The following is a 72,089-nucleotide window of genomic DNA, read 5'->3' on the forward strand; positions in this document are numbered from 1 at the left end:
AACTTATGAACCCATTGATGTTATTCTATCAATCCATATTATGATTTTCGTTGAACCATGATCAGTACCGCCTTGTGACAAATGCCTACCTTTCTAAATCCTCATGCAACTGATCATTTCATTTCCCTCAACCCTTTAAGTCATTATCCATTGATGTGTGGACCTTTCAAATTTGGTCGAGCAACTGAATTGTCTTTTGGTAGCCTACTATGAGAGTTGACATTAATTTGATTTCATCCCATATTCATGACCTATCTTATGCTCTTTCAAGCTCCGAGGGGATGATCATAACCAATTGTTACAATTCAAAAATCGGTTCATATCCAAGTTAAGACTTTTTGACTAAAGTTTGTGTTAGGAGAGTTAAGAGTAGTAGCTCGACTTTTACACGTCATGCCTTTGGGGAATGTAGACATAATCTTGGGAATGGATTGGCTTACCGAGAACCACGCAACGATTTACTGTAAAGAGAGGCAGATTTCCTTTCAAGCCCTGGACGAAGAGCCGACTATCGTGTATGGGATCTCCATGAACCGGCGAACCTCCATAATCTCTGCTTTGCAAGCAACTACGATGATAAGAAAAGGGTGTCCGGCGTATCTGGTATACTTGAATGGGGAAGAAAAGAAAGAATTGAGAGTGGAAGACGTGGCAGTGGTGCGAGATTTTCCCGAGGTGTTCCCCGAAGCCTTGCCAGGACCGCCACCCGACAGACAAGGGGAATTTACTATCGAGTTGGAACCAGGGTCTGCGCCAGTATCAAAGGCACCATATCGAATGGCCCCTAAGGAGTTGGCCGAGTTGAAGGTCCAGTTGCAGGAACTGTTAGACTTGGGTTTCATTCGACCCACTGTGTCACCATGGGGAGCGCCAGTTTTGTTCGTTAAGAAGAAGGATGGGACGATGAGGATGTGCATCGACTATCGTGAGCTCAACAAGATGACTTTAAAGAATAAGTACCCACTGCCAAGGATTGACGACTTGTTTGACCAGCTTCGAGGAGCGGGCGTATTCTCGAAAATGGATTTGAGATCAGGGTATCATCAACTAAAGGTCCGACGAGAGGATGTGCCTAAGACAGCTTTTCGCACTCGTTATGGCCATTACGAATTCGTCGTGATGCCTTTTGGGCTGACCAACGCCCCAGCCGTTTTCATGGACTTGATGAACCGAGTTTTCCACGAGTATCTTGACAAGTTTGTGTTAGTTTTCATCGACGACGTATTGGTATACTCGAAGAACGAGGAGGAGCATGGACAGCACCTACGAACAGTGTTGGAAACGTTGTAAAGGGAGAAACTTTATGCCAAGTTTAGTAAGTGTGAGTTTTGGTTGACTCGAGTGAACTTTCTTGGTCATATTGTGACGGCAAATGGGATTCAAGTAGACCCAGCAAAGGTCGAGGCCGTACAGAATTGGAAATCGCCGAAAACGCCAAGTGAAATCCGCAGTTTCTTGGGATTGGCAGGATATTATCGACGATTCATCGAGGGATTCTCTAAGATTGCGAGACCGATGACGCAACTACTAAAGAAAGGAATTAAGGTGGTTTGGACGCCAGAGTGCGAGGCGAGTTTCCAACTATTGAAGGAGAAATTGACTACAGCACCAGTCCTAGCGGTACCAGAACCCGACAAGGACTTCGCCGTCTATACGGACGCGTCAAAAGTAGGACTAGGATGTGTGTTAATGCAAGATGGGAAGGTGATAGCATATGCTTCCCGACAGCTGAGACCGAATGAGTTGAATTTTCCGACGCATGATTTGGAGTTAGCAGCAGTGGTGCATGCACTGAAAATTTGGAGACATCATCTCTATGGAGTGAGATGTGAAATCTACACCGATCACAAGAGTCTCAAGTACTTCTTCGAGCAGAAGGAGCTAAACATGCGACAACGATGTTGGTTAGAGGTCGTGAAAGATTATGACTGCGGTATTAATTACCATCCGGGCAAGGCGAACGTGGTCGCCGATGCCTTGAGTAGGAAGAACCAACCTCAACTGGCTTATTTCCTAACGCAAGAGGAAGCTTTGATTCACGAGTTTGACAAGATGAGTTTGGAAATAGTGAAAGCGCCCGAGACAGTAGGTGCAAAAGTGGCGACACTAGTGATTGTGCCAGATTTGAGAACCAAACTCATAGAAGCCCAGCGACGTGATGGAAAGTTGGAGGAATTACGCGCGAAGGTGAGAGCCGAGAAGCTTGATCATTACCGTGAGGAGGCGGATAATGCTTTGACGTATGATGGACGATTGTGTGTGCCAAGCGATGAGGTGCTAAAAGAGGAGATTTTGAGTGAAGCGCACGACACGCCTTACACCGCACACCCCGGAAGCACGAAGATGTATCGGGATTTGAAGCAATGGTTTGGTGGAATGGGATGAAATGGGATGTAGCGTCATATGTGGAACGATGTCTAGCATGCCAACAAGTGAAGGCCTTACACCAGCGGCCATATGGGAAGTTACAACCGCTCGAAATTCCCGAATGGAAGTGGGAGCATCTAGCTATGGATTTCGTGACGGGTTTGCCAAAGTCACAGAAGGGCAACACTGCGTTTTGGGTGATCATTGATCGACTTACTAAGAGCGCACACTTCTTACCGATGAAAATTACTTATGGCGCGGACAAGTTAGCTAAACTCTACGTGAATGAGATTGTGCGATTGCATGGAGTGCCAAAGACCATTGTATCCGACCGCGATACGAAGTTTACCTCAAAGTTTTGGATGAGTTTGCAACGCGAATTGGGCACATAACTGAACTTCAGCACTGCTTATCACCCGCAATCGGATGGGCAGTCAGAGAGGACGATGCAGACATTTGAAGATATGTTGCGAGCAGTTGTCTTAGATCGAGGGGAAAGTTGGGAAACAGTTCTACCATTGGTTGAATTCGCCTACAACAATAGCTATCAAGCGACGATCGATATGGCCCCGTACGAAGCTTTGTATGGCAGGAAGCGTCAATCCCCACTTTATTGGGATGAAGTCGACGAGAGGAAGATGTTAGGACCCGATGCTATAAAGGAGATGACTGAAATTGTGCATCAAATCCGCGTAAGGATCAAGGAAGCTCAAGATAGACAGAAGTCGTATGCGGAAGTGCGTCGAACGGAAATCAAATTCGACGTTGGTGACAAAGTGTTCTTGAAAGTGTCCCCGACGAGAGGAGTTGCGAGATTTGGAGTGAAGGGCAAGCTGAAACCGCGTTTTGTGGGACCGTACGAGATCATCGATGAAGTAGGTCCTGTGGCATATCGTTTGGCGTTACCTCCCAGCTTTGGGAACGTGCACAACGTGTTCCACGTGTCGCAGTTGCGCAAGTACGTGTTCGACCCCAAACATGTGATTCACCAAGAGGAAGTGATCCTAACCCCCGACATGAGCTACGAGGAAAGGCCCGAAGCAATCCTAGATCGGAAGGTACAAGAGCTACGGAACAAGACGATAGCGTCCGTGAAGGTGTTGTGGAAGCACCATGGTCCCGAGGAAGCTACGTGGGAGTTAGAAGATAAGATGAAAGAAAAGTTTCCCGAGCTGTTTGTGTGAGACGATCAAATTTCGGGACGAAATTTCTGTTTAGAGGGGAAGGATGTAACATCCCAAACTTTTGTGACCCTTTTTATTATGTTATTGGAATTTTTTGGAATTTTGAAACGTTTGATTTAATGTGATTAAGTGCTTTGCGTGAAATAAATTGTCATGAGTGATTTGGAATAAAGTGTTATTTATATTATTCAATGTGGGTGATTAATTAAGTAAATCATGCATTTTGTTCTAGCCAAATAAAGTGGCTATTTTCGGCCCCCTCCAATTATTGGAAACTATATTCTCTTTCTTGGATTTTATTAATTGTTTTGGGATATTTATCCAAATTAAATCCAATTAAATCTTGTCACATTTTATTCCCTCACCCCAATTAAATTAAGAGTTGAATAATTTCCTTGTGGAAATTTATTTAATTGTTACCTACTTTATGGGAGTATTTTCCTATAAATAAATTACCAAATTTAAACCCTATTATTATTTAATTGAGGATTTAAATAATTTCCTTGTGCACCCTACTAATTTTCGCCCCCTCCTTTTATTTCCTACTTGGAGATTTAATTTATTTTGTTCCCTTGTTTATGGAATATACATCGTTTTATTTCCTAAATTGTGAATCTATTTATCTCCAAGTAAATACTAAATAATTTCCTTATTGAATTTCTATCCATAATTTTCAAAATACTTGTCTTCCTTTTAATTGTGGGATTTTATTTTATTGGCCTCTATTTTATTCCTCCACAATTAATTAATTAATGGGATTAAACCTAGGACTATATAATCACCTAAACTAAACCCTAGCCCCCACCTCCCTCATAAAATTTCGTGCCTCTCCTCCCCCTCTCCACATCCTCTCCAAAAACTTCCTCCACCATTGTTCTTGCTTCAATTGGAGTGGATTTTTCAAAAATTTCCGGTGAATCGTGTCAACGTTTGTTTCTACCGTTTGTTTTCTTGATTCAAGAAGGTATAACTACGTCTTTCTTCTCATCTTCTTCATTGAAACTTCATTCTTGAATCCTACATGCATATAGAGGGTGTAGGATTGATAGATCGAAAATTTAATCGGTGGGAAAGTGTGATTTCATAAGAACTTTGATAGTTATGTGTTTTTTTTATTGAATTCATGTGAAGTTGAATTTGAATTAATTGGTGAATAATATGATTTGTATGCAAATTGTGTATGAGGAACGTGTAAGCATGATTTGGTGTTTTCGAGCATGGAAAATCGGTGGTTGTGTTGTGGAAGTTTTAAAAACCCTATTTTCGAATTTGAACCAGAAATCTGTGATGCACGACCAGTGACTTATGATCTCTATTCGACCCTTCAAACGAACGAATTTTGCTACGAAACTTTTACTGAGTAAACTTCAAGGTGTTTTCTGTGTCTCGTACGAATTTCAGGCCGTTTTATCGAAAAATGAATTTTTAATAAATTTTTGAAGTTGACTGCGCAAATCTGCCAGAAACGTGAGTTCTCGCCATGAATGTTTCGTTTTCTATTTGACTGACCAAATGACCTCCGATCGATGTGATTCTTGAACTATACGAAAACTTGAAGTGTCTTCTGTGTTGTGTTAAATTTTCATCCTTTTTGGGCATCGTATTAATTTATGGTTAACTTTTCAAATGAACTGCGCAATACTGTCAGAAATTGTATGTTCCGACCAGAGAGTTCAATATATGATATGACTGACTAAATGACGTGATTTCAGTGTGAAAATTTTCATGGATGAACTTGAATGTGTCCTCTGTATTGTTACCAAAATTTAGTATCTTTTGAGGTCGGGTGAATTTATGGTGATTTTTACAAAACGGTCGCGCAGTTCTGCCAGTTTTCTGCCTTGATAAAATGACACTTATTTTCAAGTTTAAAAGTATTATATGATGTATGTATGTCCAAGGAACGTGCCTAATGATGTGATCACGGGTGATAAGTTGAAATATATTACGGTGTGTTTTTCCGTCTTTGTGACGAACTTTGGGTTGGGTTAATTGAGAAAAACGATGAGAGAGAAACGATAGGACATGCATAGTAGTATGATTTTTGTGGAAGACTGACTTGTGTTGTCGTTGTCAAGGGTGATTGTGTATTCGTGAACTCGAGGAACGAGAGTTGCCATAAGTTGGATTGTGAATTGTTAAACGAACGAGGTGGGCTTTCTTTTCAAACCTCTTTATTTTTCCGAAAAATATTATGTGGAGATACAAGGGTGGTTTAACTGTTATGTCATGCCATGGACTGTTTTTGTTATGAGATTGTGTGCCTGATGCCTAGTTCGTATGAGTTTACTCCGTTAGGCTATATGGCTGTATTGTGAAACGAATTCGGGTCCGAGTAGGGCCGTAAACCCTATCGGGCTGTGTACACTGGTGGGATCGTGAGCCGTCCTTGCAAGTCGGCCGGTCTCGTGGGCGAATAGTGTGGCCACACTTTCGTCGCACTGTGATTGTGATTGTTGGATTGATGTGAAAAGTGGGGAGAATATTTGACTGGCCAGTCTATGAAACATTTTTGTGTTCTCGTGATATTTTCTTTACTGCGTATAAAACTCGAGATCACTGGTATGGATGACATAACTTGATAAATGTTTTCGGCATGAGCCCATTGAGTACAACAAGTACTCAACCCTGCAATTTCTTTTAAAAATTTTGCAGGTTGAGCGAGATGTTGCGGTGGATGTTGAGCTGGCTAAAGACCCTAGGATACGTTGTGTCGTCATACATAGGCGTGATCCTTGACTCTCTTTGAACCTTATTTATCCGCTGCTATGTTTTAAATTGTGTCTTAAGACCTTAATCTTTATGTTTTTGTGTCTGAACATGTATGGTGGTGATGAGTTTTAAACAAGTTTTACGTTGCATTTTAAAAATGGTATTCTTCGAGATTTAAGTTTAATGCTTGTTTTACTTAAATTTTTAATTGATGTATTTCTTAAGTCTAACTTTTCCGTTGTCCTTTTTAAAAGTATTCTTTTTATCTTATGTCCTTTCAAAAAAAAAAATAAAACCTTAAAATCTTTAAGTTAGGTTGTTTTCCTTTCTTTAATTCAATTAAGTTGTTCTTTAAAATTGTAATCCATGCATGTCGGTCACGATCACCGCGTTTGTGGTACCCCTTGTATGGGCGGTCGTGACAATCAATTACAAGGACTATGCAAATACGGCGAATAAGTGAGCAAATTCGGAGGAAAAGGACTAGACGGAGGGATCGTGAAACTGAAGGGCAGAATGGAGATTTCTGCGAAGGTTTCTAGAAGATCTGAAAGGACCATGGGTGCGTAGGTGTCGTTCAAGCAAGGATATATCCTACTTGTCAGGATAGAGATCCTAACTAAGCCTAGACCCAGGTTTCAAAGATTCCTCAACCCACTCCTACTGATCAGTATAGTGGTGATAAGGGTCGAATCCCACAGAGATGGTGCGTTTAAACTACCGCGGTGATATTTGGAAAGGTTGGTTAGCTACCACGCTTGGGTTGAGTCTCTACCTAGACGGGAAATTAAGATGGTGTCCTACTGACTAGGAAGGGTGAATGGTGGTTGACATGTAGTAGTGTACGTGGAATTATGGTGGATGCGGTGTAACAGAAAATATGCGGAAAGTACTAGGTTACTATAAAAGGCTAAACAGAAAAGCAGAGAATAAGTGGTAGTTGTGGTGACTAGGCTGACAGATCTGCAGGGTACAAACTAAAGGTGAAGGACAAAAGGTAAAAAGCATCAAAAAAAACAAAAGTGGTCCCCTCCAATTGAAATAGACGCCATCTTCTTCAACAAACCATCCAAAACTCAGATAACAAATCCAGATTCAACACGGAAAACACAGATTATCAACTCGCGAACACAGATCTAAAACAACGAAATCAAATCTGAAATCAAACACTGGAGCTGGACTTCTGCATACTGGTCAACATGGACGAACGATTCAGAAATTAAAACTAAGCTTTGTATGCAACGATTTACTTCACAATCAAACAGTGCCAGATTATACTATCCTAGAGAAACTTGCTACGTAAAACAGAAATTATAGATTCAGCACTTAAAACACCAAGAAACTTTAGATCTAAGCTAACTAGGCAAGGAAGGAAAAGAAAACGACACAATATACGAAACGGAAATCAACTTCATAGCATAAACGCATTCGGATCTTTAACAAGTACTTCAAAAGCAGAAAATATCCAAAGGCAACAGAGATCCAACGTGAGGAAAATGCAAGTAAATTAAACTACGAAAGCGAAATAAAAGTGTTTTGCCACTCCGGGCGATGGAATCTCTAAACTATGATCTTGCTGGCTGGAACAAGGATGACTGGTACTCCGGGAACATCTGGGAACATCTGGGCGTCAGGTGATCATGGCTGCGGCGAGGCAAGAAACGGGACACGGCTGTAAGACTGGTATTACCGAGAGAACTCTCTACCTAAAGATGGTGGTGAATGAGTGAATGCGTCTATCTCTCTCCTTCTTGGCTTCCTTTTATAGGGAGGCTTTCCCTTGATTTTTAGGGTAAATCCTCATTGCAAGTTGACTTCTTTGCCCTTAACTGTGGGTAATCCGTCCCAGCTATCCGTCTTCTCCATCTCAAGTCGTTTCAGCACGAATACTGATCAGTATGAGATCATGCTGGCGCCCTTTTTCACCTGAACATTCCGAAACTTCCCTACTGGCTAGAACACTTAACCTGCACACTTTGAGCAACTGTTTTGCAGATATAATCAATTTTGCACATCATACTGACCTGTAACCAAGGCCTAGAATACGACTTATCAAACTGCTCACACTTACCACATGCTTGTCCTCAAGCGTGAAGAACAAACAAAAAGAAATAAGTCGAATTCTAGCATGGTTACTCCCCTGACCGACTCAATCCTAAACTAGACCCTAGGCTACAACGGAAAAAGAAAAGAAAAACACAAAAACAAGCACAGAAAGACTAAACACAAAGATTGGGCTATATTTTCAACCATCCCTCCCCTCGGGATCAGGTGCAATCCGGCCTTAGACAGCCTTGAACTTCCGCCGCCCCCCCTTTCTCTCCTAGTCAGTATATCTGCTTGTCAAGATCGCCCACACTCTCGGCCAAACACTAGGTTCACTCAGTCACTCATACCTCACCAGGAATGTTAGGACTGCATTCTCTCATTATGCTCAACCACAGTTGCTTCGGACTTAGATCTCACGAGCAGCTACTGAAGGGCTTAAAGGCTTGTAAAGGGGCTATTGGTTTGTAGTGTTTTGGGTGGATGTTCCTAAGGCTCTAAGGTTCAAAAAAACTTCTATTTTATTTGATGTGGGGGAACTGTGTGCATTTGGGCCTCTGGTTAGTTGCTTTTCTTGGCTGGCGCTTTTGGTTTTGATCTCCAACTGGTCAGTAGCTTCTTGTGGCTTCGCCACCCTTATTCCTTCTTCATTTTTTTGTGGCCGAGTTTTTTTTCTGACCATTTTCTTCATATTCTTTCTTTTTCTCTTTTTTTTTTCTTTTTCCCCCCGTGGCTTCGCCACCCTTATACCTTTTTTTCTTTTTTTTTGGACCTGGGATAACTCCCTGGTCGATTTTCTTCTGAACTTCCTTGCCCAGCTGGTTCCTGCCTTCTCATACATCCTTCTGGCCAGTAAGCTCCAATCGTCTCATGCCTTGCACACACAGTCCCAGTGGCTAGGGGTGTATATCCGGGTATAAAGAGTTAAGAAAATGGGTTCTAAAGGTGGTTTTTTTTTTTTGGGGGGGGGGGTTTCTACTGCCTTCAGTGTTTGCTACCCGTGGTCACTTCATCCTAGGCAATTTGTGGTAGCCACTCTTTTCTTTTCAATATAGGTGGAAACTGGTTCCACTTAAAGCTTATAACTCACATTTTTTTTAAGAGGGCTTTCGCGTTTGGCTCTAAGTATGGACTTTTCTCTCATACTCACATCATCTATCCTGACTAGGAGGTACTAAGGGGGGTGGTTTCTGTTTTCCAGCATGTCTTATTTCCCTCAATTCCCCTCACCGTCAGCTCAAGACAGTTGAGTTTTAAGCCCAATCAACACACAAAAGAAAAAACTAGACCTAACAAGACACTAACATAAGCACAAACACAAACCACACATATACATATTCATCATGCTGGCCATTGCGTCCCCCCTCCCACTTCACAGGTGTCTGCCCTCAGATAGGGCTGTGAAGTGGAAAAGGTAATGGCCAGTATGATGGACACATAGACAAACAGACAAAAGCAACATGCTGAAAACTAAAAACTTCTCACACTTAGACTATAAAGTGGGCTAAGTGGGAGAGTTTAAAACCTAAGCAGAAACCAACAAACAAAACACACATATATACAAAACTCCTCACACTTAGGCCATGCATTGGGCTAAGTGTGAGCCAACATGCTTACGAAAAAGAAAATAGAAAACACAAACACATGCGCCAAAAAGACAAACCCTTAACTTCTCACACTTAGACTATAGAATAGGCTAAGTGTTATGAATGGGGTTTGCGCACAAACAGAAATTATACTACCTAAATAAACAAAACACAAACAGAAATACGGAAAACTAAAAACATAAAAAAAAAAACTAACTGGTCAGTAGGTGTGGTGGTCACTTGTTTCTCCTGCTCCTTCGCGGGGCAGGTTGTGGTGCAGGTGGTTCTACCGGTCTCTCCTCCTTCTTCTCGGATTGCTTGTTCCCAGATTCTGCCGACTCTTCGGCATCTCCTTCCTCGTGTTCCGCCTCTAGTGCCTGCTCTGCTTCTTTCGTCTCGGTCAATATCTCCTCTGATACTCGTGGTGCATTAGCTCGGCCTCCATGGCCACTTGGTTCAACAGCTTCCTCTCGGCCTCGTTGTGTTAACTCCATCAATATCTCGTCTATTACGGACGCCATCCTGGCCATTTCTGTTATCAGCCGTTGGTTTTCCTCTCCTAGCCTGGTAACAATCGTCTCCAAAGCTCTTTGCTTCTGACTCTGCCTCGTCTGTCCTGCAGACTCCTTCAGGATTCCTTCCATCACTGATGCTAGCCGTGTCATTTCTGATCTCATCTGTCTGTTCTCCTCCGCTACTTCGGACACAGCCTTCTCTAGCTTTTCCCGTCGCTACTCCTGTTCTTGTGTTCCCGGATGTGCTGCAGACCTCCCAGTCGGTATAGCTTCTTCTCCCATTGCGTAGAATTGGGGTGCGCTCTGCCTCATGTAAATGGTGTTCGTTCGGACGAATAAAGGTGTATCAAAAAGACCAGGAGGATCCACCATGATCTGGTCGGATAAATCTTCGGCCTCCGTGATGATGATGTTGTTTCTGACGAACACTCCCAAGATATGGCAGAGAGTGAGGTTCCTCGCTGGGTGGGTGGCAATTAGATGACATTGGTAGGCGGTCCAAAAACCCAGATGCAGCTTCCTCCCCTGCTTGGCGCACCAGAGAAGATATAACTCCGTCATCGATGTCCTAACAGCGGAGTTCGGCTGCCCCAATAAATTAAAATCCAGGTAAAGCTGTACAAGACGCAGAATTGGGTTGTTGAAATGAACGGAGCGGGAAATAGTGGACTGGAATTGCCCTGCATCAGGGTGAGTAAGTTCCTCCCAGGCTTCCTGGGGCTCAAATTCCACATGTCTGCGGGGAATTCCCCGCTCCCTACTTCTCCACTCAGGCCCTATGGCCTCCTCTAAACTGCACATTCCCAGATGCACGGTCCACTTAATCAAACTCATCCGTATCTCTCCTCCAAACAGCCTAAAACTGATACACTCCTCATCTAGATCAGTGGTGACCTTAAATCTAAAGGTCGTGAAAAACTCCTTTGCTAATCTAACCGGGACACTAGGATCCCCATTCTCCAACAACCATTCGAATCCTAACGCGTGCAAATAAGATAGAAACTGCTCGCGGGCACCTAACTCATCCAAAGAAGGAATGTGAAGTACCTTTCCGCTCTTCACCTACTTACTCCCTTCATCCTTACTATCGAAAGCTTTCTGTAGCTCCTTCGAGTCGAAAAGCTTCATCTCCTCTACCAGATCATCAGTAAGGTCCACTGTCCAGCGCTTATATCGGAGTCTCTCTGCCGGCGGATGTAATAACTCCCGATGATCATTCGGAAGTTGTTGTTCCTTGTACTCCTCATCCTCTACGTATGTATCACTGGCCGATTCCGATTCCTCACTGATCTCATACTCACTATCACTCTGCTCTTGTCGGCTGGATGGGGTCCTCTGAGCAGCCTCAGTGATTACTATGCCAGTGTTCACGAGACGCGGTTTCTTGGTGCTAGGCTTCTTCTTCATAGGGGCCTTCCCCTTTCGTTTTCTCTCTTCACGGTATCTCACTTCCTCTCTGTCAAGTTTGTCTTTCTCTTCTTCGGGTTCTTTCTCAGCTTGTGATGAAAATGGATCCTGGGTAGTAGGACCGGTCTCCCTGTGGCCTACTGACCTGGATGCGAGGTCCAGACCCTCAGCCATCCCGTCAGCCTCTTCACCTTGGCCACTCAGTGTTGGAGAGACCGCTTTGGTTTCCATTGCAGTATCCTCTAGGTCAGTAACAGGTAAAGACTCCTCCCCAGGTTTTGTGGGAGTGGTCCTATCCTCTTCACTCAAGATTTCCACGGGATCTGCCTCTGTGTTCGGCTTCGCCCTACTAGCTGCCCACTTTCCCAAGCATCTCTGCGAAACCCTCTGCGGTTTAGGCCGGTCTGCCTTAGGATCAGCCTTCAATATTAAGCTCCGCTTTATGGGCTTGGGCTTCACTACTGGAGGCGCCTCTGGTTCTGGCTCTTGGATTTCTGCAGCTGGTTCCTCATCTCCTACTTGCATTCTACCATCCCCTACTTCCACTCGGGGATCTACTGGCTCCGGCTCTTTCTCTTCTTCGTGTACTTCCTCCTTCCCTTCTACTGACTGGGAAGTATGACCTTCTGGTGTGGTTCCTGTAACGGCTTTCTCAACCCCTCCTACTGACCTTGATGCGAGGTCTAGACCCTCAGCCATCAAAGCAGTATCGTCTCTGCGGTTTACCTCTTCCACGATTGACTCAAACTCCGTATCGGTCATAAGGCTGCGCTTCTGTGCCGATTCGTTCAGATCTATTTCTTCCCTAACCCTTTCTTGACGGACGGTCTCCACAGTAGGTGTTCTCTCCGTTTTGCCATTCCCTTCATGGGTTGTCTCTTCTTGGCTGGCCCTTTTCTTACGCTCCTCAGGGTCGGAGTCGTAATAGGCGGCGATAGCGTCGAGCTCCGCCGAATCTGGCACCGAGGTCTCCGACGGGGCGGTCGCTGATAGAGATCCCTCCTCTGATTGTTCCTCTACGTGACTGACCGGTGCAGGTGGAATTTCACTGGGTGCGGTTCCTACGCCCCCCATTTGACCGAAACCAGCCAATGCCGCCGTCCAGTCCCGAGTAGGGTCCTGTTGACGAAGAAATGCCATCATGGCATCCATGGAAATCATAGGTGGTGGCTGAGCGGTCGGTGCTGGTGGTGGTGGATTTTGCTGTGGTTGTGCCTCCTGGGGTTCTTGGCGGCGCGGTTTGATTTTCTTGGCGAACGCTTTCTTCCCCATGATCGGAAATCTGCGATTTAGTGGTGGAAAGTAGGGTTTGATATCTTGGAGAGAGTTGGGGTTGAGAATGATGTTTCCGTGAGAGAGATGGACGAGAATTCTTGAAAGCGAATTTGAAAATGAGGGTTTGTGAGGGAAAAGTGTTGGGACGGTGAGTTTAATTTCGGTGAGAGAGAGCAGTTGCAGGTGGTTGTAACCGGCTATCAGGGGTTGCTGGTCGCGACGCTTCAGAATGGAGGCGGTTGAGATTGCTGGCCTCTGATTGGTCAGCGTGTCCCTTCTCTCTGCTCACGCGCCACTCTAGCACCTGTCACCCTGCAAAAGCTGCACAAGCCTTAATTCAAATTATCGTCCTCTCCATAATTTCCCCTATACTTACCTAAAAAAAAAACTAAATCAAACGGGCACCTAAATAAAATTTGAAATAGCACCAGATAAGTAATCCCTTGGTCAATGTGTACTCCAAATTAAAATTAAGGCCCGAAAATATTTTTAGTTTTTTTCTAAAAACATTGAAGGTTTAAAATAATTAACTATTACGTAATTACAATACTTACATACTCGGCCACGTATGTAAGTTTTAAGAAGGGTTGGCCTAGTGGAATTCCAAATTCCTATCCTACTGGTCAGTGGGAAGATAAGACACCGGGCTGTAGTGGGATCTCATCCACTACACCCACTTCACTGTTTTCCCTAAAGATCTTCAGCCTATGCCCATTCACAATAAAAGGTTCAGAGTTAGGGAAACTCCCTGAAATTTCTACAGCTCCATTAGATCGGAGTGCAGTGATGGTATAAGGTCCTGTCCATTTGGACTTGAGTTTCCCTGGCATAAGCTTCAATCTTGACTGGAAGAGTAGTACTTTCTGGCCAACATGGAGCTCCTTAGTTCTCAGATTCCGATCATGCCATAATTTAGTTCACTCTTTGTACCACATGGCTGAGTCGAATGACTCCAATCTAAGTTCCTCAAGCTCCTGCAGTTGCAGCTTCCTTTCCTCTTCACAGGCTGTAGCATCCATATTCATTTTCTGTACTGCCCAGTATGCTCGATGCTCGATCCCAACCGGTAAGTGGCACATCTTCCCAAAACAATCCGGTAAGGGGACATGCCTATGGGGGTTTTGTAGGCTGTTCGATACGCCCAGAGAGCATCCTCTAACCTTACACTCCAATCCTTTCTAGAAGTGTTCACAGTCTTCTCCAAAATTTTCTTTATCTCGCGGTTAGAAATCTTCGCTTGACCATTTGCTTGCGGATGGTAAGGGCTGGATAGTCTATGGTGCACACCGTATTTCTTCATTAAGGCTTCAATTGTGCGATTACAGAAGTGTGTACCTTGATCAGATATGATCGCCCTGGGTACACCGAATCGGCTGAAGATATGACTCTTTAAGAACTTGGCCACCTCATTGGCTTCACACGTGCCTATGGCCTTGGCTTCTACCCATTTGGAGACGTAGTCTACAGCAACTAGGATATACAGATTCCCGTAGGATGAAGGAAAAGGCCCATGAAATCCATTCCCCATATGTCGAATAGCTCGCAAACTATTACGGGTACCTGCGGCATTTCATCCCGGGCAGATATTCCACCGGTCAGTTGGCAACGCTCACAGCTCCTACAGAACTCGTACGCATCTTTGTTGAGAGTTGGCCAGTAAAAGCCGCTATCCAGAATCTTCCTTGCCCTCTTCTTGGACCCGAAGTGCCCTCCACATGCTAACGAATGGCAGTGGGTTAAAACATCCCGCTGCTCCCAGTCAGGAATGCACCTCCTTATAACTTGATCGGACCCTACTCTCCACAGATAGGGGTCGTCCCAAAAGTAGTATTTTGCTTCACTCTTGATCTTCATTCTTTGGGCTTTGGTAACACTCGGTACTTCTGGAAGCTCTCCAGTTACTAGGTAGTTGGCCAGGTCCGCATACCATGGCTCTTGCCCTACCTTCTCTTTTCCTTTCACTACATCATTCTGACCAGTAAGTTTCAACACTTCTTCCCAATCAATATTTCTGGGCGCGAAAATCACCTCACACAAATGTTCCTCTGGAAACTTATCGTGCACATCGTCACCGTTTCCATCTTGCATTATTCTGCTCAAATGGTCTGCCACCTTGTTCTCGACTCCTCTCTTATCTTCCACCTCCCAATCAAATTCTGGTAGCAAGAGTACCCATCGGATCAAGCGTGGTTTGGATTCCTTCTTGGCAATCAGATACTTAATCGCTGCATGGTCAGTATACACTATGACTTTGGATCCCAGCAAATATGGCCGGAACTTCTCGAAAGAATACACCACTGCCAGCATCTCTTTTTCAGTGGTATCATAATTCCGCTGGGCTTGATTTAGAGTCTTGGACGCATAAAAAATTACGTACCTCTTCCCATCGATCTTCTGACCCAGCACGGCTCCTACCGCAAAATCGCTGGCGTCGCACATTACTTCGAAAGAATGGTTCCAGTCAGGAGCCCTTATGATAGGTGCGGATATCAGTTTTTCCTTGAGAAGATTGAAAGCAGCCTTGCATTGCTCATCAAAAATGAACTCCACGTCATTCTGAAGTAATCTGGTAAGGGGCTGGGCGATCTTGGAGAAATCCTTGATAAATCTTCGATAAAATCTGGCATGCCCCAGAAAACCCCTTATTCCCTTCTGATCAGTAGGGAATGGTAATTTGGATATAACATCTACCTTGGCTCGATCCACTTGGATACCTCTTTCTGAGACCACGTGTCCTAAAACTATCCCTTCGGTGACCATAAAATGACACTTCTCAAAGTTCAAAACCAAACTCTTTGCTTGACACCTTTCCAAAACTATATCCAAATGGTGAAGGCAAGAGTCGAATGAGTCTCCGTAAACCGTGAAGTCGTCCATGAATATCTCTATGCAATATTCAATCAAATCGGAAAATATGCTCATCATACATCGTTGAAACGTACCTAGAGCGTTGCATAGGCCGAAAGGCATGCGACGGTATGCATAGGTTCCAAACGGGCAAGTGAAAGTGGTCTTGTCCTGGTCCTCAGGATCTACGTAAATTTAGAAATACCCGCTGTACCCATCTAGAAAGCAGAAAAACTTCTTCCCAGCAAATCTTTCCAACATTTGGTCGATGAACGGCAGGGGAAAATGGTCCTTTCTGGTCGCATTGTTCAGCTTACGGTAATCGATGCACATTCGCCAGCCCGTGACTAACCTCATTGGGATCACTTCATTCCACTCATTCTGAACTACTTGGATGCCCGACTTCTTTGGGACCATGTGGATCGGGCTGACCCACTCACTATCCGGTACTGAATAGATAATCCCTAGTGACAACAACTTCAAGATTTCCTTCAATATCTCTTCTCGCATGTTAGGGTTTACCTTCCTTTGAGCATCTCGATGTGCCTTCGCTCCTTCCTCCAACCTAATGTGGTGCATGCAGATGTCGGGGCTAATTCCAACTAAATCTGTAAGACTCCATCCAATCTCCCTCTTGTTCTTGCTCAGCACGGTCAGTAGCCTAGGCTCTTGTTCCTTCGTAAGGCTGCTACTGATGATCACTGGATATGAGTTCTCCTCTCCAAGGAAGGCATACTTCAAATTCGGTGGCAACTTCTTCAGCTCAACTTGGGGTGGAAGTGTGTCTTCAGGTAGAGGGTTTTTCTCAGTCTCTCCTTCTTTTTCTAAATCTCCCTCTGATGGTTCTTCTATACTGACTGGTAGCTGAGCCCCTGCGGCTCCAATGAACTCTGATTTCTGACAGAATTCCTTGATCGCTACTTCTATTTCTTCATCAGTCCCTACTGATCAGATCACACCATGCAGCAGCTTCTATGTCAGTCTGTTCATAAACATCTAAAGCCTGGAGTTTCTCCTGCAATAGTTCGGTCTCAAGAAAATCTTGGACTAGGGGGTCAATCACATCAACATAGCATAGATTTTCAGAATCGATGGGTTTCTTCATGGCATCATTTATATCGAAGGTAAACTTCTCCCCATGAAAATCAATGCAAATAGTCCCCTCAGCCATATCCACTATTGTCTTGGCCGTTCTCAGAAAAGGTCTTCCTAACAAGACTCCACTAGACTCCCTCGCTTCATGCTCACTCATTTTGATCACATAAAAATCAGCAGGGTATGTAAAATCATGCACTCTTACTAACACATTTTCTAAAACTCCCTCAGGACTTATGCATGACCTATCAGCCAGTTGGATCAACACCCTAGTATTTGACAGCCTCACTCCTTTCAACCGGTTATAGATAGACAATGGCATGACATTTATAGATGCCCCCAAATCACACATTGCATGTTCGACCTTCACATCTCCTACAGTTATGGGTAAGGTGAACATACCTGGGTCGGCTCTCTTGGGTGGTAACTTCTCTTGCACTATTGCTGACGCTATCCCTTCCACCATAATCTTGCCATCCTTCTGGGCTCTCCCGGCTATGAAGTCCTTTATGAATTTCCCGAGAGGGGGTAGCTTCACGGCTTGGAGGAATGGTATGGTGACATCTAACTTCCCAAAAATCGACAAGTAGTCAACCGGGTTCTCTTTCTTCCTCTCTGTAACAAATCGGAATGGAAATGGTTTCTCCCCTTTTTTCTCCTCTCCTGGTCCCTCAGCATCCTTCTTGGAGTCTTTCTTGGGTAGTTCCTGGGTCTGGGCCTCCATTCTGGGCTCTTCCTCTTGAGGAGGTTCCTTCCTGGTCAGTAGGGCGTCGGGTTCACCTCTTACACTTGGTGTATCATCCAAGAAGAATGGATCCTGCATCCGAGGCATAGGTCTCCCTAAATCTTCCGCTGAAATGGTATCGCCTCCTATCTTAGTTCCATTGGATCCTCCACTAGGTCATTTCGGTTGAGGCGCATCATAAGTAGTTCCTGACCTCAACGTAACCTTACTCACATTTGCCTTTTCGGGCACTTGGACTGTAGATGGGAGTTTCCCCGCATTTCCCTTCAAATCACCCACCGAACTGGCCAGTTGAGCTAACTGCCTATTCATCATATCCATGTTCGCCTTATGTTCCTTCTAGGCATTTTGCATCCCCTGCACGACCTCATTATGGGATTGCAATTCTCCTTTGATGCTCTGTTGTGACGCTAGCATTTCACCCATCATGTCCTCAACGGATCTCCTTGGCCTGTTCGAATTTTGGAAATGACTCGGCCCTTGGTGTTGATAGTTCTGGGAGTTTTGCTGGCCTTGATTACGCGGGTATTGGTTATACTGGGCAGGAGGGGTGTACTGATCCTGAGGATATTGATTCTGGTGTTGGCCTTGGAATTGATTTTGGTTCTGATGGTGTTGGGGTCCTGGGTTCGGCTGATTTTGGAAATTTTGGAAGTTTCTCTGGTGGGGCGGCACATAGACAGGGTTCGGGTTCTGGTTTTGTGGGTTTTGGTTTTGGGATTGTTGGTTTCTTCCTGACCAGTTGGGCTGGTAGTCTGGGTTTGCTGTTCCACGGTTAGGGTTTTGGTTCGGATGGGGGTTGTACTGGTTCTGACCTTGGTTCTGATTTTGGCTTCCGTCACCCCATCGGAAGTTTGGATGATCCCTCCATGGTGCATCCCGTTGTCTACCTTGAATCCAATGCCCACTAGAATTGAAGTACCCCGCAGCATTAACTTGCTCCATATTCCCGAAGTCATTAGGCTGATCATAGTTCGGTCCTTGATTTCCCTGCTCTGCACCCTTGTAACTCCCAGCTGGGGGAGGTGATGGAGTGCTCTTCTCGATCGCACTCAGAAGTGACTTCTTCAGCTGCTCCATTTTCAAATCTATTTTCTACTCCAGCTTATTTTCCTGATCAGTAGACGAGGCAACAGCAGCCCGCTCTCGGTTGTATCCTTCCCTTGAATGGTCATACTCTTTCTTTGCATTTAGTAGCTTCCTTAGGACTATCTTCGCTTCGCTGACCCGTAGTTGCGTGAAGCTTCCTCCTGACGATGAATTTGCCAGGTCCTTGGTTACTGCGTTCATACCTTCGTAGAAAGTATGTTGTACTTCAATGTCCGCCATGCGATGGTTGGGATATGATTCCAAAAGACCCATGTATCTTGCCCAATAATCACTCAAGGGTTCATCATACCCTTGCTTCACATTAGTTATTTCCCTCTTCAGCGCGCTTGTCTTGGATGACGGAAAAAACTCGCCCATGAATGCTGACTTGAAATCGACCCAAGTCTCAATAGAGTTGGGGGGCAGGCGCATGAACCAGGTGTTAGCTTCTCCCTTGAGCACAAATGGCAAAGCCTTCAGCCTATAATCATCCTCAGTCGCTCCTGCTGGTCTCCTCTGCGCCCTACAAATTTTACAAAACTCATGAAGAAACTCATACGGCCCTTCATAGCTCTTCCCACAGTATGTAGGTAGGATCGCGATCACATGAGGCTTCACATCGCAGGCGGTTTGCCCTGGAGTAACGACTATGGCTTGCGGGGGCTCTCCTTCAGTATGTGCGTTCAGCGTCCCGATCTCCGGGTCTTCATCTCCCTGGTTGGCCATTTCCCTTGGGATGCCTTCCAACAGTGGTTTCTCTTCTGGTATTGGTCCCTCTATGGTGCCCTTTTCTTCGTCACTACTCGTGCCTAGGTCAGACAAGGTGGTCGACAGGCCAGAACGAGTGGTTACGAGTATAGTTCCTCCACTGATCAGGAGGCGAGCTACTGCTCATAAACTGAAATGAAAAGAAAAAGGAAAATTATACACAATATATACACCAAAGTATCACACGCGATAGCAACTCAAAAACGCCATCCATCCCCGGCAACGGCGCCATTTGAAAGGACCATGGGTGCGTAGGTGTCGTTCAAGCAAGGATATATCCTACTGGTCAGGATAAAGATCCTAACTAAGCCTAGACCCAGGTTTCAAAGATTCCTCAACCCACTCCTACTGATCAGTATAGTGGTGATAAGGGTCGAATCCCACAGAGATGGTGCGTTTAAACTACAGCGGTGATATTTGGAAAGGTTGGTTAGCTACCACGCTTGGGTTGAGTCTCTACCTAGACGGGAAATTAAGATGGTGTCCTACTGACTAGGAAGGGTGAATGGTGGTTGACATGTAGTAGTGTACGTGGAATTATGGTGGATGCTTTGTAACAGAAAATATGCGGAAAGTACTAGGTTACTATAAAAGGCTAAACAGAAAAGCAGAGAATAAGTGGTAGTTGTGGTGACTAGGCTGACAGATCTGCAGGGTACAAACTAAAGGTGAAGGACAAAAGGTAAAAAGCATCAAAAAAAACAAAAGTGGTCTCCTCCAATTGAAATAGACGCCATCTTCTTCAACAAACACATCCAAAACTCAGATAACAAATCCAGATTCAACACGGAAAACACAGATTATCAACTCGCGAACACAGATCTAAAACAACGAAATCAAATCTGAAATCAAACACTCGAGCTGGACTTCTGCATACTGGTCAACATGGACGAACGATTCGGAAATTAAAACTAAGCTTTGTATGCAACGATTTACTTCACAATCAAACAGTGCCAGATTATACTATCCTAGAGAAACTTGCTACGTAAAACAGAAATTATAGATTCAACACTTAAAACACCAAGAAACTTTAGATCTAAGCCAACTAGGCAAGGAAGGAAAAGAAAACGACACAATATACGAAACGGAAATCAACTTCATAGCATAAACGCGTTCGGATCTTTAACAAGTACTTCAAAAGCAGAAAATATCCAAAGGCAACAGAGATCCAACGTGAGGAAAATGCAAGTAAATTAAACTACGAAAGCGAAATAAAAGTGTTTTGCCACTCCGGGCGATGGAATCTCTAAACTATGATCTTGCTGGCTGGAACAAGGATGACTGGTACTCCGGGAACATCTGGGAACATCTGGGCGTCAGGTGATCATGGCTGCGGCGAGGCAAGAAACGGGACACGGCTGTAAGACTGGTATTACCGAGAGAACTCTCTACCTAAAGATGGTGGTGAATGAGTGAATGTGTCTATCTCTCTCCTTCTTGGCTTCCTTTTATAGGGAGGCTTTCCCTTGATTTTTAGGGTAAATCCTCATTGCAAGTTGACTTATTTGCCCTTAACTGTGGGTAATCCGTCCCAGCTATCCGTCTTCTCCATCTCAAGTCGTTTCAGCACGAATACTGATCAGTATGAGATCATGCTGGCGCCCTTTTTCACCTGAACATTCCGAAACTTCCCTACTGGCTAGAACACTTAACCTGCACACTTTGAGCAACTGTTTTGCAGATATAATCAATTTTGCACATCATACTGACCCGTAACCAAGGCCTAGAATACGACTTATCAAGATCCTACCGCATCTATATAAGGAAGAGAGCATGCAATGCTCGAGAGACTTTTTTGGCACTTAGGCCTCGGTTCTTAGCTCACACACTTCTGCATACTTAGGGGATTTTCGGAGTTTCGAAGGGGGTTGCGTTTGCCGTCACTGTTGCTTTTAAATTCTAGTGAAGGCCTTACACTAACGGCCATATGGAAAGTTGCAACCACTCGAAATTCCCGAATGGAAGTGGGAGCATCTAGCTATGGATTTCGTGATGGGTTTGCCGAAGTCACAGAAGGGAAACACTGCGATATGGGTAATTATCGACCGACTTACTAAAAGCACGCACTTCTTACCGATTAAGATTACTTATGGAGCGGACAAGTTAGCTAAACTCTACGTGAGTGAGATTGTACGTTTGCATGGAGCGCCAAAGACCATTGTGTCCGACCGTGATACGAAGTTCACATCAAAGTTTTGGATGAGTTGCAATGAGAATTGGGCACACAACTAAACTCCAGCACTGCTTATCACCCGCAATCAGACGGGCAGTCAGAGAGGACGATTCAGACGCTTGAGGATATGTTGCGAGCCGTTGTCCTAGATCGAGGGGAAAGTTGGGAAACTGTTCTACCGTTGGTTGAATTCGCCTACAACAATAGCTATCAAGCGACGATCGATATGGCTCCGTACGAAGCCTTGTATGGCAGGAGGTGTCAATCCCCATTTTATTGGGATGCAGTTGGCGAGAGGAAGATGTTAGGACCCGACGCCATAAAGGAGATGACCGAAATTGTGCACCAAATCCGCGCAAGGATCAAGGAAGCTCAAGATAGGCAGAAGTCGTACGCTGACGTGCGTCGAACAGAAATCAAATTTGACGTTGGTGACAAAGTGTTCCTGAAAGTGTCCCCGACGAGAGGAGTTGTGAGATTTGGAGTGAAGGGCAAGCTGAAATCGCGTTTTGTGGGACCGTACGAGATCATCGACGAAGTAGGTCCTGTAGCGTATCGTTTGGCGTTACCTCCCAGCTTTGGGAACGTGCACAACGCGTTCCACGTGTCGCAGTTGCGCAAGTACGTGTTTGACCCCAAACATGTGATTCACCAAGAGGAAGTGATCCTAACCCCCGACATGAGCTACGAGGAAAGGCCCGAAGCAATCCTAGATCGGAAGGTACAAGAGCTACGAAACAAGACGATAGCGTCCGTGAAGGTGTTGTGGATGCACCATGGTCCCGAGGAAGCTACGTGGGAGTTAGAAGATAAGATGAAAGAAAAGTTTCCCGAGCTGTTTGTGTGAGACGATTAAATTTCGGGACGAAATTTCTGTTTAGAGGGGAAGGATGTAACATCCCAAACTTTTGTGCCCCTTTTGATACGTTATTGGAATTTTGGAATTTTAGAAACGTTTGCTTCTACGTGATTTAAGTGACCTTACGTGGAATGAATTATCGTGTTTAATGTGATTGATGAGCTTGAGTTTTATACTTTTCCAATGAAGGGAAATAATTAATAAGATCATGCATTTATTTCTTTCTCGAGTCGATTCATTGAAATATACGGCCTTCCTAATTATTGAAATAGTACTTCTTTTTGTGGATTTAATTAATTGTTTTGGGACTTTAATCCAAATTAAATCCAAACTAATGACCCCTAAATTGTACTACATGAAATTCGAACTCCATTTTATTTTTTCCTTGGGAGTTTCAAAAATCTCCAATAGGAGATTGGATTATTTTCCTTTGATTTAATTGGTGCTTTATTGACTTCCATCCTTTGAATTTAATCCAATTAAATCATGTGATAATTTATTTCTTCACCCATAATAAATAGAGAGTTGGGATATTTCCTTGGCTATTTAGCCTAGCAATTTTCGGCCCTCTCCAATAAATTTTGGAGAGTATTTTATTTGTTTCCTAATTTGTGGAATCCCTCTTTATTCAAATAAATTCCTATTCTATTTAATTGGGGATTTAAATAATTTCCTTGTACAATTTCTTCTTGAAATTTTCGGCCCCACCATATTATTTCCTACTTGGAGATTTAATTTATTTGTTCCCTTATATTCATTATTTTTATTTCCTAAGTTATGAATATATTCTCCAAGTAAATACCAAATAAATTCTTTGTTGTACACTACATGGAATTTTCGAAAATTCTACTCTCCCACATGCTTATTTTATTCTTTTAATTGTGGAATTATTTTAATTCTCCACAATTTATTTAATTAATTCACTGATGGACTTAAACCTAGCAAATAAATACAAAGTTATCAAACCCTAGCCCCCATTCCCCAAAATTTTCGTCCACTTCACTCTCTCCCTCTCCCACTCGATTCTTTTCATCTTCTCCCACTCTCCCATCTCCAAAAATCCTCCATCCAACCCTTGTTCTTGCAACCCGTTGAAGTTATCTTCGAGAACCTCCGACGAATCGCTTCATTCCAGGTTTCTACCGATTCGTTTTGTCAAAGGAAGGTATATTCGCACACTTTTCCTCCTCCTTCTCTTTTGAACCATGTTTTGAGTCCTACATGCATGTAGAGAGTGTAGGTTTGATAGATCGCAAGTTTTAACGGGGGGAAATCGTGTGTTCGTAAGAACTTGTTTGATTTTTGCATTTGTTGGTTGAAATCATGTGTGTTGGATCGAAATATGTGGTGAATGATATGAGTTTGTATGCAAATATGTGTATGAGTAACGTGTAAGCATGATTATGTGTTTTCGAGCATGAAGAATCGGTGTTTTCGTTGTGGAGATTTAAAAACCCTATTTCCGAATTTGAACCAGAATTCTGTGATGCTCGACCAGTGACTTATGATCTGTATTCGACCCATCAAACGAACGAATTTTGCTACGAAATTTTTACTGAGTAAACTTCAAGATATTTTCTGTGTCTCGTGTGAATTTCAGCCTGTTTTATCGAAAAATGAATTTTTAATAAATTTTTGAAGTTGACTGCGCAAATCTGCCAGAAACGTGAGTTCTCGCCATGAATGTTTCGTTTTCTGTTTGACTGACCAGATGACCTCCGATCGATGTGATTCTTGAACTATATAAAACTTTGAAGTGTCTTCTGTGTTGTGTTAAATTTTCAGCCTCTTTGGGCATTGTATGAATTTATGGTGATTTTTTCAAATGAACTGAGCAATACTGTCAGAAATAGTATGTTCCGACCAGAGAGTTCAATATGTGATATGACTGACTAAATGGAGTGATTTCGATATGAAAATTTTCATGGATGAACTTGAATGTGTTCTCTGTGTTGTGACCAAAATTTAGTATCTTTTGAGGTCGGGTGAATTTATAGTGATTTTTACAAAACGGTCGCGCAGTTCTGCCAGTTTTCTGCCGTGTTAAAATAACAATTATTTTCACGTTTAAAAGTATTTTATGATACATGTATGTCCAAAGAACGGGTTTAAATGATGTGATCAAGTGTGATAAATCGAAAGGTGTTACGATGTGTTCTCCCATCCTTGTGACGTATGTTGGGTCGGGAATATGAGAAAAACGACGAGAGAATCGATAGGACATGCATAGTAACATGTTGTTGGGGGAAACTAATTGTGTTGTCTTTGACAAGGGTTTTGTGTAGTCGTGAACTCGAGGATCGAGAGTGGCTAAGTTGGGTTGTGATTTTGCTAAGAGAACGAGGTGGGCTTTCTTTTCAAACCTCTTTACTTTTCCGAAAAATATTATGTGGAGATATAAGGGTGGTTTAACTGTTATGTCATGCCATGTTGTTTTGTTATGAGATTGTGTGTCTGATGCCTAGTTCGTATGAGTTTACTCCGTTAGGCTATATGGCTGTATTGTGAAACGAATTCGGGTCCGAGTAGGGCCGTAAACCCTATCGGGTTGTGTACACTGGTGGGATCGTGAGCCGTCCTTGCTAGTCGGCCGGTCTCGTGGGCGAATAGTGTGGCCACACTTTCGTCGCACTGTGATTGTGATTGATGGATTGATGTGAAAAGTGGGGAGATTATTTGACTGGCCAGTCTATGAAACATTTTTGTGTTCTCGTGATAATTTCTTTACTGCGTATAAAACTCGAGATCACTGGTATGGATGACATAACTTGATAAATGTTTTCGGCATGAGCCCATTGAGTACAACAAGTACTCAGCCCTGCAATTTCTTTTAAAAATTTTGCAGGTTGAGCGGGATGTTGCGGTGGATGTTGAGCTGGCTAAAGACCCTAGGATACGTTGTGTCGTCATACATAGGCGTGATCCTTGACTCTCTTGAAACCTTATTTATCCGCTGCGATGTTTTAAATTGTGTCTTAAGACCTTAATCTTTCCGTTTGGTGTTTGGAACATGTATGGTGGTGTTAGGATTTAAACGAGTAGTACGTTGTCTTTTGAAAATGGTTTCTTCTAGATTTCAGCTAATGTTTGCTTTAACTTAGTTTTAATTGTTGTGTTTTCTTAAAGTCTAATTTTTTTTTCGTTATTCCTTTTTAAAGGTATACTACCTTAGGTCTTTTTCAAAAAAAATATAACCTTGAAATCTTTTGATTAAGTTGTTCTTTTAAATTGTTGTCCATGCATGTCGGTCACGATCGCCGCGTTTGTGGTACCCCTTGTATGGGCGGTCGTGACAGAGTGGTATCAGAGCTTTGTTCTTTCGCTCTGGTCCGAGAGTGTTCTTTCACTTTAAGTCTAAGTTAGTGAACCCTTATTTGACTAGAAGTGTCACGAAGGCTCAACATCCAAAGCATCACGCTCAACCGATAAAAGTGAGGTATGTTTAAATTGTTGAAAGTATGGAAGATTGATGCATGAAAATGTATGATGATATGATATGACATTGACAATTTATGCATGTGAATGAATGATATGCATAAGGATGAGTTGTAATGGAATGATTATATGGGCATGATCGGTACGATAATCTAAGCATGTATTATGTGTGTGAATATGATAGTATGATTACGTGGAATACGAGTATGAATGACATGATAATTAAACCACGTGTTATGTATGTGTGAATGTAATATTGTTATGGTAGGATTATGTGAGACATGAGCTTGATTGGCATGATGACCTTAATATGTGTTGTGTGTGTGAAATTGTTATGACGTAAGCATGTGAACATAGGAAGATGGCGTGTTTTACAAGAAAGGTGGAAATTGATGAGTTGTTTTGAGAATGTTGAAACTTTTTTGAAAAAAATGAGTAATCTAAAAATGTTGTCTCAAACAGATATGTGAAGTGCATGAGTGTTTTGTTTGGAATGCAAATGTGATATGGGTTTTGCAATATTAATGACTAGTTGTTCTAGTGGGAAAAATATTTATGTTGTGGAAAGTTGTTGGAACTTTATGAAGAAAAAAAAAATTTCTTTGAACCTTAAACAAAAGCATGTTAGTTCTTTTCTTTTGGGGAAAATTTGGATCTGGAAGTGAATAAGGAATAAGACGTAGTTATGTATGGCGATATACGTTTATGCATGTTGAATTATTTGGTACGTGAATCATGTGTAAGTAATGATTTATGGACGTTAAAGTGTGAGGTATTTTATGAAAGTGTTGATAGAAGAAAGTACGAAGCTATGAACTCTGTATGCAAACATAGAATGCCCAAAATATTTGTTTGACCGAACGATATCGAACTTAGTTGTTACAACTGCAATGTCACTTTTCTGAGTGATAAGATAAATGGAAATATGTGGTGCGAATGCGAACTCCATTGGATAATTACAAATCCACTATCGTTTTCCTGAACGATAAGAATAAAGAGAATACGAAGAGACATTACGTACAATGATGACTTCAAGAGAAGATGCTATATGACTTAATCCTACAACGGGGAGAGATCATACTTGTGATCTAATAGGTAAACTCTTTCTTCTGTCAAAAGTGGCGATGCGACGAAAACGACTATTATAGCACGTTGGGAGCGCGAGTATAATTACGATGTTGTAAGAGAATGGTTTTTATGAGGTGCGAAGGATATTATGAAGATATGGTTTCCGACTATAATTATTAGTGGCAACGATACGAAGAATCTCAGCGTGGAATCCACAGTTCCTATAGCGATGTTACCAGTTTTGGCTCGCGAAAGATGAATGAGGAGGTGCGATTTTAACAGCTAGAACGAACATTTTAATCAACAGTTCTTACTTGGATTCTAAGAAGTTGTCTTTCAGGACCTTTCAAATAATCGTGAGCCCTTGTCTATTTAACGTCTTGTTCCACTCACTCTTTGCAAGTAACGCATATTATTCCTTTTCATCCATTGAGTCATAACTCACTTTCAGTTCTTGGAAAGTGGTATTGCCTTCATAACTTTGGACACTTGGTTTGATTGTAGTCTTCTTTGACCTATTATTTATACGGACCATACTTTGACTCCGTGAGCCTTTACTATTGAGCTTCATTCCTAAGACTGCTTACAGTTATGTCCTTCAATACGATCACGTTTCGCAGACATGTTTTCTGTGGGATATTTCTATTGAAACTTTTGTTCAACTTTTCATTTGGTCACCATGTCTGTGTCAAGTTCTTTCTTTCAGAGTGAAATTCTTTTTGGTTCAGTTCATGTATCCTTTCCATAATAGAATCTTTCTTTCTACAAAATTAAGTTAAGGCCTACATTTTGTTCCTTGCCTTAACAAACTTAATCCACTTGATTTTTGTTTTCAACAGCCCCTTTGACTTCGATTGCCTTTCACAAACTTATGAACTCATTGATGTGATTCTGTCAGTCCATATTATGATTTTCCTTGAACCATGATCAGTACCACTTTGTGACAACTGCCTACATTTCTCAATCCTCATGCAACTGATCATTTCTTTTCCTCAACCCTTTAAGTCATTATTCATTGATGTGTGGACCTTTCAAATTTGGTCGAACAACTGAATTATCTTTTGGTAGCCTACTATGAGAGTTGACATTAATTTGATTCCATCCCATATTCATGACCTATCTTATGTTCTTTCAAGCTCCGAGGGGATGATCATAACTAATTGTTACAATTCAAAATCGGTTCATATCCAAGTTAAGACTGTTTGACTAAAGTTTGTGTTAGGAGAGTTAGGAGTAGTAGCTCGACTTTTACACGTCATGCCTTTGGAGAACGTTGACATAATTTTGGGAATGGATTTGCTTACCGAGAACCACGCAATGATTCACTGTAAAGAGACACAGATTTCTCCATGAACCGACGAACCTCCATAATCTCTGCTATGCAAGCAACCACGATGATAAGAAAAAGGCGTCCGGCATATCTTGTGTATTTGAACGGAGAGGAGAAGAAAGAGTTGAAAGTGGAAGACGTGGCAGTAGTATGAGACTTTCCCGATGTGTTCCCTGAAACCTTACATGGACCATCGCCCAACAGACAAGTGGAGTTTACCATCGACTTAGAACCCGGATCTGCGCCAGTGTCGAAGGCACCATATCGAATGGTCCCTAAGGAGTTGGCTGAGTTGAAGATTCAGTTGCAAGAACTGTTAGACTTGGGTTGTATTCGACCCAGTGTGTCACCGTGGGGAGCGCCAGTTTTGTTCGTTAAGAAGAAGGATGGGACGATGAGGATGTGCATCGACTATCGTGAGCTCAACAAGATGACCTTGAAGAATAAGTACCCACTGCCAATGATTGATGATTTGTTTGACCAACTTCGAGGAGCGGACGTATTCTCGAAAATGGATTTGAGATTAGGGTATCATCAACTAAAGGTCCGACGAGAGGATGTGCCTAAGACTGCTTTTCACACTCGTTATGGCCATTATGAATTCGTCGTGATGCTATTTGGGCTGACCAACGCCCCAGCCGTTTTCATGGACTTGATGAATCGAGTTTTCCACGAGGATCTTGACAAGTTTGTGTTAGTCTTCATCGACGACGTGTTGGTATACTCGAAGAACAAGGAAGAACATAGATGGCATCTACAAACAGTGTTGGAAACGTTGTGAAAAGAGAAGCTTTATGCTTAGTTCAGTAAGTGCGAGTTTTGGTTGACTCGAGTGAACTTTCTTGGTCATATTGTGACGGCAAATGGAATTCAAGTAGACCCAGCAAAGGTCGAGGCCATACAGAATTGGAAGTCGCCGAAAACGCCAAGTGAAATCCGCAGTTTCTTGGGATTGGCAGGATATTATCGACGCTTCATTGAAGGATTCTCCAAGATTGCGAGACCGATGACGCAACTACTAAAGAAAGGAATCAAGGTGGTTTGGACGCCAGAGTGCGAGGCGAGTTTCCAACTATTGAAGGAGAAATTGACTACAGCACCAGTCCTAGCGGTACCAGAACCCGACAAAGACTTCGCCGTCTATACGGACGCGTCGAAAGTAGGACTAGGATGTGTGTTAATGCAAGATGGGAAGGTGATAGCATATGCTTCCCGACAGTTGAGACCGAATGAGTTGAATTTTCCGACGCATGATTTGGAATTAGCAGCAGTGGTGCATGCACTGAAAATTTGGAGACATCATCTCTATGGAGTGAGATGCGAAATCTACACCGATCACAAGAGTCTCAAGTACTTCTTCGAGCAGAAGGAGCTAAACATGCGACAACGACGTTGGTTAGAGGTCGTGAAAGACTATGACTGCGGTATTAATTACCATCCGGGCAAGGCGAACGTGGTCGCCGATGCTTTGAGTAGGAAGAACCAACCTCAACTGGCTTATTTCCTAACGCAAGAGGAAGCGATGATTCACGAGTTCGACAAGATGAGTTTGGAGATAGTGAAAGCGCCCGAGACAGTGGGTGCAAGATTGGCGACGCTAGTGATTGAGCCAGATTTGAAGACCAAGCTCATAGAAGCCCAGCGACGTGATGGAAAGTTGGAGGAGTTACGTGCAAAGGTGAGAGCCGAAAAGCTTGATCATTACCGCGAGGAGACGGATAATGCTTTGACGTATGATGGACGATTGTGTGTGCCGAGCGACGAGGCGCTAAAAGATGAGATTTTGAGTAAAGCGCACGCCACGCCTTACACTGCTCACCCCAGAAGTACGAAGATGTATCGAGATTTGAAACAACGTTTTTGGTGGAATGGAATGAAAGGAGACGTAGCATCATATGTGGAAAGATGTCTAGTGAAGGCCTTACACCAACGGCCATATGGAAAGTTGCAACCACTCGAAATTCCCGAATGGAAGTGGGAGCATCTAGCTATGGATTTCGTGATGGGTTTGCCGAAGTCACAGAAGGGAAACACTGCGATATGGGTAATTATCGACCGACTTACTAAAAGCACGCACTTCTTACCGATTAAGATTACTTATGGAGCGGACAAGTTAGCTAAACTCTACGTGAGTGAGATTGTACGTTTGCATGGAGCGCCAAAGACCATTGTGTCCGACCGTGATACGAAGTTCACATCAAAGTTTTGGATGAGTTGCAATGAGAATTGGGCACACAACTAAACTCCAGCACTGCTTATCACCCGCAATCGGACGGGCAGTCAGAGAGGACGATTCAGACGCTTGAGGATATGTTGCGAGCCGTTGTCCTAGATCGAGGGGAAAGTTGGGAAACTGTTCTACCGTTGGTTGAATTCGCCTACAACAATAGCTATCAAGCGATGATCGATATGGCTCCGTACGAAGCCTTGTATGGCAGGAGGTGTCAATCCCCACTTTATTGGGATGCAGTTGACGAGAGGAAGATGTTAGGACCCGACGCCATAAAGGAGATGACCGAAATTGTGCACCAAATCCGCGCAAGGATCAAGGAAGCTCAAGATAGGCAGAAGTCGTACGCTGACGTGCGTCGAACATAAATCAAATTTGACGTTGGTGACAAAGTGTTCCTGAAAGTGTCCCCGACGAGAGGAGTTGTGAGATTTGGAGTGAAGGGCAAGCTGAAACCGCGTTTTGTGGGACCGTACGAGATCATCGACGAAGTAGGTCCTGTAGCGTATCGTTTGGCGTTACCTCCCAGCTTTGGGAACGTGCACAACGCGTTCCACGTGTCGCAGTTGCGCAAGTACGTGTTTGACCCCAAACATGTGATTCACCAAGAGGAAGTGATCCTAACCCCCGACATGAGCTACGAGGAAAGGCCCGAAGCAATCCTAGATCGGAAGGTACAAGAGCTACGAAACAAGACGATAGCGTCCGTGAAGGTGTTGTGGAAGCACCATGGTCCCGAGGAAGAAGATAAGATGAAAGAAAAGTTTCCCGAGCTATTTGTGTGAGATGATTAAATTTCGGGACGAAATTTCTGTTTAGAGGGGAAGGATGTAACATCCCAAACTTTTGTGCCCCTTTTGATACGTTATTGGAATTTTGGAATTTTAGAAACGTTTGCTTCTATGTGATTTAAGTGACCTTACGTGGAATGAATTATCGTGTTTAATGTGATTGATGAGCTTGAGTTTTATACTTTTCCAATGAAAGGAAATAATTAATAAGATCATGCATTTATTTCTTTCTCGAGTCGATTCATTGAAATATACGGCCTTCCTAATTATTGAAATAGTACTTCTTTTTGTGGATTTAATTAATTGTTTTGGGACTTTAATCCAAACTAATGACCCCTAAATTGTACTACGTGAAATTCGAACTCCATTTTATTTTTTCCTTGGGAGTTTCGAAAATCTCCAATAGGAGATTGGATTATTTTCCTTTGATTTAATTGGTGCTTTATTGACTTCCATCCTTTGAATTTAATCCAATTAAATCATGTGATAATTTATTTCTTCACCCAGAATAAATAGAGAGTTGGGATATTTCCTTGGCTATTTAGCCTAGCAATTTTCGGCCCTCTCCAATAAATTTTGGAGAGTATTTTATTTGTTTCCTAATTTGTGGAATCCCTCTTTATTCAAATAAATTCCTATTCTATTTAATTGGGGATTTAAATAATTTCCTTGTACAATTTCTTCTTGAAATTTTCGGCCCCACCATATTATTTCCTACTTGGAGATTTAATTTATTTGTTCCCTTATATTCATTATTTTTATTTCCAAAGTTATGAATATATTCTCCAAGTAAATACCAAATAAATTCTTTGTTTTACACTACATGGAATTTTCAAAAATTCCACTCTCCCACATGCTTATTTTATTCTTTTAATTGTGGAATTATTTTAATTCTCCACAATTTATTTAATTAATTCACTCATAGACTTAAACCTAGCAAATAAATACAAAGTTATCAAACCCTAGCCCCCATTCCCCAAAATTTTCGTCCACTTCACTCTCTCCCTCTCCCACTCGATTCTTTTCATCTTCTCCCACTCTCCCATCTCCAAAAATCCTCCATTGCAACCCGTTGAAGTTATCTTCGAGAACCTCCGACGAATCGCTCCATTCCACGTTTCTACCGATTCGTTTTGTCAAAGGAAGGTATATTCGCACACTTTTCCTCCTCCTTCTCTTTTGAACCATATTTTGAGTCCTACATGCATGTAGAGAGTGTAGGTTTGATAGATCGCAAGTTTTAACGGGGGGAAATCGTGTGTTCGTAAGAACTTGTTTGATTTTTGCATTTGTTGGTTGAAATCATGTGTGTTGGATCGAAATATGTGGTGAATGATATGAGTTTGTATGCAAATATGTGTATGAGTAACGTGTAAGCATGATTATGTGTTTTCGAGCATGAAGAATCGGTGTTTTCGTTGTGGAGATTTAAAAACCCTATTTCCGAATTTGAACCAGAATACTGTGATGCTCGACTAGTGACTTATGATCTGTATTCGACCCATCAAACGAACGAATTTTGCTACGAAATTGTTACTGAGTAAACTTCAAGATGTTTTCTGTGTCTCGTGTGAATTTCAGCCTGTTTTATCGAAAAATGAATTTTTAATAAATTTGTGAAGTTGACTGCGCAAATCTGCCAGAAACGTGAGTTCTCGCCATGAATGTTTCGTTTTCTGTTTGACTGACCAGATGACCTCCGATCGATGTGATTCTTGAACTATATGAAAATTTGAAGTGTCTTCTGTGTTGTGTTAAATTTTCAGCCTCTTTGGGCATTATATGAATTTATGGTGATTTTTTCAAATGAACTGAGCAATACTGTCAGAAATAGTATGTTCCGACCAGAGAGTTCAATATGTGATATGACTGACTAAATGGAGTGATTTCGATATGAAAATTTTCATGGATGAACTTGAATGTGTCCTCTGTGTTGTGACCAAAATTTAGTATCTTTTGAGATCGGGTGAATTTATAGTGATATTTACAAAACGGTCGCGCAGTTCTGCCAGTTTTCTGCCTTGTTAAAATAACAATTATTTTCACGTTTAAAAGTATTTTATGATACATGTATGTCCAAAGAACGGGTTTAAATGATGTGATCAAGTGTGATAAATCGAAAGGTGTTACGATGTGTTCTCCCATCCTTGTGACGTATGTTGGGTCGGGAATATGAGAAAAACGACGAGAGAATCGATAGGACATGCATAGTAACATGTTGTTGGGGGAAACTAATTGTGTTGTCTTTGACAAGGGTTTTGTGTAGTCGTGAACTCGAGGATCGAGAGTGGCTAAGTTGGGTTGTGATTTTGCTAAGAGAACGAGGTGGGCTTTCTTTTCAAACCTCTTTACTTTTCCGAAAAATATTATGTGGAGATATAAGGGTGGTTTAACTGTTATGTCATGCCATGTTGTTTTGTTATGAGATTGTGTGTCTGATGCCTAGTTCGTATGAGTTTACTCCGTTAGGCTATATGGCTGTATTGTGAAACGAATTCGGGTCCGAGTAGGGCCGTAAACCCTATCGGGCTGTGTACACTGGTGGGATCGTGAGCCGTCCTTGCTAGTCGGCCGGTCTCGTGGGTGAATAGTGTGGCCACACTTTCGTCGCACTGTGATTGTGATTGATGGATTGATGTGAAAAGTGGGGAGATTATTTGACTGGCCAGTCTATGAAACATTTTTGTGTTCTCGTGATAATTTCTTTACTGCGTATAAAACTCGAGATCACTGGTATGGATGACATAACTTGATAAATGTTTTCGGCATAAGCCCATTGAGTACAACAAGTACTCAGCCCTGCAATTTCTTTTAAAAATTTTGCAGGTTGAGCGGGATGTTGCGGTGGATGTTGAGCTGGCTAAAGACCCTAGGATACGTTGTGTCGTCATACATAGGCGTGATCCTTGACTCTCTTGAAACCTTATTTATCCGCTGCGATGTTTTAAATTGTGCCTTAAGGCCTTAATCTTTCCGTTTGGTGTTTGGAACATGTATGGTGGTGTTAGGATTTAAACGAGTAGTACGTTGTCTTTTGAAAATGGTTTCTTCTAGATTTCAGCTAATGTTTGCTTTAACTTAGTTTTAATTGTTGTGTTTTCTTAAAGTCTAATTTTTTTTTCGTTATTCCTTTTTAAAGGTATACTACCTTAGGTCTTTTTCAAAAAAAATATAACCTTGAAATCTTTTGATTAAGTTGTTCTTTTAAATTGTTGTCCATGCATGTCGGTCACGATCGCCGCGTTTGTGGTACCCCTTGTATGGGCGGTCGTGACACACTCCCCTATGCTTCAAATGGTCCTCTTTCTCCCGTCGGCTTCCTCCCCCTCCCTCTCGGCCCCCTCCCCACCCTCGTTCCCTGCACGCGAGGACGAGGTAGTGCCCTTCCCCTTCCCTCTCCCTTGCTTCCGCGTCCTCCATGCCGCCGGTGGCATCTCAGTGGAAGACTCCCTCACCGGAGATAGCCCCAACTCCTCAAAAGAGAAAGTCTAAATGACGGTGAACTGAGTCTCCAGATGAGTACTCTGGGGTAAATCACTGGACAATAAATCCATGTAGAGGCGATAGACATTGTCCCCAGGTGATTAGGGGACCTCATGCCTGCTTCCCCCCCCTCGCAGCAGCAGGCATGCCCTGCTTCTTCGCGGCACTCATCTCGGGCATTTGGGGCATCATCCCACCTATCCCTGCACACCAAGGGGGTATATGTTGTAGTACCCGGGCATCATCCCCGCCATTTGGGGTTGAGGCATCATCGGCGCCATTTCGGGCATCATCCCGGACATCGGTGCACTTCCGCCTATTGAGAGATTGTAGTAATTTTCGATGTATTGATTCATCAATAGGTATGCCTTAATATAGGACATATTACATTTATGTAAGGTAAGGAATAATCTATTTCTAGACAATGTAATTGTGTATCATTGTACCTATTAATTGATATCAATCACCTATCAATTACATATTTCTTGCCTTCTTCTTCTATGGTAAGTCTTCTTGACACTCCCCCTCAAGTTGAGCAACGGCATCTCCGATGCTTAACTTGCTTAAGACTTCATTGAACACTTTCGGATTTACCGCCTTGGTAAGAATGTCTACGAGTTGGTCTTCCGATCTGACGAAAGAAAACTCAATAATCCCTCCTTTGATCTTTTCTTTGATAAAGTGACGATCCACTTCCACGTGTTTCGTCCTGTCGTGCTGAACTGGATTCTCAGAAATGCTGATAGCGGCCTTATTGTCGCAGAATAATTGACTTCTTCTCTTAGGAGGAAGGCCGATCTCGGTGAGTAGCCGTCTTAGCCACATAATCTCTGTTAGACCACTCTTGATCCCTCGGAATTCAGCTTCGGCACTTGACAATGCTACTACCTTATGTTTCTTGCTCTTCCAAGTGACCAAATTCTCTCCAACGAAGGTAAAGTATCCTCCAGTAGACTTTCGGTCTATCGGGTTGCTTGCCCAATCAGCGTCGGTGTATCCATCCACTTCAAGATCAGTATTCTTTCTTAGCAGTACTCCGTAACACGCCGTCCCTTTCAAGTAACGCACCACCCTTAGCGCTGCATCCATGTGATTCTCCTGAGGTTTGTGCATGAACTGGCTTATGACTCCCACTGCATAGGATATGTCAGGCCTCGTATGGGCGAGATATATTAGCTTACCGACCAGACGCTGATACTCTTCTCGATTGGCGAGCTTCGCTCAATCTTCAAATTTTAAGCCGTGGTTCACCATAAGTGGTATATCTGCCGGCTTGCAGTCAAGAAGCCCGGTTTCTGCGAGGAGATCCAACACATATTTCTTCTGTCGCAGGAATATCCCTTCTCTGGATCGAAGCACCTCAATCCCCAAGAAATATTTGAGAGCCCCCAGATCTTTCATCTCAAATTCCTGAAATAAGTGTTTCTTCAAGTCCTCTATTTCTTCTTCGTCATCTCCGGTTATGATCATATCATCTACATAGATGATTAGACAGGCCACCCGGTCACCCCTTTTTTTAATGAACAAGGTGTGGTCTGATTGGCTTTGGGAGTATCCGTACTTGTTCATGGCTTGTGAGAATCTCCCAAACCATACTCTGGGTGACTGTTTCAATCCGTAGAGGGTCTTCTTTAGTCTGCATACCTGTCCTTCTCCAAATTCACTCGAGTATCCTGGTGGGGCTTCCATGTATACTTCCTCATCTTTCTTCAATTCTCCATGCAGGAAGGCATTCGTCACATCAAACTGGTGTAGCTTCCAATCCTTGCAGGCTGCCACTGAAAGCAAATTTCTGACTGTATCCATCTTTACCACAGGGGAGAATGTTTCCCCATAGTCGATCCCATAGGTTTGAGTGTACCCTTTTGCTACCAGCCGTGCCTTGTACCTCTCGATGGATCTGTCTGCCCGCCGTTTGATGGTGAACACCCATCGACATCCTACTGGTTTCTTTCCTTCTGGTAGACTGCATTTTTCCCAAGTATTGTTTCTGAGGAGTACGTCCATCTCCTTCTTCATTGCCTCTCGCCAGTGCTGATGTTTCATTGCCTCTTCAACCGATCGTGGGAGATCCTCTTCATACTGGGCTACTTCAAAAGCTCGAGCCATCTCGGTTAGGTGTCCGACCGAGAGGTTTGCCATAGAATACCTTGTTTTGCGTCCCTTCCAGTCGGGTGAGTATCTTTTGGGTGGTACTCCCCTCGTGCTTCTTGGTGGTAGTTCGAACATTCTGCCACTCACTTCAGGCTCTTCATTTGTCTCATTTTCCTGTCTCCCATGGTTAGTGTTAAGTGGAGGGGTAGAATCAATCTCAGGATTACTAACCTCAGGATTCGTAGACGAGTCTGACAGCGGAACTAGTTCACTGCTTTGGCAAGGTTGAATGTGGACTGAAGACGGCCCGGTAGTACCATAGCTCGCATCGTCTGTTGGACCATCTTCTGTCATGGGGCTTGGCAGTGGCATTGAGGTTGGAGGATCTGGAGGAAGTGGGTGGCAATCTGAGTGTGGGGACCAACTTAGCGGATCACTGACGGGTTCAGAACCCTTTTCCTCCCCCTGACCGCTTAGAAGTACTCATTTTCCACAAAATCACAGTTCATGGTGATGTAGAGGCGTTTGGTTTTGGGATCATAGCACCGATACCCCTTCTGATCCTTCCCATAACCTACGAAGACACACTTAACGGAACATGGAGAGAATTTTGTCCTGTCGTGTTTTAGGATGTGGACAAAGACAGAGCATCCGAAGATTTTGGGTTTGAGGGTAAGCGGTGGTGGTATCTGATTTTGTGTGGAGAAAATATCGAAAGGAGTTTTGAAGTTTAGGATATGGGTAGGCAATCGATTTAGTAGGTAAACTGAGGTGGCTACTGCTTCTGGCCAAAAGGTTTTAAGGACATGTGAGTCGATTAGAAGGGCCCTAGTCATTTCAAGTATTTTTCTGTTTTTTCGCTCTGCGACCCCATTTTGCTCAGGAGTATGTGGACACGTAGTTTGATGAACTAACCCTTTCTCAGAAAAAAACTGTTGCATTTTTGAGTTAACGAATTCCCCCCCGTTATCGGACCTAAGGATTTTGATTTTCTTGTTATACTGAGTGTGCACCATATTGTAGAACAAGGTAAATTTCTCAAAAACATCGGATTTGGATTTCAAAAAATATACCCAAGTTAGACGAGTGCAGTCATCGATAAATAACAAAAAATACTTAAATCCGAGGCTGCCCAAAACGGGTGCTGGGCCCCAAACATCAGAGTGAATCAAAGAAAAGGTAGTATCCAAACGAGAGTTATTGAGCTTGTATGAGTGTCTATGGCTCTTAGCAAAAAAACAAGTATCACAATTGAAAGAAAACTGAGTGCTGGCTAAATCGGGAAAAAGCATACGCATGTATCCTATGGAGGGATGTCCTAACCGGCGATGCCAAAGCCAACCCTGTGATTCTGTTGGTCCGTGAGTCAGCATCGCAGCACCGGGTTGAGCCATCTTGTCCACATAATACAGTCCTTGTTGTTCAGTGCCACGCCCAACTGTCATCCCCGTCTCGATATCCTGTAAGACACACAAATTGGGCTCCATTAGAAGTTTGCACTTTAATTCTATAGTGACAAGACTAACTGAGAGTAATTTGTGTGCTCATAATGGCACATAGAGACAATTTGAGATCTGCAACGATGGAGTGATCCTGATTGTGCCTGCTCCCTTGACTGGAATTACACTCCCATTTGCTGTCTGAACATACTTCTTATGTGGAGCAGAAATATTAGTAAAATCAGTAAGTTCATAAGACATAGTGTCAGTAGCACCACAGTCAAATATCCATTTTTGCTCTTTAGGTTGTTTTCCAGATATCGATGAGTGTGCAAGGGCTTGGAATTTATTATGGCAAGGGATGTTGGGGCTAATTTCAAATTCTGGCCAAGTGGGGGGTGTATTTGCAAAAACACAGAAACTAGTGGATGTATTTAGATATTTCCCGGAAGTGTGTGGGTGTATTTTTGGAGAGTATTTATCTCGGGGGTCAAACTGAAAATACTGGGGACTTGGTGGCTGGTTTCGCAATTTATAGAGAGGATGGGGCTGTTTTGTGATTTCATGAAAATTGTGGATTAAGGTTTGAAATTCACTACCTCCATCAAAAAACCTAGTCGCCGCTGCCTTCCCCATTTCGTCGCCGCCGTGGATCGGTCCTCCTTCCGCTGTCTCTCGGCCTGTTGTGCCGTCGCTACCCGCCGGATTTCCGGTGTCGGCAGCCCGGTCAGCGACCGCAACCGCCGCTCGACCACCGCCATTCTTGTTCAGCCCTCGCACCGCTCTCGCCTTCTTCATGTTGTCCCACCAGTCGGGGAATCCGATGAGGTGGAAGCACCCATCTTTGGTGTGCCTCTTTCCGCCGCAGTGTGAGCACGTCAGCCGGCTTTTATCCTCGTCGGAGCGCCTGTTCCAAGGTCGATTGGCGGTGGTTGGTGGCTGAGTTGGGCGTCCTCGGTCGATGGCTGCGAGGCCGGAGCCTATTCCATCTTTCCCGGTTCCTCCAGATCCGACTCCGAGTATGGCATCGTTGTTTGATTCTCGGCGAACGATTCCGTAAGCTTCGCGCACCGTTGGTAAAGGGTCGCGCCTAATTATCTCCTTCTTGATTGCATCATATTTATCGTCTAATGCGGTGAGAAATTGATAGAGGCGTAGTGTCTGCTTGTCCATCGGCTTCAATTCTCGTCGATCGATCGATATCCATAGCCCTTGGAACTTATTCCATATGGCTTCGAGCGATGCTCCTTCCTGTCTGACTGTGTTTGTTTGTCGGTGTAGGTCATAAATCTGGAGTGGGTCGCCCCCGCTGCCATACGTAATGGCGAGACCTTCCCACAGGTCGTACGCCGTCTGATATTGTGATACTTCATTGATCAGGTCTGTCTCTATATTGTTGATTATCTAATTGAATACGCAGTGATCGCGTTGTTGCCATTTCGGAAAGAATGGATCGGTTCGGGCGGGGGGGTTTGTAACTCCATCTATGTGAGACGACAACCCCTTTCCCCCGATTCCTCGATCCATCAGATTTGACCAGAGAGGATAGTTCTCTCCGTTTAGTTTCGGCTCGACTGTGATCTCACCCAATGATTCTGGGTGATGAGGGTGGTATGGTGGTAGGTTTTCCTTGGTTGGCTCAGCGGTTGATTTGAGGCTGGATTGTTTTAGGAACTCCGCGAATTGTGCGGCTAGTTCCGGTGGAAACACCATCATATTTTGGGTGGATATTTCCGTGGCTTGGGTTTTGACGTCGCCGGAGTTGAATTCCTCCGTGTTCGACATGCTGCTGATTTTGCCAAAGGGTTGGGAAAGGTTTAGGGATGATGATGATAATTTTCTGAATCCTTACCCGCTCGTGATACCATATTGAGAGATTGTAGTAATTTTCGATGTATTGATTCATCAATAGGTATGTTTTAATATAGGCCATATTACATTTATGTAAGGTAAGGAATAATCTATTTCTAGACAATGTAATTGTGTATCATTGTACCTATTAATTGATATCAATCACCTATCAATTACATATTTCTTGCCTTCTTCTTCTATGGTAAGTCTTCTTGACACCGCCGGCATTTCCCCCAACTCTAACGGAAAAGTCGGCGTTTGTGACTCGCTCGTGGCGGGGGAATCACTATCCTGGTGCTCCATTTATCTTCAAAAGAAATAAAAGTACGAGAGAGAAACTCGTTAAAATAAGTGGTGCGAATAAAATAAAGTTTAACGAGTAGTATATATAGAGTTTTTTAAAAAAAATTTAAAATCGGGACTTCCGTCGTGGCACTGCAATGGTGGGCGTCACGAAGGACGTCGTTGGAAAGCCGCGGAACCCCGTTGTCCGCAAGCGGCATCCGCGCTCGCCGGGTTTATGCCTAATGGCGGACGTCCCGCGCGTACGTCCGGCACGCCAGTCCGACTTCTGCCGGGACGTCCGCCGCTGCGGATGCTCTTATATACCAAGATTTTTATTTTTAGTAATACTCTAAAAGCGTCAATATTTGTGTACTTGGCTACTCCACGTGTTAAAAATCCCACCCAACAATATCTATCAATAAATAGATGATCTTTCTTACTAATTAATTAGACATTTTGTTATTAAATTTGTTCTTATTTGTGCTGCCTGAAAGTTATGCACGTTACTTGACAACGTGTTTGACTGAAGTTATTTTAAATTGCTTATAAGTTTTAATAACTTATAAAAGGAAAATTAAAAGACGTTGGGAGTCTTATAATCAGTGATTTTTTACATAAATTACTGGTGGTCTAGCGGTAACACCACACCAACTATTTTAAACTGATGTCACGTGTTTATCCTCAGTGCAAATTAATCAATTCAATTATTGTCTGTCTTTTATACCCTCCGTCCATGAAAAAATATCTCATTCTTATTATTTCGAGATGTCTATCCTAAAGATATATTATATTTTTTTTCCATTTTCGCTATGTGAATGAACATTATCATTCAACTAATTAATTACATTAACATTTTATTTATAAAATTAATATATAAAAATGAGGTCTATATTTCACTAACTCAATTTTTTATATTTATTCATAAAGTTAAATAATTTTTTCAAATTTTATATAGAGTCAAAATTGGGACTATAAATGATCGATAAATAAGTAGTTAGCTATGTTTGGACTTCTGTTTAAGTTATATACTTCTTGCATTAGTTATCTAGTTGCGCTCACTTTCTTTTATGTTTATGTAATTATTTTCACTCCTATTTCCTTTTCTAGATATTAGGCTGTTTTAATTATTTTCATTTTTCATATTATGATCTATTTTTTCTTAATTTTTTAATTATTTTTTATTTTTTATGTATTATCTGTAGTTCAACTTATATCTCAGATAAAAAATTCTTGCTATTGTTAATATTTTATTATTATTTATGTCTATTCATTCTAATGAACTCAATATGCAATATTTTAGAGCATCCACAATGGCGGAGGTCCCAGCAGACGTTAGATCGGCGTATCGGACGTCCGCTGCGGACACCGGAGTTCTGCGGCTTTTCGGGACGTCCGTCGAGACGTCCGCCATTGCGTTGACACGACGGACGTCCCGAATTTTTATTATTTTTTTGTGTATGTCGGTCGGAATGTCCTTGGGGATGTCTGCCATTGTGTAGTGGGATGTCCTTATGACGTGACAGTGCAGTGAGATATCCTTATGACGTGGCAGAAGGTGTTTTTAAGAAGTCCGTCGGGATGTCCGCCGGGACATCCGTCCCATTGTAAATGCTCTTACGTTGACGTGTATATCCTTTTGAGGATGACACATGCGCAAAACACACGTAAGTAAAGAAAAATATCTACATATTTATCATAATATCTCCCAAAACAAAGAATAAAAAAGAAAAGTGCAAAATATATCCAGCCAAAGGCTCAACTTTCTCGTTTCACCCTCTTCTTCTTCATCACAATCTTCCAACCAAAAAAATAATAGAAAGATGCACGCTTCTGCAACTCTTCTTCCCCTTCACAGCCTTCCTTCTTCATTGACTCAGAGCACCGATCCGAAACCGATAGCGTTAGGCATCACCAAAATCGGAGATTCATTCTTTCGACAGCAGAGGATCGATTTAAAAGGTAACAATAAGGTACTGCCGGCATGTAGAGCTTCGAAACACGACGAATTTTCCGCGACGGAATTTAATCTGTACGAGCTCCTCGGCATCGACTCATGTTCCGACACAAGGCAGATAAAGGAGGCCTACAGAGCGCTGCAGAAGCGCTGCCATCCGGACATAGCCGGCCCGCCCGGGCACGACATGGCCATCGTGCTAAATGAGGCCTATGCTATTCTCTCTGACCCCAACGCCCGCATGGCTTACGACAGGGTCTGCCTCTCAACGTATAATATAATTTCTTCTATCAGTTTACAAATACATTAATATCAGTTCCTCATTCAATTTTAGTTTATTGATTCATGAATATTAGTTTATGACTCAATATCATTAAACTAATATATTTTCTGATATTACTGTATCAGCAACCCGATAACCGATACTCCTATGTCCCATAAAAATAGTCACATTGGAGACTGCACATGTTTTAATGTATGATTTGGAAAGTAGGGGAGATACAGGAAGGAAAAAATGATTGAATTATTGTTAGTTAAGAATGGGTCCACCTCGTTAGAAAAACTTTATATAAATGGATGTAGACTATTTTTATGGGATGAATGAAAATGCAAATAGTGTCTATATGGGACAGAGGAGGTATGATATTCAGTTCTCAAAATTCTCTAAGTTCATATTACATATTTATGCATTTGCTTCGAAAGATATATAGGCAAATCTATGCATTTATTAAACTAATTTAAAGCTTAGTGGTTTTTGTAATTGATCAATTTTATGGAATGAATGAGGTAGGAGCTTGCAAAAGTGGGAGACCTACTAGGATACACAGGGAGGCCAATATATTCGAAATGGTGTGGTTCGGAAAGTGAGGAAAGGGCCATTTTTGTTGATGAAGTGAAGTGCGTTGGGTGCTTGAAATGTGCTTTATTTGCTGGAAAAACATTTGCTGTTGAATCCGTGTACGGAAGAGCTAGAGTGGTGGCTCAATGGGCTGATCCTCAACACCAGATCAACCAGGCTATTGCCGCTTGCCCAGTCGATTGCATCTCGTAAGCATTTAATTCATTTTTAAAAATTCGGATTTGAAAAATACTTCAGTATTCTTAGAAAATTTTAGGTAATCTCCGTGTCCAAAATTTCTAAAATTAACCTTAGTTCTGTAGTTTCACATTCAGATTGAATTTTGTATATATCACACCTCTATGCTTTCAATGACAACAGACACACACACACTTGTTTGTCAGTTATCATATCTGTTTTTTGGTATTTGAATTGTAGATATGTGGAGAGATCCGAGTTGGCTGCCCTTGAATTCGTAATGTCTAAGCAGCCCCGTGGAAATGTTAGAATCGGCGCAAGCAACACGAGTGGTGTACGGACAGCAGATGTTTTCGATGAGGTTGAGAAATTCCAAGCTAGGTATAAGGCTTCTAAACGCCACTCCAATTCCAAGGTCTACTCTCTCTCTCTCTTGTTTCAACTACAGCACCGTTTGGTTGTCATAATTACTTATGATTCAATGACATGGCTAATCTTATTTCTTGTTCGATTGAATATCATGAGTAACCATCTTACCTCCACTCCTAAAACTAATTTAATCATGGACACATCCTATTGTGGCTTATCTGATTTATTTATCACTATTATCTTGTCTAACAAACCAAACACGCAACCTAAATTGACACAATTCTCTATTCAAAGGACTCTGAGTCTGAAAGTTATACAAGGAGGATCTCAGCCATTCAAATGATATCAAACTGGCTCTACTGGCAACCCCCGACAGCCGATGCGGCCCCTCTAGTCGTCATCCAAAACCCGATACTCGGCTCGTCTCCCACTCTGGAGAAGCTCAAAGCTGCTGCGCGAGTCAGAGCAACAACTAAGAACAAGAAAGAAACAGCCTCATCACCCAACGATACTGATTACTGGGTGCCCGGGATCCTCGCGCTGCCCACTCCCGGCTCACCCAATCCTGGTCCAACTAGAAAGAAGAAGCGGCCAAGTGATGGTCAGCCCTTTAAACCGAAAAGGGTTCCGAGCGTCCCTTTCGGTTGGGTTTTGCCCGTAGGAGCATCGGCTGCAGCTGCTGCAGTTGTGGCAGACCGGTTGAGCCTTGGAGGACCGGAGACCGGTCTGCAAGATCACATCGCTGGTTCGGTGGCGCTGGCGATCGTTAATAGTCCATGGATGCAAGTTGGCTTAGCGGCTGTTACATGGTACCTTATTGGGGTGTACATTTTAGAAATACTGGTAGCCCTTCGCCCTAAATAAACATTAGTAGTACATTGCATTTATCTAAGTACTTTTTCAAAAATACAATATAAATCATATACTTGTAAAAGTGTATTTTCTTGCTGACTGTATCTCTTTGAAAATCAAATTTGGTATATGTTCACTTGATATTTAGACAACCATTTCATAAGTCTAGGGTTTTATAAGTCATGTGCGGTTCGACCCTTTTGTTGTGACTCGGGAAAGAATTGACAAAGAAAACCTGAGAGGATAAAATAGAATCTACTCTATGACTCAAAAGATATACATCTTGCAAATAAAGCAAGATCTATGATATGCCCTATCAACTCCTTGGTGTTAATATTTGGCATCGAGGGCGGTCTTGGCGGTTGGGCTTATCCACGGCGATGTGCGGGTCTTCAAGGGGTTGGGCTTGTGATGGGCTTGATGGCCTAGGTGTTGTTACTTGCTTGGATGACTGGCGTAGCCAGCATATAACAAGGGGGTGTAGTGGTACCCTCAAAATATTTTGTTCTTAATGTTGAATATAGATAGAGTAATATATGAGGTTAAGTGATCTAGTGGTTGAAAGTTGCGTCTGCTTAGTTCGAGACCAGGGAATATCCGGTTTTTTTATATTACAGCATCTTTTAGCATATACTCCCTTCGTCCCACTTTAGGAGTCTCAGTTGAGTTCGGCATGAGTTTTAAGAAATGTAAATGAAAGTTGGTAAAAAAATTTAGTGGAATGTGGGTTAGTTTTATAATAAAATGCGAGTGGAATTATAAAATGTGAGTGAAAAAAGGTTAGTGGAATGTGGGGCCTAATACCATTTATGGAATATTCTAACCGAAACTCCTACACCCAAATATGGTAAATCGGGACTTCTAAAGTGGGACGGAGAGAGTATTTTTTTTATTTTTAAGTTACTGTAATTCTTTTGTTCACCCCAATTTCTAATTCCTGGACTGGCTCGCATGTGGTTGAGCCATTTGTGGTGTAGGCATAGTCCATATCAACTCCCCCGCTACTCAAAATCACCTTGTCCATGGAGATTTACAAAAATCGGCTACTCGAAATCTACTGCAATAGTTGCCTCGCATGGCATGTAGATAAACGCCTAATGTTAGAACATCTCTGTTTTTCTTTTAGCAATTATACTTGGAAAATGTCAGTGGCTCCCTAATCTAGTTGAAATAATAAACAGAATTAAGATGTTAGAGAGAACTCGGAATCATCTTTATCCATGTACCAACTTTCTTCATTATTTTTCATTGTTTTGTCACATTTCAAATTTTCAATACAATTATACACTAGGTTTCATTAGTCCAAATAGGGATTATAATTTGTATAATCAGTTTCCATTTTGTTTTAATTGAAGACATCTCAAATAAGTTAAAGATATTTTGAGAAAAGAGGTTTGGTTTTCAGAACTCCAACCAGTGTGGATAAGGTTTTTCTTTGTAATTTTTTTCTTCCTTGGGACCTTATCTATCTGTTATTTTTCTTTTGTTCTTTCTTTTTTTCTGGTGAAAAAGGCCATTTAAGTTGAAATGGCACAATCCATAGCTTCCATGAGTTTCTACTGCACACAGCCGATGCTCAAAGGCTTCACCGGTCGTCCTTTGCACAAGAAAACCTGTCCATTGAGATTCACGGCCTTGAATTCGATCACGAGTCAGAGAAACGTTCACTTAGCTATCGAAGCACTGGAAGAGACTGCGCAAAATCAGATACTTGCAGATTCAAACCATGTGTTGGAACTAATGCAGTTGGCTATCGACATGGAATCAGTGGAGGGTGGAGACCGTATCTACGAATACATCATGAGATTCTCTTTCGGCTACAATGTTACAATCTTCAACCGTTTGATCGACATGTATCTTAAGCTGGGAGATTACAGAAGAGGCGGCCGTATCTTTGAGCAAATGAGCTGCAGGAACATTGATTCCTGGAACATGATGATAGCAGCATTGGTCGAAAACGGAGAAGCAGAAGCAGCCATTCAAGTTTTCACCAGATTACGGAACGAAGACGATGAGCTCAGGCCAGACGAGGCCACATTCACCAGCGTCCTAAAAGCATGTGAGTTCTTACGAGACGTGGAGAGAGGAAGAGCATATTTTGCATCAATGAGCAAAGATTATGGCATTACTCCCTCCTCCGATCACAGTGTGATCTGCGCTAATCTTATGAGGAATTCTCGCACGAAAGCAGCACGAGACGATGCCAGAGAGATGCTCTCTAGCACACCTAGGCAAAATCAAGCACCCCTAGACAGAAGCATGGCTTATGACAAGCTCGTGTCGTTGAGCAAGAAGGTGAAGGAAGCCGGTTACGTACCTGATACCAGGTTTGTCCTTCATGACCTCGACCACGAAGCTAAAGAGAGAGCTCTCCTTTATCACAGTGAAAGATTAGCTATCGCGTACGGGCTTATTAGCACGCCCCCGGGGACTACACTGAGAGTGATTAAAAACCTCAGAATTTGTGGGGACTGCCACAATTTCATCAAGATAGTGTCCACCTTTGAGAAGAGAGAATTTATTGTAAGAGATAATAAGAGGTTTCATTATTTCAAGGATGGAGAATGCTCCTGTAGAGACTTCTGGTAGAGAAATTACACCATTTAGCAATAGCAAATACTACTATCAATTTATTAGCTAATTTGTATTTTGATGCAATCTGCAATCTCAATCCCATAACCCTGAACACTACATTCTCTTAAGCAAGGAAAAACAGAGGGGAAGGGAATGCAAAATAGATCATCGAAATGTTGGGAATGAGTAGAGACGAACAGCCCCAAGAACTCGGAAAGTGACTATCATCGAAATAAATGCTACAGTTCTTTCCATGACTGCAGGGGTTGCATATGCCTCCCACATCCTGTATACAAACCTCTCGATGAAACTTGTAGCCCCCGTTAACTGATACTATCATATAGACCTGAGGACAATGCTAACATTATAACCAGGTACGCTCGTTTGAATATAGATAAACGAAAAATCAGTTCTGAGTGTTTCGTAACTCAAAGATAATCAGTATAAGAGGTCAACAAGACGAGCCATTCCTCTTCAAGACTTTTGTCAAAAACATATTGAGCCAAATAGCCTGCTAATAAAGGAGCAACTATGACCAATGCAGAGTATTACTATTTTGTATCCAAATATCCAATCCTATCCTTTAGCATTTAAACAATTAATTGCTCAAGTTCATTTTATAAACAGATTAAGATCACTTTCCATCAACACAAAAACAGGTATTTTGAAGCCCTTCAGTGTTAGCCAAATCTGCTCAGTAGCTTTAATATCTTTCATCAGTAGCTTCTTTGAATTACATTCCTCCTCTAAAACTCATGTGCAATTATATGACAAATGAAAAGAAAGTTGAGCTAAACCATGTCATTGATGTCAAGTTAATTACATGAAAAAAGACAAACAAAATAGAGAACCACAAACATGGCTAACTGAAGTTTCTGAAAGTTTGACTCCTGAGAACTTATCCAAACTGAGTTGCACTTAAACTGCTATACTACAGGATAACCAACTACCATTTCCATCAAGGCAAAAGAAATCGATATATACTCCCTCCGTTCAATAAAAATAGGCCATTTGGAGTTGACACGGGATTAATGTGTAAATTGGTAAAGTAGTAGAAAAGGAGAAAAAGTAGTTGAAATTGTGTTACGGATAGTTAGGCCCATAAATGATAAAGTAAAAGAGAAAAGAGAAAAAAGGTTGGTATAAATTATATGGATTATTTATATGATACGTACAAAAAAGGAAATATGAGCATTCCTTTGTTACTCGAGAGTCGAGCATTAATATAATGGAGCTTATAGCAAATATTACAGCGACGCTATCAGATACATTAGTTCGTCACTCAACATCCAAACACAATTAAATTAAATTAGCAGTGCAAGGAAAAAAAATGACGAAGGGGCGGCTATGCACAATCTAGTTTTAAAAAGAGGCACCAATAAAATGGGGAGTCAGAGTTATCATGCCTGTTTGATTTCTGTAATGCTTGTTGTGGATAGATTTCTTAATGTATGAATATTAACGTAAATGAATTGAAGATAGAACACTTACGGCTTGCAATTGGGGGGCGAAACTTTAATTGAAGGAGGACAGCTTTGAAAGAAAACAAATGCAGACTACTGAGTGCATACAGAAATTGTGACGCGAAGTAGCCGGGGATAGCTATGTTGGTTTGCACAACAAAAATATAATCTATTGAGGTAATTACGTGGATTAACCACCGTTTTTGTGTTTACTAGTATTAACCTCCGTGCTATGCACGGGACATAAGAGTTTCAAATAATGAATACAAAATATAATAAAAATATAGAAAAGAAGAACTCAGAGCAATGTGAAGATTTAAAAAAAACTAGTATTACACCCGTGCTATGCACAGACTAAAATAATTTTAAAATATTAATTTTAGAGTGTAATTAAATAACTAAATTATTAAATTTAGAATGCAAATAATTTTAAAATTATTTGTTATAAATTAAATTAATAATAAATGAGTTACAAATTATTTGACCTTTCACGTTATGATCTATTAGTAAAGAATTGTATAATTACCACTTCTCCTAATGAGATTTAAGGTATTGTTTATCAAAAGCTATAATTTAAGATTGCACTGGTGAGGCACTTCCTAGTCGAGCTTCATTTCATTGCAATATAGTGACCCTATACAATAAAAACTCAAACTTTGAAACCTAAATCATAAACCCTTAACGTTAAAATATACTCATCATGACCAACAAATGAGTCAAATATCAATAAAATTCTCCCTCTGTCCCAGTTCAATTTTACTTTGTTAATCACTTATTCTATTTTGAAGGTTTTAGATCTATAACATTTGTAATTGTGTGCAATAATAGGAACATAAATAAACAAAAATAATAATAAATCATTATATAAAATAATAAATTTGCACCAAGAATCACTTTACAGTCGATATTCATCATCCTCAATATTTATTTTTTCATCCTCAATATTCATCATCCTCATTATTACCAACCCATTCCGACCCGCGACACAACAACGAAGTAGCCGAAGCTATAACTCCCAATAAACACACGGACAATGCCGATTGTCCTACCTAAAGTCCATCTTCACCATCTGATAAATTAGAAAAACAAAGGCAAAAGTTTAATATCCAAAATAAAAACAATTCACAATCACAAAACAACTAATCACAAAACAACTGAAAGTGAATTGAGGATACAAAACAAACATTATTAACACATAAACCACAAAAAGGAATCATAAAATAGAAAACTGACTTCATGTTATAATAATATAGATGAATAAGGGGAAGAATACCAAGTGAGTAAATTTCATCAAAAATTTCAACGAAGAATGTAATGAAAAAAATGTAGGAACGAGTGGATTATAACATAACAAATGTCATGTATTTATAGTAAAAAAAAATTACGAAAGTCTTCCTAAACTTTTCACTTTTCCCATTTAGAATACGAATAAAATAAAAACTTTTTAACTTCCCTAATATCGGAATTTGTAAATATCAAAACCTATAAAAATGTTATTAATATTGGGTCCAATTAATTATACGACATAAGTTAAGTTATATATTTATGAGTAAATAACGGTTACATCTATCTATGCATAACAACGTTTGATAGAATTTTATGATTGTGCATAAATTTTAAAATTCATGATTAAACATTAAAGGTAAAATTGGCATTTTCTATTTTTTCCCCTAATGTTTGAGTGTTTTAGTTATGGTAAAACTAATTAATATTAAAACATAATAAACATGAAACAACTCCAAAATATAATGTTTCAATATTAAATTACATGATATAAAACCCATCACAATAACCAATTGAATAAAAGAGTAATTGCTCATAAGTCGTTTTTGATAACTTATTTATACAATTGGTTTCATGATTAAACTATCATCACTAAAACTATAATGAGTTTATATGCTCGTTGTATATTTTCATTTTATTTATTTTTGAAAAGTCAATTTACCTAGAAAAGTGTTGCTGATTATTAGTGTATTTAGGAATACATTGACCCTAACTATCAATTTTATTCTAACAGAAAAGGAAAGAAAAAAAGGAAAAGATCTTTGCTAAATGTAAATGGGAGGACACCCTGAGGCTTCTTCTACAAGCATCTTCCATTTCAATTTCACTTCCTCTATTGAAATCAGAATTAATCCATATAATCGGATTAGAACCGCCACGCCTCTTTTTCTTCTTCTTTACAATATTTCCCTTCCATTCTTTATGTATGTAATCAACAAAACATTTGGGACTTGGATCCAACATTTAAAAAAAAATAAAGATTTAATAGCGGCGCCACTGTCAACAGTAGCCGCGGAGAAGGTCACCTTCTTGGGTAGTGATGTCGAATGTCACCGTCAACTGATGCTTGATCCTCTTACAGCGCTGAATTAGTTGGCTCCATGCATGGTCTTGCGAGGACGGAGGAAGAACATAACCACTTCTTCCCCTGCAAGATTGAAGTTCCGATAACTCATATACCAGCAACTGCTAGTGCTAGGCCCCTCTTCGACCACTTTGAGTCGTGCTGCGACCACGATACTGCAAGAAGCTTCTTTACGAAAGCCTTTGTATTTTTTGAAAGGAAAATAAAAGAAAAGATACGGTTATTGGACACAGTGGAAATAGATTTATTTATATAGCACATAGCAAAGGTTATAAGGAGAGTGGAGTAATAGGCGTTACTGTGTGATATCAAAATTTTACTACTATTATTAGCAACGGTTTATATATCGTAATTATGCAATTTAATGATTTTTCATCACTCACAAATACATGATTCAATTCTTAATTTTGATGAAAACCCTATTCATTTTATGCATTGAAATAGTTTTAATGAGCATTAGTTCTCCCCAAATTCCTCTTTTATATATGTAATTAGACACAGATTTTATTGATTCCGTTACTTAGTTAATGTAATAACTAAAAACTTTTAATTACAACGCCAATTGAGAAATTATGTAACGGCAAATTTTATAAAGTCTATAGCCAAACCAAAATTATTTCCCTCGGCCAACACCATTTAAATGTATTAAAAGCGTGTTAATGGGCTCAAATATTTAATCCAAAAATAGTTACTTATAACTGAAAATATTAAATTTAATAATTTTCCCAATTGCATTTACATCCCTCGCATAAAATAGCTATTCAAAATGTCCCAAAACTCAACTTTTATATATGTATAGATGTACTACTCCTTAATGAATGTATTATTTATATACAATTTTAATTTATGATCCAAGTGGAGTAAACACAATAAAATTAATTATAAAAAGAATATGTATAACTAAGGATCAAAGAATATAAGTTAATTAGAATAAATATACAAATAAAGAAAATATGTGTGAGTAAAGATCAAAGAGTAGAAATTGGAATAAGAAACGTACAATAACAGTATACTCATATTAGATAATTCAAAAAATATTTTAATTAATTAACTATATTTTAAAATACATATTAACTAAAACACTTTAAAATTATATAGTAATACATATAGAGCAATCACACTTCAATGACATACTACAACTTCGTATAAAAATAGTAGTATTATTTTAATATTCAGTTAAACTCAAGAATAATTAAAACTTTCGGTCATTCAATTGAATCGAATATAAAAAATGTCTTTATTTTTATGAGGATGAAATATTAAATGTTTTAATTAAATAAATATAGCATGAAAATTAAATTATATATTTGTGTTGCCATTTAGTTTATAGATTAATTCGGAGAAGAAATTATTACAATGATGAATAAAATTTTAATCTTAACCTAAATAGAAGGCAAATTAATCTCTTTAGCACAATTCCAATTTTAAACTCTTTAGCACAATTCCAATTTTAATTCAAATAAAAGGCAAAATAACAATACATAAACTTAATTACAAAGATGAATTTAAATTAAAAATATTTATACAAAGTCCAATAAATTAATAGTTCAAAATTAAAACCTAATTTTTAAAACATAAATATAATGATATATACGTAACACCCAATTTAAAATTCATAGTCCAAAAATAAAGTTTTAATGGCCTAAATCAATTAACATTCAGTGGCCTAATTTAATTAACATGTAGAGGCCCAAAACAAATATACTCACATCCGTCGCTGCTTCCTCTCTCTCTCCCCCTCATTTTCTTCTCTCCATTCTTCCCCAAATCCTCAACCCTAGTCTCACCCTCTCTCCCGTCGCGGTGAATCCTTGCTCGCGTTCGGCCGGTGCCGCCGTCGTTATGCACCGGCGACGTTTCCCTCTCTCAATCTCTCTCCGATTTTTTCCGTTTTTCCGCCGCCATTTGCCTCCGTCGTCTCCGGCGAATCAACGCCAATCGTCCGTCGATCCCTCACCTTCTCCGTCCTACAACCGAAAAACCAGGGTCTGGCTTATTGAGGCAGCGGCGTTCCTCTTCCTTTCGCGGCTGAGTCGCCGATGAGGCTGAGATGTCGCCTCGGTGGTCGGGACCTCGCCGCCTACGGTAGCCTCAGCGTCGCGTCGAGGCAGCAATCGCCTCCGTCGGCGCTGTCCCCTCTCAAGCGGTCTCGTCGAGCCGCCGCTGCCGAAGCCCAGCAGGGAGGCAGTCCTGCTCCCCGTCGTTTCAGTCGCCGTTGCTGCTGTCTTTCAGTCATCACCGGGTTGATTAATTAATAATAATGCAGATTCAATTAAAGATGTGTGTATGTATAGGTGTTTTATCTTGTTTGAGAAGCTAGTGTTTCGTTAGACCAATTTTTTGTTCAATAATATCTGCTTCTTTTCTGTCCAATGTTGCCATTTTACCAAAAGGATAAACGAAATAGCTTTGCATTTTCCCGCCAAAAAAGGACAAATAAGTCTTTTCATTAAACAGGCACTTTAGATTATGATAGATTCATTGATAGTATGAAACACTCATTTAATTCACATAAACAAAAATTAAATGAAATACTCCCTCTGTCCCATAAAAATATGTACACTTTTCATTTTCGTTCGTCCCACAAAAATATGTGCATTCCATTTTTGAAAAGTTATATCAATTTAATAATGTAGGTCTCACTATCCACTAGCACTACTTTAACTACCATCCTCTTCCTCTCTCTTACTTTACAATACAATTCTCCTCTTCTCTCTTACTTTACCAATTTCATTTTAATTCTCGTGTCATATCATCCTTCCATATTTTTATGGGACGAAGGGAGTATATGAGAATTCAATTTACCTATTGCAGTGAAAAAAGGCAATTCCGTCGCCTTAGCGGCCCCCACATTCCGGCCCGACATCTTGTGAGGGAGTTCAATCAGGGTACGCAAGCGGCCCCCACATTCTGGTCCGACATTGTGTGAGGGAGTTCAATCAGGGTACGCAGTAGCCCGTTAAGGGGGAGACCTTAACCTATTGGCTGCCAGAAGCTCATCTCCCAAGGCCTCACACTTATGCCTGAGAGATGTAAGCAACTACACGACAATAGTGGGATTTGAACCCAGGTTCATTGCAGCAAGATCTGCCCCTCCGTTGCCAACTGCGCTGCCCTTGCGAGCACAATTTACCTATTGATTCTCTAAAAAATAGGTAAAGCTTGACTTAGCATCTTCTCCACATATCGTATTTGTACTCAATCATCTTTTACTCTGAGTCAACAATTCGAAAATATAGAGAAAAAGAGAGTTGAAAGTAAACCCTAGTTGAGGTGCTAGAGGAAGAACGTAAATGAGAAAAATGTAATCTTTAATTCTCAATTACTCAACTCGTAATGGGAAGAACGTAAACGAGACAAACATAATCTTTATTTCTGAATGACTCGACTCGTAATAGATTCTATTATTTACAGAATCTCGACCCTACTTGATTCTATCTTTACTTCTCAAGAAAGAATCAAGAAGAAAATCTAAGAGTCCAAAGGTCACTGGTTCGAGTCCTCTATGGCGCGGCCTTTAAATTTAAATTCATTTACCCATAAATAAATAAATAAAATAAATAAAAAATCTAAGAAGATTGACTCAAATCTAATCTACATTTAAATAATTCGACGATAATGCGTTAGAAAAATTAAAAAATACTACTAGGTCTTATCTAACGAGAGCTCTTGAGCTCTTACCTGAAAGCTCGGTTTGTTTCTATGTGTGTCTCTCGTAGTTGTTTTCTGAGTTCTCCTGTCATTATGCACTGACCAAGTTGGAGTGTCAAACTGATACGGCTGACTGAAGTATGCCTTTACCTGCAAATGCTAGTAAACGGATCTAGTGAAAATTCAAACTGGTCAACTTGACTTAATCCAACTTACTCTTGCACCGTTAAGTGCGCAAATGGAGGAACTCAGGGCTTTCAAAACCTTAACCCACAATACTATAGACTAGTAAAGGGAAGTAATGGTCGAATCCCACAGAGACGATGTGTTCTATATTTGTTGAGTACAAGTTGGGAATGGCTGCTGCCACGCTTCACAGTGGGCTATGTTAAACTACTTGACTAGACAAACTGAGAGACTAAACTAATTAAATTGATCCATTTGTTAAGACTTGACTAAACTTGTAAACTCTAATTGATCAACCTATTTGAACTGAAGAACTCATACTGTGATTTCCTAAAATAGCCAAATAAAGTAAAAGTGAGCGAGTGTTAGTTCCCTGCAAAACGTACGATAATGTAAACTTTTCCAACAACTTCATCTTCCTCGCAGAATCAGAACAAAACAGAGCATAATCAGATCTCAACATTTCCTTGCTAACGAACTACTCTCAACTTAACATAATAGACTTTCAAAATTAAATCTATGCTAAGAGACAGACTAAGATTACGTAAATAACTAATTAAGCCATAATCATGCAGAAATAACGAAGATGACTTTCGGATCTATAACTAGAAAACTTAATCACACACGAACATACAATCATTCATCGTAAACACGTTCAGATCTACTTCACCACCCTTCAACAAACTAGATCTAAGCAACCCAATACCTTCCATCCAGAATTACTCAACAATCAAGTAGAAAATTAAAAATAGCAACTCAGATTCAACAGATTACACCATAGCAAAACTACTTAACTAAAATATGCTCATAACTCAGAAACAAAAATAAACCAGCGAGATCATGCATGGAGAAACAGAACATTTCAGGAAAACTGACTTCATAACTTCAAATGCTTCCAAAGGTAACCGAGTCGATAAACAACAAAACAAACTTAAAACAAATTGTACCAAAAACAACAAAATAGAAAGCTTGTATCTTCGTCCCTTCTCGGAATGGTATTACACAGCTTCAAACTTTAAATAAAACTATCACCCAACCATAATTAAAAACCCAGGACCCAAGTGTGTGTGATGGAAATCAAGATGTGACATATAGTGAGCTCCCATTTCAGTCCTATAAGAGAGCTTAATTTCTAAGTTTGTAAGTCTCCATGTCTATCTCTCATCCCTCCCTAATCGCGCTCGGCTTCCTATTTATAGAGAGGCATAGGGCTCTGATTCCTAGGGTAGCATCCTCTCGAAAAATCTTTCCTGCCCTTGGCTTCTAGGGGGTTTTTAAGTCATGCTCAATCTTCTATTCGGGTGCTCCTGCTGCCTCCTTTTGATCTAACTTGATCCACTCAACGCAACAACTTGACTCCATTCTTCTTGATCCGTCTTTCCGTCCAGTTGATCCATTCAGTTCTTGATTATGGTGGACTTTACACACACCTGGCTCACAATTGTACGTCAGCTTACAGAAAAGGGTGTAGTTTTATCACAGAACAAATGCATGAAACGAGTCTCATCATTACCCAAAGTGTTTTTTTTTCTATTTCTAAATTTTTAAAAATTTTAGAAAAGCGTGTTAAGCCATAACCAAGCCACTACTATTGAAATTAGTTTTATACTCCCTCCATCTCATTTTAGGAGTCTCATTTGAGTTCGGCACGGATTTTAAGAAATATATAAAGAAACGTCTGTGAAAAAAGATAGTGGAATGTGGGTCCTACTTTTATATATTAATTTTATAATAAAATGCGAGTGGAGAAAGGTTAGTGGAATGTGAGGCCTATTACCATTTATAAAATATTCCAACCAGGACTTCTAAAGTGGGATACCCAAAAATAGTAAACCGAAATTCCTCAAGTGGGACGAATTGAGTAATAAAATGTGAGTGGAATAAGTTAGTGGACTGTAGGGCATATTTACCATTTATGGTAAGAACAAATATTAATTTGCAGCCCTTGCTACCAACTTTTTCTACATCCGACCTTGGATGAGATGGAGGGTGTATATCATACTCCTTCCGTCCCACTTTAAGAGTTTCATTTGAGTTCGGCACGAGTTTTAAGAAATGCTAAAGAAAGTTGGTTAAAAAGATAGTGGAATGTGGGTACCTATTAGTTTATACTCCCCCGTTCCTTAAAATTTGTAACCATTGGACCCGACACAGGTTTTAAGAAAATTATAAGAAAGTGGATTGGAAAAATTAGTGGCATGTGGTTCCTACTTTCTTATATTAGTTTTATAATAAAATGTGAGTGAAAATGAGTTAGTGGAATGTGGGGTCCACTACCAAAAATAGAAGTGAAAGGTGACAAATTTTTAGGGATAGACGAAAATGGAAATAAGTGACTAATTTTCAGGGACGGAGGAAGTAATAAAATATGAGTGGAAAAAAGTTAGTGGAATGTGAGACATATTACCATTTATGTAATATTCCAACCAGGACTCCTAAAGTGGGACATTAAAAATGATAAATCGGGACTCCTAAAGTGGGACGGAGGGAGTATATCAAAGAATATTTACTTGAGGTTCGGCACGAGTTTTAATAAAAATTTGTAAAGTAAGAGAGAGGTAGAGAGGAAAAGTAATTAAATTATTGTTAGCGGAAAATAAGTCTCACCTCATTAGAGAGAAAAAACTTTCCAAATTCGAAATTGTATATTCTTGTGGGACGAACTAAAATGGAAAATGTGCATATTTTTGTAGGACGGATGGAGTATTGAATATAGGAACTTATAATATGATTTCATATTTTAGGGTGATGTTTCAATCAGAAATTTTATTCTCTAAACCTAATTATTTATTTATAGTCTTCTAAAAATATTATTATTTTCTCATTTTTGTCTTTTAAATTCATTGTATTTAGGCAGTAAAATTCCCTGATGCATTATATCTCCTCTAATAATTTTTATTTTAACTGGCTTTTGATGCACTATTTTTTAACACTACAACTACTTGCAAGTAAATAAAACAGAAATAGTATAGATAAATGTCAGTATCGAGATATCGAACACAAGGAATATATATGCAACTGGCTATCATGTACTAAGTGTCATATATTATCTATAGAAACAAAAGTTTTTGGGTGAATTAATTAATTAGACAAAAATAAATAAAGCAAATAAAACAAAAACATTCAAATAACCAAAGTAAATCAGGAAAAGGGTGGAATTCCAAGGATAGAGCTTTCACAATTATGGTTTACACAAAGCACAGTTATGATACCCTAGCATAGTTCAAGCATTACTAGAACGAGTCACATAAGTATTGTCCATGCTGCACAAAGTAGGTTACACACAAAGGTCGTCAATCTTAGATTAGTAACTCCCAAAAGCGCAATTAGACCCTCAACATGTCATCACTCTTAGTTAACAGTACCGTTTTAAGGGGAATTAATTGTAGTGTCAACTAAGCTCTTCTAACTCGCAAACTGAAGGGGTTGGCAGCGGAAGCGTGCGTTATTTACCGATCATATAAACTTGATCTATTTAGCAGATTATTTAGACAAATTCTATTCGCGTAATTATCACATGTATCATGCTCATAACTTGAGTTAAAAACATAATTTAGCACATAAAATCCCTAAAGCATGCTTACTACGGAATTAGCCAATTTACCTAGTAGATTCAATCAAGAATCGATGATGGCTTGCTCCGTCTCCACGTGAAGATCTTCAGTACAAGACCTCGGATCTTCTGACTGGTGTCCCGGACTATACGCTGATATTTGTGTGGGCAAATCTCACCAACGTACTAGGACTCGAATAATGGAAGACAGAAACTGCTCACGGAGAGAGCACAAATTTTGAGCTCTCTCTTTCTAAAGGGGGACAAAAATTTTGTATATTAAAAAGTGTATCTTCTGTCTCCTTTATTCTCCTATTTATATAAGTCGCATATTGGGCCCAGTCAGGGATCTAAGGAAGAATTTGGAACAGGCCTCACCCAATTAGCTTTTTACTAATTAAATTGAACCCACAATTTAATATAAGCTTATATTGGAATATTACGAGCAGCCACTACAGAAGTAATATTGCATTGCCTTCCAAATCCGAAATTACAAGTATTCCGGGTTTCCTTTAATTGCATTTGATTTATTTCCCGCGCTTAAGATAGAAACATCCATTAATTAATTAATGTCTGCTATAGACTTAATTAATTAACATATTTCAAATTCCAAGAGTGGACTTAGCAAGAAACTCTTATTTATTATTCATAGAGTAATCAAACTCCAACTAGCTAGGTTCCGAATAATAAAACCTCGTTTCGAGCTCCTCTTGTGGATGTTATCAAACGAGACTCTCCTCGCGCACGTTTCAACATAATAGCAATCCTAGCACCGCTAGATAATGATCACCACTACCCAATATACCTGGATCGTTGGGTTACGAAAAACCCGCACCTTTGGTAAGTCAAAGTAGTGGATACTCAATGTCGTGTGCTCAATGCTAACGTACATTGATTAAGAAATTAATTATCAAGACCTCGTCTTTCAGTAGATAGTATAAAGACTCGTCTTGCTGTTAGATCCATTCAGTGCTATACCACACCAACGTCATCTTATTTCAATAAGGCTTAGAAATAATCGGACTGACATTGCAACCTTTCGCGATAGGTAGTCTAGCCCTATATAGGTTGTGAAATTCTTATTTTTCTTTGTTTAGAACTGACCGTGTTACCTTAAATTGGACGACGCCCACAACCAGTCTACTAAAACAAAGACTTAGACTTTGTTACGTTTGCTTATACATTTAAATATGCAATAAACAACCATTAAATGTAAAACATAACAACATTATGACAAAAATAATCTGTTGCATTTATTGGAAAATAACCATTAGAGTTTTACAGTATGCAATCACTCGAAAGGTGATTTCTAGTATACAAAACCCTAACAATCTCCCACTTATACTCAAAACAGCTTTCGAGTATACAAAATGGTAGTGCACACGTCTAAATTTCTCCCACTTATACTGAAAGCGAGTTGAGGTCTTGAATGAGTCGAACTCCCATCCCTTCAACGTGGCATTCGAACGGTTTCACCGCCAAAGCCTTTGTAAAAGGATCTGCCAGGTTGTTCTCTGACGCAATCTTGACCACTTTTATGTCTCCTCTCTGCACTATATCTCTAATGATATGATACTTCCGCTCTATGTGTTTGCTCGCTTTGTGAGCTCTTGGTTCTTTCGAGTTTGCCACAGCACCAGAATTGTCACAATAAATGGTGATGCTCTTGGGCAGATTCGAAACCACACCTAAATCCATAAGGAAGTTCTTGAACCATACCGCCTCTTTTGCAGCCTCCGAAGCGGCCACATACTCGGCTTCCATGGTCGAGTCTGCGATGCATTTCTGCTTCACACTCTTCCAAATTACGGCTCCACCTTCTAAGGTGAACACATATCGTGAAGTATATTTTCTCGAGTCCTGATCAGCTTGAAAGTCTGAGTCAGTATATCCCAAAGGATAGAGCTCGGCTGCATTGTAAACTAGAGCATAGTCCTTAGTCCGTTTAAGGTACGTGAGTATGTTCTTTACGGCAGTCCAATGTCCTTAGCCCGGATTTGACTGATATCTTGCCACCATGCCAACAGCAAAGCAAATATCAGGTCTAGTACAAAGCATAGCATACATGAGACTTCCAACTGCCGAAGCATATGGAATCCTTCTCATTTCCTGTATCTCAGACTGCGTTTTAGGGCACATTTCTTGAGATAAATGGATGCCATGTCTAAAAGGTAAGAAACCTTTCTTGGCATCCTGCATGCTAAAACGACTAAGTACTGTTTCGATGTAAGATTCTTGAGATAAGCACAACATCTTCTTCTCTCGATTCCGAAGAACCTTGATCCCGAGGATATGTCCCGCGTCTCCCATATCCTTCATCTCGAACTGGTTCGACAACCATGTTCGAACTGATGACAACATCTTTTTGTTGTTTCCAATTAGAAGAATGTCATCTACATATAAAACTAAGAACACTACATTCCCCTTATCAACTTTCATATACACACAGCTTTCACTTGGGCACTTTTCGAATCCAAACTTGCAAACAGTTTGATCGAAACATTGGTTCCACGATCTAGATGCTTGCTTGAGGCCATAAATGGCCTTCTTAAGCTTCCAAACCATGTGTTCTTTGCCCTTTATGGCATATCCATCGGGTTATTCCATGTAGATGGTCGCCTTAAGACTGCCGTTGAGAAACGCAGTCTTAACGTCCATCTGCCATACATCTCAATCCATATAAGCTGCAAAAGACAACAGTATCTGGATCGATTTGAGCATGGCCACTGGGGAGAAGGTCTCATCATAATCGATGCCTTCCTTTTGGGTATACCCCTTGGCCACTAGTCTTGCTTTGAAGACTTTAACTCGTCCATCGGGTCCATGTTTACGTTTATATATCCACTTGCTCCCAAGGGCAGTACAGCCTTCGGGTAGGACGGACAAATCATAGACGTCTTTGTCTATCATAGATTGTAGTTCCGAATCCATTGCTTTCACCCATTCGCAATGATCGACATCTGCCAGTGTTTCCGCAAAGTTCCAGGGATCTAATACATTGCTGTCCGAGGAGTGATCCATAGATTCCCCCAAACCAATGTATCTATCGGGCTCATGTGAGACCCTCCCACTGCGGTGCGACACTGCAATATTTTGAGTAGAAGTTGAAGTTTCGGGAATTGTTTGTACACTTGGTACTTGTTCTTGGTTAATGGAACTTGTGACAGAAGTTAGCTCATCAAGAGCCACTTCACTGCTGGGTTTATGATTCATTACATAGTCTTCCTCTAAGAATGTCGCGTGAGTGCTCACAATGACTTTCTTATCTCGGAGACTAAAGAATTCATAACCTTTCGTCCCTTTGGGGTATCCTATAAACAAACATACCTCCGTCCTAGATCCTAGCTTAGTTGGATCCTTTTCTAATACATGAGCCGGGCAACCCCAAACCTTGAGATGTGCTAGATTGGGCTTACGCCCAGTCCACAACTCATATGCAGAAAGCAAGGCATGTCCCCAAAACGAAATAGGCAGACGTTCATAACTCATCATCGATTGAACCATGTTTAATAACGTCATGTTCCTTCTTTCAGCCACACCGTTCTGCTGGGGCGTGCCCGGCGCAGTCAGTTGGGATTCAATTCCCACTTCCGATAAGTATTCCAAAAATTCGGCACTGAGGTATTCGCCTCCACGATCAGATCGTAAGCATTTGATATTCTTCCCATGATACTTCTCTACAAGAGTCTTAAAGTCTTTAAACTTGTCAAAAGACTCTGACTTGTGACGCATCAAGTAGACATATCCAATTTTCAAGAAGTCGTCAATAAAAGTGATGAAGTATCGAAAACCACCTCTTGCCTTAGTAGACATTGGTCCACATACATCGGAATGAACGAGCTCAAGTACTTCCTTGGCCCTATTGCCCATAGCCTTAAAAGGCCTCTTGGTCATCTTGCCTTCTAAGCATGACTCACACTTGTGAAAAGGTTCCTCCTCTAGACCTTTGATAAGATCTTGTTGAACAAGAGAATGGATCCTCCTTTCATTGGCATGACCAAGTCTAAGGTGCCACAAGTACGTGTCATTCATTGAACTTGAAGGTTCCTTTCGTTTCTTTAAAATTTTCGATGTTGTATTGAGTTCTGATTTGCGATTATTAAACTGTGTAGAAGTGATTGTATACAGATTGTTTTCCATGATACCACGACAGATATAAGAACCATCTTTCTTAATAACGCAGTTGTCATTAAAAAAATTCGAATATCCATCATAAACCAATTTAGAAACTGAAATTAAATTTCTTCTAAAAGAAGGTATCAACAAAACATTCTACAAAATTAAAAATATATCACTACTAAAACGCAAATAAATGTCTCCCACTGCAATGGATGCCACTTTGGTAGCGTCGCACAGCTGGACTTCGATCTCACGATCATGTAGTCGTCTTGTCACCTGCATTAAGTCAGGATCAAAACAAATATGATCAGTGGCTCCTGTGTCAATAACCCAAGTGCAAATTGATGTCGAAGTCAAACAAGACTCGACAACTAGAGCCTGGTGCATACCTGTAGCCTTGCCCCGTTTAGGACAGTCTGGCTTCCAATGCCCCTTCTCTCCACACTTGAAACACTTCCCTGTGGGCTTCTTGTTAGCCCTCTTCTTCTTCTTTCCCTTAGCTATCTTGGCCGGTCCTGAGTTCGGTGCCTGCCTTTTTCCTTTGCTAGGCTTTAAGCCAGAGGAACGAGGCGCCGAAATCATCATGGCCGCCTTAGCCTGGACCATAAGGTCCTCTGCCAACTGAAGTTCAGTCAACAACTCTGCCAAGGTGTAATTCCTTTTGTTCATCTCGAAGTTAAGCTTGAACTATTGGAAGCTAGGGGGAAGACTTTGAAGGATGATAGTCACCTGGGACTCGGGATCGATCGTCCCTCCCAAGACCTCAATTTGGTTGAGGTGGCCCATCATCTCGAGGACGTGGTCCATCACAGACGAGCCTTCCTTCATTGTCTTCGACATGATACTCCGAAAGGCTTGAGACTTAGCCGTTCGATTCTGAGTACCAAAAAGATTCTTTAGATTTTGCATAATCTCGGTGGCAGTTTCCATAGCACTTAGCCATCTCATTAGCCTTATGTCACCGTCTGTGTGCATCTCTGACTCCTGCCGCAGCGTTAGCCGGCGGCACTGGAGGTCGCGGGGTGGTGAGCACAAAGATGTACTCATCTTCTGTGAGAACGATGTCCAAATTTTGTTTCCATTCTATGTAATTTTGGCCCTCGAGTTTATTTTCTTTGAGAATTGCAAAAAGAGGATTGAACGACATATTGACGATTTGATTTGCACTGCAAAACGGAGTATTTTACTATTGTCATAAACTTATGTAAGAAGTTTGATTAGATTAAAAATAAAACTTTTCAAAATCTTACAACTGTAAAATTAAAATTTTGTACCCTCCAGAGGAAGTCAATACGCATTAAAATCTTACAATTTTACTGGTCACAACACCGACGAATAGTCCAGAGACCACAGAGTGGCATGGCCGCCTAATGTTGCCTAAGCAAGACCATCTCTTTAGCATTACAGAGTCTCATTTCTACAACACACTCCCATAACAATGCTCATGTGCTGCTAACAAGATCAAGCTATCTCATAAATCCTGTGTGAACTTCTGAATCTCGCAGTTTCTTAGGATTATTGTCCCCACAGAGCAGGCGGCGATAATATTGGAAACTATATTCTAGTTCATACTATTTATATTTGAGAAGTCCGCCCTCATGAACTTGCTATTTTCTTAGGATTATTGTCCCCACAGAGCAGGTGGCGATAATATTAGAAATCTGCTTCATAAATTGTAGACCAATTGATGGAGACCATATACAAACGTTGAGTTCGTAATTATAGCTTAGATATTTTGAGTTATGGTTTTTCTTTAATTATCCTTAGCTTTAGGGCAGAGAAAGACTTTCATTAAATTCTGTTGGTATTTAATTTCCTGGATAATTAAATCTTTTATTAATTGGTATCTTCCTTTAGGAAATTATTGTTCTAGAATATAATTCTTATCCATGTCTACTATAAGATATGTCTAAAATAAATAAATTATTTAATTCTTAATAAGACATGAAAAATTAAATTCAAATTAATTTCGTGTTCAAGATTAGGAAGAGATATTTCATTATTTAATGTAATCATACATATCTATCATTTTTAGGATCTTAGATATATAAATATTAGGAAACTATTAAATTATTCTTATCCATATCATCTAGGAATCAAAATAATATTATTTATTTCCATAGATATAGAAAATAATAAAAATATTCCTTAAATCTAGACAAATATTAGGAAACTATTAAATTATTCTCATCTATATCATCTAGGAATAAAATAATATTATTTATTTCCATAGATATAGATAATAATAAAAATATTCCTAAAATCTAGACAAATCTTCCAAAAAGATTTATTTCCATTAAATAATAATATTTTAATGATATCTTTTAATAAAATAATTAAATAATCATTAAAATAATCCTTCATCGTTATCTCATCGTACGAGGTTCGAACGAACGATGAACGACGAAGATTCGACGAATTCGTCGTCGAATCACGACGCACGCAGCGTCTCGGACACTAGCGAGCGGCCGTCTCGGTCGTCTCGACCGTCGGGTGCCGACGCGTCTCGGTCAGCTGAGCACGTCGGGTGACGCGGTCCTCGGCCAGCGGCGCGCACAACGGTGGCGCTGCTCTCGGCCAGTTGTTGTCGCCCATCTCGGTCTATCCGAGCGACGATGCTCCCATCGCAGTGGCACACGGCGCGCAACTCGGCGCGTCCGTCTCGGCCAGTGGCGACTGTCGGTTGCCGACACTTCTCGGCCAGGCGCGCACCTCTCGGCCAGCGTCTCTGCGCCCTTCTCGGACATCCGAGCCATCGAGTGGCGCGAGCTCTCAGCCAGCGGCGCGCACGGTGGCGCGCCCGCTCTCGGCCAGCTCCGACCACCCTTCCTTCCGCCTAGGGTTCCAGCTCTCGGCGCCTGGTGTCTCGGTGGTTCTCAGACGAACTACCACTCCGTGCCGCCTTCACGTCGGCCTTGGTGCGGGGAACGCCTGGGGTTTTGCGGTCTCGGCCAGCGTCGCGCTCGAGCCCACGCTCGACTGCGCGTCGCCCCGTGATCGCGATCCCTCGGCTCCCACTCAATCGACAACCCTATTTCACGATCGCGCGTGGTGCAATCCGTCTCGGCGCAAGCGCCGACGGTTTGCACGTCTCGTACGATCGAGTAATTCAAGTTCTTTGATTCGATAGTTCTTGAGTTCATCATGCATAATTTATTAAACAAAACACCAAGAACATGCTTCGCAATCAAATAATACCTGCATACATGAATTTCGCGAAATTTAAATCCAAATAATCAGAGCCAAAGACTGTCTCTGATACCAATTGAAGGGGTTGGCAGCGGAAGCGTGCGTTATTTACCGATCATATGAACTTGATCTATTTAGCAGATTATTTAGACAAATTCTATTCGCGTAATTATCACATGTATCATGCTCATAACTAGAATTAAAAACATGCTTTAGCGCATAAAATCCCTAAAGCATGCTTACTACGGAATTAGCCAATTTACCTCGTAGATTCAATCAAGAATCGATGATGGCTTGCTCCGTCTCCACGTGAAGATCTTCAATACAAGACCTCGGATCTTCTGACTGGTGTCCCGGACTATACGTTGATATTTGTGTGGGCAATTCTCACCAACGTACTAGGACTCGAATAATGGAAGAGAGAAACTGCTCACGGAGAGAGCACAAATTTCGAGCTCTCTCTTTCTAGAGGGGGACGAAAATTTTGTATATTAAAAAGTGTATCTTTTGTCTCCTTTATTCTCCTATTTATATAAGTCGCATATTGGGCCCAGTCAGGAATCTAAGGAAGAATTTGGAACATGCCTCACCCAATTAGATTTTTACTAATTAAATTGAACCCACAATTTAATATAAGCTTATATTGGAATATTACGAGCAGCCACTACAGAAGTAATATTGCACTGCCTTCCAAATCCGAAATTACAAGTATTTCGGGTTTCCTTTAATTCCATTTGATTTATTTCTCGCGCTTAAGATAGAAACATCCATTAATTAATTAATGTCTGCTATAGACTTAACTAATTAACATATTTCGAATTCCAAGAGTGGACTTAGCAAGAAACTCTTATTTATTATTCATAGAGTAATCAAACTCCAACTAGCTAGGTTCCGAATAATAAAACCTCGTTTCGAGCTCCTCTTGTGGATGTTATCAAACGAGACTCTCCTCGCGCACGTTTCAACATAATAGCAATCCTAGCACCGCTAGATAATGATCACCACTACCCAATATACCTGGATCGTTGGGTTACGAAAAACCCGCACCTTTGGTAAGTCAAAGTAGTGGATACTCAATGTCGTGTGCTCAATGCTAACATACATTGATTAAGAAATTAATTATCAAGACCTCGTCTTTCAGTAGATAGCATAAAGACTCGTCTTGCTGTTAGATCCATTCAGTGCTATACCACACCAACGTCATCTTATTTCAATAAGGCTTAGAAATAATCGGACTGACATTGCAACCTTTCGCGATAAGTAGTCTAGCCCTATCTAGGTTGTGAAATTCTTATTTTTCTTTGTTTAGAACTGACCGTGTTACCTTAAATTGGACGACGCCCACAACCGATCTACTAAAACAAAGACTTAGACTTTGTTACGTTTGCTTATACATTTAAATATGCAATAAACAACCATTAAATGCAAAACATAACAACATTATGACAAAAATAATCTGTTGCATTTATTGAAAAATAACCATTAGAGTTTTACAGTATGCAATCACTCGAAAGGTGATTTCTAGTATACAAAACCCTAACACAAACCTCATCCAACGATTATGTTGGAAGTCAATAGATCACCACAGAATGTGTCACTCAAACGTGAAGCAATTATCTAACACTTAGAAGCATGCAATGAACAAAATGGATACCAAAAACTGGAATTATATAAACCAATAAAACTTACTAACACATCCAAAGAATTCTTATAGTTTAGCTACTCATAGACAAATAGCAAAAACTATAAATTAAAGTACAGGTACAAAACATAAAGAAAAAGCAAACAACCCAAGGATTAATTGTTATGCAATTTTTAGTCTTGTCTTGCCTTACTCCAATCTCGAAGAATGGTGGATGGAGATACGGATGGAGGAATTAGGTTTGAAGAGTGGAGGAGGAGCCTTGGGCGCTCCCAATTTTGGAGGCTATGAATGTGTGTCAATTATGAATTAGGTTATAGGGTATATATAGGCTTTAAAAATTTAAACTTGGACAAAAGTGTCCAACAAGTTGGAAATTTCTTGCTTCATAGGTTAAGGAAAAGATTAGGCTTCACAAGGTAATAGTTTCTTTCCTTGAATTTCCGCCTAAATTCAGCTCTTTGACAACAACGTGCGACTTTCGTAGAATATCCATAACTTTCTCCAAAAAAACTCTAATTGAGATAATCAAGATACCAACGAAAAGATCTTTCAAAAACAAAGAGAATGGTATATAGGACGCCTAAATCGGACTTCAGAATCGCCGGCAAAATGAGTTTGAATTGGGACTGCTGCGCGTGAATAGGTCCAGCGGGCCGCTCAAGAGAATCAGAACGCCCTGGATTCATTTCAGCGACCGCTTGCTTGGGTCCAGCGGGCCACTGAGTTGCGCTTCTTTTCCAACTTCCAGATTATGATCTTTTTATGCCTTTTTCTAGCTCTATTTTGCACATTTCTCACAAAACACATCAAAATACCAAAATAGATAAAAATATGTAAATAATGGACATGTAATGCAACTTTGACACTAAAAACGAACCAAATAATGGCCTTAAAACAGTGCAAAATCCGAGCGTATCAACTTTATAATTAATGTTTTAATTATTACTCCCTCTGTCTCACTTTAGGAGTCCCGGTTTATCATTTTTTAATGTCCCACTTTAGAAGTCTCGGTTAGAATATTCCATAAATTGTATTAGGCCCCACATTCCACTAACATTTTTCCACTCACATTTTATTATAAAACTAATATAAAAAAGTAGGACCCACATTCCACTATCATTTTTTACTAACTTTCCTTTACATTTCTTAAAACATGTGTCGAACTCAACTGAGACTCATAAAGTGGGACGGATGGAGTATATATAATTTTAGTTAGACTATGTAAATATATACTCCCTCCGTCCCACAAAAGATGTCACACTTGTGGGACGGCACATGATTTTAGACGGTCTTGTTTTGTGTGTTAGGTGAAAAGAGAAAATATAATATTTATATTATTGTAAGAGAGAACTTTTTCTAAAAATGGAAATGTGACATCTTTAGTGGGACAAATTAAAAAGGAAAGTGTGACATCTTTTATGAGATGGAGGGATTACTACTATTTTCTAAAGTTTGCACAAATATACAAATATTTGTATCTATAGGGGAGTGTTATATTGCTAACTCAATACTTAATTGATAACTACAATTAAATAATAGCCATTAGATATTCAAATCAAGAGCCTAGATCATCAACCCCGGAATGTATAAAAAAAATCAGAAGTGATATTAAGGTTAATTTATAAAAAATTAGTTGTAACTAACTTTTGAAAAATATCTCATAACTTTAAAACACATATAACTTTCTCGACTTAAATTATTTTTTCGCACAACATATATCAAATTAAAGGTAATTTCATAAGGATTCTAATGAGATCTCACTTGCATATGTTCCGATGTCAAATTTGAAACAAATTTAGAAAATGTGCATAAATTTCGTTAACATCTTTATATCAATACACGACACATAATATGTCAATACAATACTTGTACAATGTCAATATGCAATTGTATTTACATTGTCATGTCTTTGTGTTGATGTATTTCATACAATGTATTGACGTTGTGTTTCTAAACCCTAAATTTGATAGTTGTTATTATCTTTTTAATATTAAAAAATAAAAAACGACATTATACATGACAAATTGTAGACCACAAGATTTCTAAAATCCTATGGTCCTAAATTAGTTATAGTTAGCAATTAAATGATGAGTTAGCAATTAATCACTCCCTTGTATTCATATGTATCGACTGTATCGCTAGATTAGTCCAAATATATTCATCATCAACAAAAATGATTATTTTTATCAAAATATTGACATTAGATTTAAAAATTACGATATGCATCACATTAATTAGTTAAACTATTATTATCTATATACTTCAAAATTTTACTAATTTATTAGATCGACGAAATAAGAATCTAACAAAATTAATTACTCTGTATAATTTATTAAAAAAACGTACTATTTTTCCACTTTATGCAAATACTATCTATATGAGTATTTTAAAAACTATGTTGCGCCACTTATATTATGAAAGACCTGCTTAATAAATCATTAATTTCATACTTCCATTAAGCATTTATCATGCAGCTTAAAATACAACTTGAAATTACGTCAAATTCATTTGTTTCTATCAAATTATTTTACCTAAATTGTCTAGCAAAACTTTGATCCTATTAAAAGAATAAGCTATAATTATTAGCTAAGTTAGTGTTTGGACAAATGAGAGAAAAAATTTAAATAAAATCAAAACAAAATCCCCCTAAAGGTAAAGGACCAAGTAATAATGATAGTGGAAAGAAAGAGTGAAAGTATATTAATAATGATAGGACTATAGGAGGAGAGAGAGAAAAACAAATTACAAAAGTTCAAAAAATTCTTAATACTAATAATTTGGGGATATTTTATAGTCCAATTTATTTTTTTTAAATGTGCAAAAAATTCTTAAAAATTAGAAAAAAAAATCAGAACTTTGATAATATCTTTAAGTTTAGAGACTGAGAACATACAAATATTAAAATCCAAGAACAATTTATACAGTTCACTTTAATTTAAAATTGGTCAAAATCATACCAAATCAAAACTCTATTTTGAATATTGTGGTAAACATGTTTAAGAAAATGTCACACGTGGCACCATCCATACGGTAGATTCATTAAATGTCATTCAAATTATAATATATTTTTTTCATCTTATAGAAATAAGTTTAAGTTTTTTTTTTCTTTTTTTCGTCCATCCTATTTAAATAGTTGATATTCATTTATGAAAACTTTTACACAACTAATAATAAGGGTCCCCACACAAGGACGTATATGAGTGGGGTCGGGCAGGCCGACGAGAACCATTGGAATCGGGCCTTGGGGCTTCCTTCGACCCCATGGCAGTCCCACTTCGACCCCATGAAGTCATTGTCGATCTCAGCCATGCTTAGTTTTGTCTGCAAATTTTTGGTGAAGAAGACTATGAAAGATGATGAATGAACGAGAGAAGCCTAATTTAGGTTATATCTATTGGGCTCTAATTTTAAAATACTACTCCATCCGTCCCGCTTAAAATGACACGTTTTCCTTTTTAGTTTGTCCCAACTAAGATGACACATTTCCTTTTTTGTAAATTTTCTCAATCCTATTAAAATATTTATCTTTCTTTCTCTCTCTATTTTAATACTTACACTCGCATTTTCTCTCTCCAATCAAACACTTTAACCAATAACTCCTAAAATTCCGTGTCGGCCAAGAAATGTGCCATCTTAGCCGGGACGGAGGGAGTACTAGATTAATTGCTCCATTGCTTCTATAGTTCTAAAATTCTATACAATTCACAACTCTATTTTATAATTTTAGTTCTCTTATCGGACTTATATATTGATTGAATCTATCTGATATAATACTATAATTTGATAATCAATTCATTTATTAATTATATTGTATTTTGATTAATAAATATTAAATTCCACTTAGTAGACTTCAATCTGCTAATAAATTCTCTCATTCAATGTATTTGTATTTGTATTTGATCTATAACTTTCACTTGGTATGTGATTATTAAAATATCGGCTACTATTAGTTCTCCAAATTCTCCCACTCCCAAATGACTAATTCGATATATTTATTGTATATAAAAATGTAAATTTAATAATTGCTTTTAAGAGTTCAGCATATATATTACATTATTTCTTGTTATTGTTTTTATTTTTATTGTTGTTTTCTTATATATTTCTTTTATGTTAATTGTTAATCAATGGTATATATAATACTCCCTCCGTCTCATAGAAATAGGTCATTTGGTATCGGCACGAGTTTTAATGCATAATTGGTAAAGTAAGAGAGATGTAGAACAAGTAGTTAAAACTGTGTAGTAGATAGTGGAGCCCATAAATAATAAAGTAAAAGGGAAGAAGAAAAAGGTTACCATAAATGGATATCGACTATTTGCATGGAACGGACGAAAAATACAATATAACATATTTCTATTGGACGGATGGAGTATCATGTTTAAGACATTTTCATTATTTTTTTGAGACGTTTTTAAGAAATGGATATTAGAAGGAATCAACCGCACAACAATAGATA

The 72,089-nt window shown here is 40.3% G+C and overlaps 2 protein-coding genes across 2 annotated transcripts; both read left to right on the forward strand.

Annotated features, from left to right (window-relative positions):
- Positions 1-42,400: 42,400 nt before the first annotated feature.
- On the forward strand, positions 42,401-44,967 carry LOC121761923 (chaperone protein dnaJ C76, chloroplastic-like). Its single transcript, XM_042157636.1, has 4 exons — positions 42,401-42,884; positions 43,419-43,675; positions 43,905-44,079; positions 44,328-44,967. The coding sequence occupies exons 1-4, from the start codon at positions 42,495-42,497 to the stop codon at positions 44,895-44,897; spliced, it is 1,392 nt and encodes a 463-aa protein (XP_042013570.1). The 5' UTR covers positions 42,401-42,494; the 3' UTR covers positions 44,898-44,967.
- A 1,334-nt stretch (positions 44,968-46,301) lies between these two features.
- Positions 46,302-47,550, forward strand: LOC121761926 (pentatricopeptide repeat-containing protein At2g15690, mitochondrial-like). Its single transcript, XM_042157640.1, has one exon. It carries the CDS (start codon positions 46,413-46,415, stop codon positions 47,472-47,474), a length of 1,062 nt encoding a protein of 353 aa, XP_042013574.1. The 5' UTR covers positions 46,302-46,412; the 3' UTR covers positions 47,475-47,550.
- Positions 47,551-72,089: the final 24,539 nt, after the last annotated feature.

This window comes from Salvia splendens, chromosome 13 (assembly GCF_004379255.2).
Source record: "Salvia splendens isolate huo1 chromosome 13, SspV2, whole genome shotgun sequence".
NCBI classification, from domain to species: Eukaryota; Viridiplantae; Streptophyta; class Magnoliopsida; order Lamiales; family Lamiaceae; genus Salvia; species Salvia splendens.

Coding starts and splice junctions, on each gene's coding strand:
- LOC121761923 (XM_042157636.1), top strand. CDS start 42,495: ATGCACGCTTCTGCAACTCTTCTTCCCCTTCACAGCCTTCCTTCTTCA. Junction 42,885..43,418: donor CCCGCATGGCTTACGACAGG/GTCTGCCTCTCA, acceptor TGAATGAGGTAG/GAGCTTGCAAAAGTGGGAGA. Junction 43,676..43,904: donor TGCCCAGTCGATTGCATCTC/GTAAGCATTTAA, acceptor TTTGAATTGTAG/ATATGTGGAGAGATCCGAGT.
- LOC121761926 (XM_042157640.1), top strand. CDS start 46,413: ATGGCACAATCCATAGCTTCCATGAGTTTCTACTGCACACAGCCGATG.